General features: G+C 42.6%; 7 protein-coding genes across 10 annotated transcripts in view; 5 read left to right on the top strand and 2 right to left on the bottom strand.

Annotated features, from left to right (window-relative positions):
- LOC133917869 (serine/threonine-protein kinase EDR1-like) overlaps positions 1 to 3797 on the top strand; it is a 15352-nt gene extending 11555 nt beyond the window's left edge. Inside the window, exons 16-17 of the mRNA XM_062361701.1 lie at positions 3132 to 3204; positions 3367 to 3797. Of these exons, the coding sequence (XP_062217685.1) occupies positions 3132 to 3204; positions 3367 to 3449 (156 nt within the window). The 3' untranslated portion in view covers positions 3450 to 3797. The remainder of the gene's footprint in view (positions 1 to 3131; positions 3205 to 3366) is intronic.
- A 13713-nt stretch (positions 3798 to 17510) lies between these two features.
- Positions 17511 to 19663, top strand: LOC133917855 (uncharacterized). Of its 2 annotated transcripts, none has more exons than XM_062361694.1 (4): positions 17511 to 18007; positions 18126 to 18186; positions 18855 to 19069; positions 19308 to 19663. In XM_062361694.1, exons 1-4 carry the CDS (start codon positions 17559 to 17561, stop codon positions 19426 to 19428), a joined length of 846 nt encoding a protein of 281 aa, XP_062217678.1. In that variant the 5' UTR covers positions 17511 to 17558; the 3' UTR covers positions 19429 to 19663. The 2 variants fall into 2 exon arrangements, with proteins under 2 accessions (XP_062217678.1, XP_062217673.1); XM_062361689.1 differs by having other exon boundaries at positions 17512 to 18007; positions 18105 to 18186.
- Positions 19664 to 21940: 2277 nt separating this feature from the next.
- On the top strand, positions 21941 to 24788 carry LOC133917849 (CASP-like protein 4A3). The gene is made up of 3 exons (XM_062361683.1): positions 21941 to 22902; positions 23021 to 23156; positions 24345 to 24788. The coding sequence occupies exons 1-3, from the start codon at positions 22049 to 22051 to the stop codon at positions 24534 to 24536; spliced, it is 1182 nt and encodes a 393-aa protein (XP_062217667.1). The 5' UTR covers positions 21941 to 22048; the 3' UTR covers positions 24537 to 24788.
- A 658-nt stretch (positions 24789 to 25446) lies between these two features.
- On the top strand, positions 25447 to 32716 carry LOC133917831 (uncharacterized). Of its 3 annotated transcripts, XM_062361670.1 has the most exons (10): positions 25448 to 25651; positions 25744 to 25818; positions 25935 to 26021; positions 26568 to 26624; positions 30239 to 30331; positions 30900 to 30972; positions 31332 to 31407; positions 31493 to 31583; positions 31699 to 31820; positions 32434 to 32716. In XM_062361670.1, exons 1-9 carry the CDS (start codon positions 25604 to 25606, stop codon positions 31816 to 31818), a joined length of 720 nt encoding a protein of 239 aa, XP_062217654.1. In that variant the 5' UTR covers positions 25448 to 25603; the 3' UTR covers positions 31819 to 31820; positions 32434 to 32716. The 3 variants fall into 3 exon arrangements, with proteins under 3 accessions (XP_062217661.1, XP_062217654.1, XP_062217658.1); XM_062361677.1 differs by lacking the exon at positions 30239 to 30331 and having other exon boundaries at positions 25447 to 25651; XM_062361674.1 differs by lacking the exon at positions 26568 to 26624.
- Positions 32717 to 42994: 10278 nt separating this feature from the next.
- Positions 42995 to 47790, top strand: LOC133917822 (AMSH-like ubiquitin thioesterase 2). The gene is made up of 9 exons (XM_062361665.1): positions 42995 to 43408; positions 43923 to 43963; positions 44054 to 44342; positions 44551 to 44640; positions 44719 to 44781; positions 44877 to 44951; positions 45933 to 45995; positions 47065 to 47117; positions 47275 to 47790. The coding sequence occupies exons 2-9, from the start codon at positions 43950 to 43952 to the stop codon at positions 47456 to 47458; spliced, it is 831 nt and encodes a 276-aa protein (XP_062217649.1). The 5' UTR covers positions 42995 to 43408; positions 43923 to 43949; the 3' UTR covers positions 47459 to 47790.
- Positions 47791 to 51420: 3630 nt separating this feature from the next.
- On the bottom strand, positions 51421 to 52776 carry LOC133917815 (uncharacterized). The gene has a single exon (XM_062361659.1). The coding sequence runs from the start codon at positions 52627 to 52629 to the stop codon at positions 51697 to 51699; it is 933 nt and encodes a 310-aa protein (XP_062217643.1). The 5' UTR covers positions 52630 to 52776; the 3' UTR covers positions 51421 to 51696.
- Positions 52777 to 64693: 11917 nt separating this feature from the next.
- On the bottom strand, positions 64694 to 66243 carry LOC133889219 (uncharacterized). Its single transcript, XM_062329712.1, has one exon. The coding sequence runs from the start codon at positions 65901 to 65903 to the stop codon at positions 65193 to 65195; it is 711 nt and encodes a 236-aa protein (XP_062185696.1). The 5' UTR covers positions 65904 to 66243; the 3' UTR covers positions 64694 to 65192.
- Between the last annotated feature and the right edge of the window lie 4605 nt (positions 66244 to 70848).

Here is a 70848-nt window from a genome sequence, read left to right as displayed (position 1 = left end):
TTGTTGAGACCGCCCGACACCAAACTGCGATGGCAAACACCACGTCCGTCGCTAGGATTGGTGAAGGTAGCGATCGCCAAGAATCACTGCAGACCCCATGGCAGGAAAGATCTTGTCCTCCCTCAGTAACAGGGAGTGCTCGGAGACCCTCGCCATGTCGGGATAGCCAACCCTCTGACCCGTGCGACTCTCTGCGCCAACACGACCTCTGCGACATGATCCAGAGCAAGGTGGCCACCCAAAGGTAGGAGGACCGCGTTTGGCGAGAGCAGAAAAAGGGCAAGTAGTCCTAACACGCCTCCCCGGCATAGGGAGGCGTCAGATTCATCTATCCCTTCCCTAGGACCGCGTGATCGTTGTCTCCTCTAGCACGCGCTGTCGCTCATCAGCAGGTAACTCCCCATTACAGAATGGGGTGCAACGTCTTATCAGCTCAGTTATGAGAGGTGCGTTAGCCAGACAAGTTTCGGTCAGTCATAGCCGAAAAGTACGATGGCTCGACCAACCCCGATGAGTTTCTACAGATCTACACCAGCATGGTGCAGGCCGTGGGAGGCCACTGGAAAGTCATGGCTAACTACTTCTCGACCGTCTTGACGGGTTCAGCCCGACTGTGGCTTATGAACCTCCCCCGCGAGTCGGTTTGCTCAGGATCTGTATGACCAGTTTGTCGCCAACTTCCAGGGGAGCTATGCCCGACCCAAGGTCGAGGATGACCTGTATCAAGTCAGGTAGCGACAAGGTGAGCCGTTGCAAGACTTCAACCAACGCTTCACTGAGCGGCGAAACATCATTCTAAGGATCACGAGTGAATCCGTGGTCATAGCATTCAAGAGAGGGGTCAGAGACTAAAAGATTGTCGAGAAGCTGGCCACCAAGGAAATCCGGAGCACTACCGAGCTCTTCGAGTTCGCAGACAAGTGCGCACAGGCTATCGAGGCCCGAGACCGTCAAATTGACGGTCAGGTCACGGTCGAACTCCGACTAGCCCGCCTCCTCCAAAGGGGTCGAACAGAAGGAGAAAAAGAAGAATAAACGTAAGGCCTTTGCCAAATCCTCTAAAATCATCAACCTTCCCGACGAAGAATGGGAGGAGGATGTCATGATCCACAAGAAGAGTTGCCTTCTTGCCTTGCAAAAAGCATCGATGTGTGGCCGGTTGGGTAAACTACTTTTATAGCCTGATCGGCCATTGATTCACGCCTAGGGTGAAAGGCGGAGCCACTGCAGGAAATGTCCCCGATCCTATCATTTACTACCCAGGGGGCTCATGGCCGATTCCAGATCGAAACCGTGCATGTGCGGCTGCGTTTGAGCACCAATATCTTAGTTTTATATACACACCTCATCATGACACCTCACTCTCGGAAGTACTGAGGGATCTCAACCGGTGCGGCATCTGAACCGCTCAAAATCCAAGGGGGGCACGCATGGGGAACCGAAAGCCCCTCAGGTCCGGTGGCAATCAATGTTTCTCTCTTTACCTTTCTCAGGACGCTTAACCTTCCCACGTGATGTGAGGTTCAGAGTCAAACTCTAAAAGCTAACAGAGTCGACGATCACTCTGGGTGGACTATGTTCCCTCGAGACCCAAGTGGTGCAACTAGATCTGACTACGACCACAGGGAAACTTGGGGGCTACTGTCTGAGTATTGAGTAAGGGGATATCCTGGCTAACAGGCCCTACGAGGGTATGACGTCCGGCGGGGGATATTCCTTGAACCATGGCCCATTGTGCGACCAACCCCTGGCTTGCACGACCAGCGCGAGGCTTGTGTGATCAACCTCCTTGCAATTTAATGTGATTCCGTGACTAGCCCTTGTTGGTCGCGAGGCATCCAAACCTAACATGTCTAAGTCGCATTTATTGATATATACTTAAGTGTTTTTCTTCCTGAGGCCCTTTCTCCAGTGAACAAAGTCGTGGCTGGCGCGGTCCGTCCCGTAGCATTAATTGCTACAGAGTGGGGTGTTGCGGACCGACTTAGCACCACGTGCAGATGGGATAGGGTCTGCAGAACGACTAGACAAGTGGACGAGTTTGTAGGCGGACTCACGGAAGGCTGGGACGGAACGGCTTGGCAGATGAGCTTGCGGTGCACGGCGAGGGGACAGACAGGGCTACCGAGATAAGGTAAGAGTGGAGGCGTCTAAGAGGATGGGACGGGCCTTGCAGTACCATTGGCGCAAGGTGCGGCGCGCACACTTCGTGTGATGATGGCATGAGAAAAGTACATCTAGCAAGGTATGGGTCAACGGAAAAAGGCTCTCTTGTAAGTTCTCCTTATCTTGTATATAAAGAGGAGAACGGATCTAGCAAAAAGGGATTTATCTGTAATCAGTTCACAAACACTGATAACAAAATATAGGATGTAGAGCTATTATTCTTCGGGAGGCCTGAATCTTGATAATCCATGTGTTCTTGGGTTCATCACAAACACACGCGCACCGCAAACGTTGTTCACGCGTCAATCGACCAGTATACCCTGGAATCATTGCCAGAGATTAACCTGCGACGCTGAGCAAACTGAACTAGTGGCAGCGTTCACGACTTGGGTGTTGAGCACTGCAGCCCATCTCTCATATGTGTTGGGCGAAGCACGTGTCATGCTTGCTCGTGTGCACGGCTGAATTGCAAATGGCCCAAGCGACCTCACTTAACAGCGGTTAACGCGGCTGGTTGGCACTTTGTTCTTCTTAAGCAGTGTAAGCTGATCCTTGGAAAAAAACAGCAAGCTAATCAATCTACTTATTTGTGTTCAATGTGCACTGTTGTAGCTGTGTATAGTTCATATTCTCTTGCAGCTAGCAGAAGGTTGTTCTATAGTTTCTTTTAGCTACCCGTGATTTTAATTTGTAACCGTGTTAAAAAATTGACATGTAGTTCAACAATTCACGTCAACTTTGGTAAATATGGTATAAACCGATACTCCACCGAAATATTTTGGTATTAACCAATCCCAAACCGTATATTTTAAAAACATTGTATTTACCATACTAGCGACACCGTGTTTACCACAACACCGTATTTAGCAAACCGAAATTACTAAACAACTGAATGAACAGCCCTACTTGTGATTACATATGCTAATGGGCGAACCTGTTGACTGACATAGATTGTGCAATTGTAGGTGGTGTACGCGGTTGCTAATCAAGGGTCACGTCTGGAGATCCCTGAAGGACCTCTTGGCAAGTTAATTGCAGGTAATGTGGTTTACTATATAAGCTAGATAAATTTGAGGTTTTCCTGTGATTTCAGTGGAGATCAGAAAGATCAATTAGAAGTCTTAACTCACGTTGAGTTGGTTTGCTTCTATCCTGCTCTTTATTTGCAGCTTAGCAACTATTGCTTTTTGTTTGCTGCAGATTGCTGGGCAGAACCCGATAATCGGCCGAGCTGCCAGGAGATCCTAACCCGCTTGCTGGACTGCGAATATGCTGTCAGCTGAAATGAGGGCAGCTCTGCTGACGTGGCTTGCTAGTTGCCACCCAATTTCTGCAAACGTGGAGACGTTTCTTGTATAAAACCTGTAAAAATGAGCCTGTTGATTCCGCGAACCGGCGAGGTTACACATATTGAAATCTTATATTGCTACTGTATGACGGTGACCCTTTCTCCCAAAATGTAAAAAAAAAATGTTTTCCGTTTATAGAGGAACATGTTGGGCCAAGAAATGTGCCTTGAATCGCAGGGCAAAGCTAGTAGTTGCTGTCCACGGATCAACCATATGGTTGTTTCGAAGAATGTAATTCGAGTGCTCTGGTGAAAATGACCACCAGTGGAGACCTTTTTTCGATGCGATCCGTGTGACGTCTGATCATCTGTTTACCTGTGCTTTTCTGAAAAAAATACTCATATCTGATTATCTGTGTTGGGTGGCTTTCAGCATTGGTCTGAATGTTGCGCCCGACTCGGCAGCAAAACGGGTGACTATACTGGACAAAGCAACATTGTTCTAAGGTCGCAGCTCGTTAATCCCAATTGCTAGGCAACTCCGGCTCACGTTAAATCCTCAAACGCTGGTGTGTTTGGCGGCATCACCGACATGAATAGTTGATGGCACATGATAGTGTGCCGTCAGGCCCTTGTAATCCAAAAAGTCTCGACCAAGGGGAGATATCCGAAGATATTACATTAAGGTCGAGAAAAGACTTTGGAAGCAGAGTACAACCCGCATGTTATGGATTACAGGAAACACGCAGCGAGGGGAGGCCCTTGTAATCCTTCACGCTACGATGTAACATGAGTTCACGACTTCTCAGAGTACGTGGATCCTGGTCTCAAGCAGAAAAGGGATGGTCATTTCTTACCTGTGCAAGCAGCATGGGCGGAGCCAACTAGGGGCAACCTGGGTGAGATGCTCCGGCTAGATTGGAGAAAACCAGGGACCAAGTCTTCGTGTTCGTCGGCGTTTAGCCTAGAGGGTGTTGGGTGCCTTGCGAATTGGACCAAAGTTTTTTTTCTTAAAAAAAAACGAATTGCACATCCAATACATGACCGTCATATTCAACAGATATACGTTCAAGTAGGACCACCAGCCAAATACTATCAAAAAGTTAGCAGGAGATTAGCTTGGTGACCATTTCACTCCAATTTATTAGCGTAAGATTTGAAAGCGGGCACGAATGGGTGTGGTTGACATTTTTCTGTGCCAAATTTGACGTCCTTATCATCTTTTCAAGCTAAGCAGTGAGGCTGATTGGCGGCACTCAAATTCATCCTGGTAAATAATTTTCCGGAGAAGTCTGACACAGTTGTCTTTGATGGCGTAGACACGCGAATGAGATGGTCACTGTGCACCATACGCATTCCTGGCTCTTTCACTATTTCATTTGTATACTGGATTTGTCTAATTGTATTGGATAAATCTTAAGATGATTTGGATCGGTGCAATGTTAAGTTGACTTGTGCCGCCATGTTTGTATCAGATTTTGCCTCTGGTCTCCAAATTTTCTGGCCCGGCGTGTCCCTAATCATCAATCGATTCTGTAATCTTCCCTGAGACCATGACTAAGAAACCAAAAGAGCGAGAAGCAACCGCAGCCGTGACTGTGAGCTACTGGTATACAGCATCAAGTTGTATGACACTGCTGTCAGTGAAACCATGTTGGTCTCACAGTTCATACTAGGATTGAAGGATGAACTCAAGCCTGCAGTAGAGGTGCAATTTCCTGACATTATTAGCAGAGCTGCACTACTGGCTGTTGTGCAATAACAAGGGTGATGTCAAGCATAATTTTGCACCTGGTGAGCTGTGGAAGGTTAAACAACTGAAGGAATACCATAAGGCAAATGGTTTATGTTTCAAATGTGGTGAGAACTACACACCAACTCAGTTAAACTCCATTGCAATTGAATCCGGAGATGGAGGTGCTATTCTATGAGCACTACGTCAAAAACAGATAAAGTAGACACGAAATGAGTGATGGGTCATAACATAACCCGTCACTGATAATAAAAGTGACGGGTTATAGTTGTGACTCATTACTTATGACTTATCATAAGTGACGGATCAATCTATGTCAGTCATAGGTGACAGGTCGTAGTTGTAACCCGTCACCTATTACGACTCATAAGTGACAGATCATCATTGCCAGTCATTGATGACAGGTCACAACTTGACCCGTCACCAATGACTAACTCATCAGTGACGGGTCTTTCTAGACAGTAATTAGTAACATGTCAAGTTGTGACCCGTTACCAATAAGTTGATCAATACATAGAGCTATCATTTTATGTATTATGTGTATATATACCCCTAGGTATTCATATATTTAGGTTTATGTAGATATATATAGACAATATTTATGGTTATTTTTATAGATGTACATGATCGATATATAGAGATATCATTTCATGTAGTGCAAAAGTGCATGTACTCCTGATTTATGTCATATGTGTGTATATATATGTATAGTAGTATGAACATATACTCATATATATATGTATTCTATGTTATTTTCTCTATTTATCAGGGGTGTATATATATAATATACAGCCTCGAGAATATATATATATATATATATGTATATGATGTTAAATTTTTTATTTTTCTCTTATTTTTTCTCACCTCAGCAACACTAGAATAGTATTTATTGTACAATTTTGCTCAAATTTGATGTAAGGGGTGGCAACTATGGACACAAACGCGCGTTTCGAAAATAGTGCAAAAATTTTCCGGGGCGAGAACTCAATCTTCTAAGCCCTTTTTGGCCTCGAAAAATTCTCCAAAACTGACAAAGTAGAGGAGAACAGATGTAACTTTTTCTTTAAATATCCGTAGAGTCAAAAGTTATGACCTTTTTACTAAACGCACTCCGAATCAATATTTCAGGAAAAACGTCATCGATGACGGGTCATAATCGTGACCCGTTACCTATGACTTGCATAAGTGACAGGTCACAGTTATGACCCATCATCTATGAGCTTTGGTAGAGAAGGTTAAAAGAATAGCATATCCAGTTTCTATCACAAACATGTGATAGCTGAGGTGGTAAGGGAGTCGTGCGCGAGGCCTTGGGCGCGGGTTCGAGTCCCACAAAATGCAAAGACCGAAATATGTTTGAAAATGATGTGGATTGGGAATATGAGATGGGCCCTGTATTAGCGTGGCTCTCAGGTGAAAAAATATATTTTTTTTGACTTTTTTTGTGTCAAAAAACATAAAAAATATTCGTCAGTTATAGGTGACGGGTGACAACTGTGGCCCATCACTTATGACTTATAGTAAGTGACAGGTGATCCGTCACTTATGACCTTAATAAGTGACGGATCAAATTTTAACCCGTCACCAATGATATCATTGGTGACGAGTCCTTACCTGTTACTTATGACTTGTCATCAGTGACACGTTCGGAGTGACGGATGCGGCACCTGTCACCTATGACTATTATAACCTATCACTTTTGAGTTCTTTTCACGTAGTGGAGATGGCATACTGGATGCACTAGAAAGTTTTGAGTTTGACATATATGAAGATGATACATATATTTTAGTCCATGTTATGTCTGGCACTGAATAACCTAGATCCAACAGGTAGCGTTGAAGACTTGGTATCATCGTAATAAGTTTGAATAGCTATCTTGTTTCCAAGCATATACTCATTGTTTACAAGGCAATGGTATCACCCTGTTGATTACTAAATTTTTTTAATTTTTTTATTAACTCTCATTGTTACATTAAGATGATACAATAACACAAGAGTCACTCCTGGCCTCTGCATCTTTAAAATGCACACAACCAAAGCTAAAAGGACAAACACACCAAAATATTTGAGACAAAAACTACATAGAGCCGGACAAGCTGGCTATAGATCTCCATATTATGATTAGGCTAGGATGCGCAATCTAGAATGCTATCCAAACCGAGTAACGAGCTTCGTAGCCACTCTCTCCAAACAAGTAAAAGCTGAAGAAACCTGTTCGTGGTGTTCCTGTCGCTATAGTACATACCACAAACAGAGCCAGTTTGTACACGTAAAAATAACCTGTAAAGGAAAAAAATGATATCCTTTTGTTAAAGATAATTTCATTCTTGCATAGTCATAGAGACCAACAAAACGTGGCCGTTGCCACCAGTATTTTAGCTTTCAAATTTTTACTAAGCCCCTTAAGCCAATGCCCAAACATATTTGGTACACTTCTCGGTTCGTAAATATTCGATGCCACATGTACTATGAACCATGCAAAACGGGCGAAGCAACAATCAAGAAAGAGGTGCTGAATTATCTTCAGTTTGTGATAAAAGTAACACTTCTGATCACCTAGACATTGTCTTTTACTTATGGACCGACGCCTATAGAATGTTTTGCTACACCACCTCCTATTACTTCCTATACGTCGAATTTACCCACATCACAACTTGAGCCAATAGCTAACCCTGCTCAGAATGTGGCCGATTATGCTGAAATCATGCAAGAATAAGTAGCTACCATGCTAAGAGAATAATTTGGTGTGGAGGTTAGAATAAAAGCTTATGCATATCAAAAGCCATATCCTAAGCACTATGATATAATCCCATACCCCTGCGGTTTCAAAGTTTCTGATTTTGTGAAATTCACCGGGGAAGATAATAGAACCACTAGGGAGCATGTGCGTCGGTTTCTCGCGCAATTGGGTGAATACAGTTCCAATAATACCTTGAAAATTAGATTATTTCCTTTATCATTATCTGGAACAACTTTTACATGTTTTACATCCCTTGCTCCTAATTCCGTACATGTGTGGTCTCAATAGAAAAGAAGTTTTATGAATATTTTTATAGTGCCAACACTGAATTGAGACGTTCACATTTGACATCAATTAAATAAAAATACAATGAACCTATTGCTAATTATATTAGAAGATTTAGATATACAAAGAACCAATATTTTAACTTGATGCTTTATGAGAAAGACTTGGCCGAATTGGCTTGTTCAGGTTTATTGTCTCACCTTAAGAAAAAGCTACAAGGTTATGATTTTTAAGATGTTAGTCAAGTCTTACAAAGAGCTCTAGCACAAGAAAGTTGGGCTAAAGAGTCGATCGTTCTAATGTTCATATGCTTGAGTACGAATTTGAAAATTCGGACGATAATGATGCTGATGTGTGTGTGGGCACATAGGCCTAGTCCTTTAAGTCCAAATCATTTGTTTGCTTTGCTCTTAAGCCGATGCCTCCAAAGAATCAACAAGAAGAGATTAAATTTACTTTTGATGTAGCAAAGTGTGATCGAATTGTGATACTTCATACAAGAAAAACAGATTAAGTTGTCTTGTGGTCATGTAGTTTCACCATCAGATGAGTTGAAGAGGCGAGCTTATTGCAAATGGCATAATTCTCATTCTCAAGCAACTAACGATTGCAGTGTTTATCATCGGCAGATTCAATCTGTCATCAATGAAGGACAATTGAAGTTTGCAGAGATGCAGATAGACAAACAATTGTTCCCGGTTAATGTGGTCGATTTCCAATATAAAAGTGTCCTAATTTGGCCAAATCAAGCCAAATCAACTAAAGGAAAAATATAATTATTGGTGAAGAAAGAAATAACCTTTGGGGGAAAATAGAAGCTTGCTAAGAGAAGTGTTATTTGAGAAAACTTCCAAAGGCAAAGAATCAATCAAGATTGTGGTGCACACTTCAGCTACCGAGGGCATGATCACAATGCTAAGCACAGGCTGATCAAACCAAAAAGCCTGAAAGTTGGAAAGTGGAAGATTAATGAGGCGAGGAGACATGACAAGTCTGAGAAGTTCAAGCCCACCTTCGACCAACTTTTGTGAACCTAGCAAGTGGGTTTAAGCGGCTAGGATCACCTTCAAGGCCGAGAGCGTGTGATCATCATCGACAATGAGAAGACTGTGATACGGCCATTTACCTGCCACTTGGGCAATCATCACCATTTCTATGGGCTCTCCCTCCTATGTCATTTCCTCCTTGCCCAACGTGGGGTTATGACGGTATGTGAATGTCTCCTCCTTCCCATGCAATTTCCTCATTTTCATCAGGGATGGACATCACCATGAAGGTCAGTGTTAGATAGAATATCATGTCATGTCCATAACCGATTGGGGAGCATAAATCGGTCCAGTGATGTACAACATGCTAAAGCTATGAAGAAGGTATACCGAGTCAAGGAGGGCGAAGTCTCTACTCAAAATCAAGATTTTAATGTTGATAAAACAAGGATCACTGCGGATTAGTTCAATGAAAGTGGTTGCTAAAGAACTTGACAAGGGACCTGTTGGAGTATTGAGTAAAGGGGTGTCCTGGCTAACGGACCCTACGAGGGGTATGACGATTGGCGGGGGATATTTACTGAACCCTGGCCCATCGCGCGACTAGGTCAAAGCTCACTCGACCTGCTTGAAGCTTGCGCGACCAGCCTCCTTGTGATATATTGTGATCCCGCGACCAGCCCTTGATGGTCGTGGAACATGCATACCTAATATATCTAATCGCATTTATTGATTTCTACTTAAGTATTTTCCTTCTCGAGGCACCTCCCTTTAGCGAACAAAGTCGTGGTTGGCGCAGATGAGCAGTGTCCCATCTTGTAGCATTAAATGCCACATAGTGGGGTTTTGAGGATCGACTTGGCGCCGCGTGTCAAATGGGACAGGGTCTGTAGAATGACCAAGCAAGTGGACGAGTTCACAAGCGGGCTCACGCAAGGCTGGGATGGAAAGGCTTGGCAGATAAGCTTGTGGATCACGACGAGGGGACAGGTGGGGTTACCGAGGTAAAATAAAAGTGGAGGCGTCCATAGGGATGGGCCCTGTAGTACCACCGACGCAAGGCGTAGAGCACGTGCTTCATATGGTGATGGCCTAAGAAAAGAATATCTAGTTAAGTATGGGTCTACGAAAAGGGACCTACTTGTAAAGTTCTCCTTCTCTTGTATATAAAGAGGAGAACAAGTCTAAAATAAAAGGAGAGAATCTCATCTGTAACCAGTTCAGAAAACACTCATAATAAAATACATAGGACGTATGGCTGTTATCCTTTGGGAGGTCTAAACCTGGATAACCCCTGGTGTTCTAAAGTTCTTGTATATACACACTCGTTTAAGATATTGATCACGCGCCCGTCGATTGGTATACCCTGGAATCATTGTCATGGACTAACTCTCAACATGATCGATTGTCTTTGGTGATAATATGTTCAAATTTAAACATGTACCTACTAATGTCCAAGTTGCTCCAAAGACAAATGATGATGAGCGAGCATCATTAAGCAACTTCCTAAATACTTGCAACTGAGATGGTGTCCCTTAGGCCATCTTGGATGATTTTGCTATCAGTCATGTATCTAGAGATGATTCCAGGGATGTTGCGAGATGTTGCTTTCAATGAGGTTAAACTGATGCAACCCGCGAAGAAAATATGGATGCCAAAGCAAGTTACTACAATCGTACCAATATCAGCTCTTACGCCAGCTTCTGCACCGGCGCTCACGCCTATACAAGATGGCAAGGAAGATGAAGAACCGTCGATTATGGTGATTCGCCGATATCAACTAATGATGTTTCACTGGCCAAAGGTATGGATATCAATATATTTTTTATTTGGAATTTCGTGCTATAGATGAGGGTGAAATAGCTCAGTTGGATTTGGGTCCAAGAGAAGCTATTTTTGAGAAGCCAAAGAGATGGATCGACACTTGAAGTTGTTATATGTGAAGGGCCATATCAATGGGAAGCCAATTTCAAGAATGCTTGTTGATGGTGGAGATGCAGTTAATTTGATGTCATATTCAATTTTTAAGAAGCTTGGCATAAATAATGATGAATTAATGAAGACTAACTTGGTGCTCAACAGGTTCACGGGTGATTCTAATGAAGCCAATGGTGTTATTTTTATGGAACTTACCATTGGAAGCAAGACATTATCCATTGTCTTCTTTGTCATCTAGGTGCAAGGTAATTATAGTATTATTCTTGGACAGGATTGAATTCATGCAAGTGGTTGTATTCCCTCTACTTTGCATCAGTTTTTGATTCAATGGGTTGACGACAATGTAGAAGTGGTACCCGTGGATACTTCGGCCAATGTTGCTTTGGCCGATGCTTCATTCAATTGGAGATATAGCAATACCAAGTGCTTGGAAGGACTTGATCTTTCAGAATATAGATAGGAATTTAGAATGGCTACAAAAGTGTATGGAATAATATTGTTTAGATAGAAATGATATTTGTGAAGCCATTGAAGACTTAGATGAGTTAGATAAGTTAGGTCAAGGTTTTTCGTTGGCTGATCTGTTAGAGGAGGTTGATATAGGAGATGATACTGCACCAAGGCCGATATTTGTAAACAAGAATATGAAAGCTAATTACAAGGTTAGGGTGATTGAGCTGCTCAAAGAGTACATTGATTGTGTTGCTTGGGAGTATCACGAGATATTGGGGCTTGATCGAGAGTTGGTAGGACATCAGTTGCTCATTAAAGCGGGGTTTAGACCTTATAAACAACCACCTAGGATGCTTAATCCTAACATGTATGATCAAATTAAAGAAGAGATAAACCGTTTGTTGAAAGCTGGGTTTATTAGGCCATGCAGATATGCGTATTGGATCATCAATATTATCCCGGTTGAGAAAAAGAGTAGCGATAAGTTGCAAACTTGCATTGATTTCAGATATTTGAATTGAGATACTCATAAAGATGAATATCCTATACCTATAGTCGACATGTTAATTAATGATGCTTCAGGACATAGAATAATTAGTTTTGTTGATGGTAATACTGGTTATAACCAAATTTTAATGGCCGAAGAGAATATGTCTACAACGGCTTTTCGTTGTCCTAATTTTATTGGTTTATTTGAGTGGGTGGTTATGGCATTTGGGTTGAAAAATATTTATGCTACTTATCAAAGGGTTATAAATTTAATTTTTCATGATTTGCTTGGAGTTATATTAGAATTATACAATGATGACATAGTCATTAAATTGGACGATAGTGATTAGCATTTAGCCGATTTGAGATTAGCCTTTGAAAGAATGCATCAGTATGGTTTGAAAATGAATCCACTAAAATGTGCTTTTGGTGTGTCGGCTAGAAAGTTTTTAAGTTTTGTAATACATGAGAATGGTATAGAGATAGATACTACTAAAATAGAGGCTATACAAAAGGTTCAGGAACCTACATGTAAAAGAGATATGCAGAGATTCATGGGTAAGGTAAATTACTTGATAAGGTTTATATCAAACTTGCCTGGAAAAGTTAATACTTTTACGCCTATACTTTGGTTAAAGAATGAGACCGAATTTGCTTTAGGGGTAGAACAACAACTTGCATTTGATGAGATCAAAAACATATTTGTCTACTCTTTCGGTGCTTCAGACGCCTAAAGCCAGATTACCTTTTCGATTATACATTGCTATGGGAGAGAACGTGATTGATGTTGTTTTGACACAAGAAATTGATGGAAAGGAATATGTAGTCCCCTATTTGAGCCAACAACTATTGTAAGTAGAGACTAGGTATGTCTTTATTGAAAAATTATGCTTATCATTGTATTATACTTGCACAAAGTTGATGCATTACTTACTATCTAGTACTTGACTAGCAGCATATCAAGCAATCAAATACATGTTGCAAATGCCAATTTTAAATGGTAGATTTGGCAAATGGGCCTATGCACTTATAGAATACGATTTGTCTTATGAGTCTTTGAAATCTATGAAAGGCCAGATTGTGGTGAATTTCATTGTTGACCATCAGATTGATAATAAGTATGATTTGGAAGTCGGCTATGTATCTGTTAAACCATGAAAACTTTACATTGATGGTTCGGCTTGTGCGGGTAGGACAAAGTGTTTGTCTTGTTTTTGTTTTACCTAGAGGTGTTGTTTTTGAAATATCTTGTTGTTTGGAGTATTTTTGTACTAATAACCAAGCCGAATATGAAGCTCTCTTGTTAGGATTAGAAATTTTGAGTTCCATGGGTGTAAAGAATATAGAAGCTTTTGGTGATTCGTTGCTAGTTGTGTAGCAAGTTTCTAGTAATTATCGATGTCACTAAATAGCTATCTTGATAAATATCTAGACATCATTGCCATCTTGGATGATTTTGCTATCAGTCATGTATCTAGAGATGATAATTTTAGAGCTAATAATTTAGCGCAGCAATCATCTGGTTATCAAGTTGATAGAGGCAAGTTTTTTGTGATTGAAAGATCGATGCTTAAAAACATTGATCACTGTATAGCCGGACATGAGTTCTTGGGTTTGGCTAAGTCTAAGAATTGGAGAATACCTTTAATTGATTACTTGAAGGATCCAAGCAAAAGTGTTGATAGAAAGGTTTAGTGACAAGCTTTCAAATATGTATTGTTAAATGATGATCTATATCGTCGGGTTATAGATTGTTTTCTTCTTAAGTGCTTGGATTCGGATCAAGCAAGAATCGCTATGGAAGAGGTACATGAAGGTATATGTGGCACATATCAATCAGCTCGCAAGATGAAGTGGTAATTGAAAAGAACTAGATTCTATTAGCCCACTGTACTTGATGATTGCTTCAGGTATTATAAGAGATGTGAGGTATGCTAAAAGTTCAGTGATATTCAATTAGCTCCTGCTACTATGATGCATCCTATTATTAAGCCATGGTCATTCCGAGGTTGGGGCTTAGATTTCATTGGTCAAATATATTATCCATCATCTAAAGGTCATCGCTACATTTTGATGGCTACTGATTATTTCACCAAGTGGGCTGAAGACGTTCCTCTTAAGAATATGACACATAAGGAGGTGATTGATTTTATTTTATAGCATATTGTTCATAGATTCAGCATTCCGCAAACTTTAACTACGGATCAAGGTACTTCATTCATGTCGCATCAGGTACATGAATTTGTCGAGTCATTGAAAATTAAGCTTCTCAATTCATATTCATATTATGCTCAGGCCAATGATCAGATCGAGTCTAGTAATAAAATTTTAATTAAGCTTATTAAGAAGAAAATAGAGTAACACCCTAAAGGATGTCATGAAGTTCTATTAGAGGCTTTATGGGCACACCGTATTTCTAGATAATACCACTAAAGTAACATTGTATGAACTTGTTTATGAATAAGAAGTTGTACTCCCTGTTGAAGTAAACCTTGGTGCTTTGATGTTGGCCAAGCATAATAACATGTCGGTTGTGGATTATTATGATCTAATGATAGACATGATTGATGAAGTGACATATGAAAGATTATATGCTTTGAGAGAAATTAAGAAGGAGAAATTTAAGAGTAGCCAAAGCCTACAACAAAAAGGTTAGAGCAAAGTCATTTCAAATTAGAGATATTGTATGGAAGACTATCCTGCCGGTTAGATCAAAGGACAATAAGTTTGACAAGTGGTCTTCGAGCTAGGAAGACCCATACATAGTTTTAAGTATCATTCTCGGGAATTTTTATTTGTTACAAACCTTGCAAGAGGAAATATTACATAGAACTATTAACAGATGATACTTGAAGAAGTATTATCCTAGTGTGTGGTAAAATACTTAGATAAGATATGGATGATATTTTGCTTACAATCGTCTTGAGGAACAATTGAGAATATTATTTTGTTTCAAACATGTCTGTTTACGAAAAATAGGGGACGTGTGTTGATGACAAGATTTAACATTTATAGTGATCATTGTAGTGATGATCGATTTGATGGGATATTGTTGGATCTAGTTGAATGCATCGGAGTGACCGAATCGAGCAGGTGGTCTCCGACCACGACCAGTGACCATTGACCAGCGACCATGACTAGCGACCACCGACTAGCGACCACGACCACGGTGATCTCCAAACACGATAAATTTCAGTTGTTGGCCTCTGAACAGGTGGAAGAATTTGTCGGATTCGAGCACATGAATACATGGAGCAATGGGTCTCTAAGCAGGTAGTCAGACCAAGAAGGTAGTATGCAAGAAGATATTGGGGTCGTATATGTAGTCAAATCTAAAAGGCCGAACTGCAATAAAGGATATTTGAGTAAATATATGGGAATTTACATGGTTGAATAGGAAAAATATGTTAGTTATAGAAAGGTTGGAGATCACAAAGCATAGCCAAATCATATATGTAAGTCTAGTTTTATTTGAATCAGTAATCCTGATCTTGAACGTCTAAAACCTGCCACCCTTTAAATATGAGGGAGTCATGGCCGATTGAAATCATCAACCAATCGATCAAACACAATTTACATTACCTTTTGTTGTGCCTAATTTCTATAGTTCCATTCTCTTTTCCAATCTATATTGCTACCTGTTGTTGATCTCGACGACCAAGGACAAGCCGTTGGCCATCTGTGCTTTGAGTGTGGGTGACGACAAATGTCCGACGACACAGGGCCACAACTAGGGTATCCTTGGTACTACTTGCCAGATATTGCACACAAGGTACTCAGTGTTTGGTTTTGCATCTTTTCGCATCAACACACTCACTCAAGCACACGTTGCAGTGAGCAAGTGACCCAAGCGTGTGCTTTTGCTCGGGACCAGGAAAGGGCAAAACGACTCCATCATCACTTAATTCGTCTTCCCGCCAAACAGCATCGATGGTGGCATCGGGTAGAGCCAGCGCGAGGGAGGCAGCGCCGCCCCGGAGCGAGGAAGGTGACGACAGCTTCCGCCTGTCCTGATTTAATCAATTATGGGAGGCTTGAGCAAGGGGGCATATGGGCTTGATGAGGGCTGCAGCACCAGCTCCTATCATATCTAGTTGAAGAACACTGACTTGGCCAGGGAGGGGGCTGCGTTTGTCACACGAGAGAGACGAAGGAAGGGAGGCTTTGAGAGAGGGTGGCTACCGGTTGGTGGAGGCACGAAAGCTCATCATCAGCGATGAATTTTGGGACATTTCGTCGGATAGAGAGTTGAGCCTCTATGAAAAGGAAAAATTGCATGTATGCCACCAAGTTAGATGTGTTTTGAAGAATTGCCACACATTTGTTTCGCTTCTGTAGATTGCCATCAAAGTGGCTAATTTGCCATTCCATGGTTTATTATTCATTTTATCATTTTTTTTCACCTGTACCACCCATTAGATAGGGCGATGTCGAGGTCAACACTGATAGTGACAAGGGGTCTAGTGGTTGGCGGCTACGGTCTGGCACATTGTGAGTACTGTCTTTTGTTTAGCCCATTGAAAAATGCACAATCCTAGCACTAAATTGGAGTTTGTTTTTGCTATCAATCTGTTCATACTCACAAGTTGTTAATTCCCCAAATGGAATGAATTGCCTTTATGTTAATTCCCCATATACAATCCTATCACTATGTATAGCACATTGTTCTCTGTTTCAGATTCGGTCATACAGCAAGGGGTCGCTTCTGATTTTCTGAAGAAGCCATTCAAGAGTTTCATGGTAACCAAAATCGCTGCTACCAGGCGGCGTGACATAGGGTGGGGTGGCACCGCACGGGCAAGGGGTGGGGTGGCGTGAGGCTGGGCGAGAGAGCGAGCCGTAAGAGATGTGTTGAACCAACTTGGTCTGAACAGGCGAAAAATGAGAAAATGAATTAAAAACCATGGAATGGTAAATTAGCAACTCAAAATCCCACTCTGATGGCAATCTGCCGAAGCGAAACAAATAGGCGGCAATTCTTCGGAACACAGCTAATTTGGTGACATACAAGCAATTTTCCCTTGTGAAAAGGGGGATAAGGATTAGAGGGGAAGGAGAAAACGACATGAAGGGTGGTGTGCCATGGGCTTGAAAGTGAATTTTTGTAGCTTCTTAGGATTTCCAATGTAAATTTTTGTGCTGCTTAGTGGTTGATATATTTGCAGTTGGTTCAAATAAAAATTCAAGAGGTCCGAGATGCAAAATTACGTAGGGTTACTTCAAGCCACCATTGGATTTTGGAAGCCTTGAGCACTCACAAAAAAAGGAAGTAATCTTTAGCAGATGGGCCCGCCTGCCCTGTGTAGTGGAGGAGGAATACAAGTGGTGCTTGACTCACTTGGGCTTCAGTAATTCCGAGATTTTTTCGGTCTGCAGTGAGCATTGGGCCGGCCCGAGTAACTGGATATTTTACTCCACTCGGCGCTCTCCGTAGAGCAAACGCCCGGAGCACAGGAGAGAATGCAGCCAACCGTGTCGTCCCCAGCTCCGCCCTCGCCGCTCCCCTCCTCCGCGCCACCGCCACGGCCGCCGCGCGTCGCCTGCCCCTTCCTCCGCCGCCGCGACCTCCTCATTCTCCCCGCGGCGCTGTCCCTCCCGCTCGCCCCCGCGCCCACCTCGGCGCGCGGGCTGTTCCGCATGCCCCCGCCGCGGCTGGCGAACCGCTACTTCCTGGTGCGCGCGGGGGAGTCCGTGTACGAGGGGCAGGGCCTCCTCCGCACCAACCCCGTCTGCAAGACCTCCGTCGACAGCGGCCTCTCCCCTGCGGGGCTCCGGCAGGCGGCCCGCGCCGCGCTCGAGCTTGGCCGCCTCGGCGCCTGCGAGGACGACTGCTGGATATGGCCGTCCATCACGCAGCGCGCGTACCAGGCAGCCGAGATCATCGCTGCTGCCAACGGCGTCAACCGCAGGTGCTGCCTAGCTAGCTGCCTCCGCGCCGGCTCTGTTAAATTTGGCCTCTTGATTTCGTAAGGGTACTGGCTGAACTTGTCGGTTGCTTAATTGCAGCCACATTGTGCCGGAGTACAGCTTCTTAGATGCGCGCGGATTGGGTGCGTTTGAGGGGAAGAGCCTGGACGCCTTGCCCGAGGTACTGCAATTGCGTAGTCCGATCAAGAATATATAATGCGTATTTTGTTTCGAAAAAGTCAAACTTCATAAGTTTTTACTGATAATTAGTCAAATTATATGCATGTTTATTATACAAAATTTGTTTCAATAGATTTGTATTTTAAAAAACTTTTAATATGATGTTGATTTCATAGCAATCGACAACATATTATAAGATAAATTAATGGTCAAAGTTTATCTTTGATTACGTTTTCAAAACAAAATACACGTTATATTGTTGAACGGAGGGAGTAGGATTTAGGAGAGTACAAGAGCAACTAACATAAATGGAGCAACGTTTCTTATGATAAGATGACAGGAATACAGTTTATTGTTAAGTGCAGATGTTGGCTTACTGGCTTCGTCATGAACCTAACCGTTGTCCTATGAACTGCTTTTTTGTTTGTTTTTAGGTTGCTTATAGCTAAATGGTGATATTTTAATAAGCATAAAAGTGCCAGATGAACAGGGCATGAACTAATATTCACCATTGGCGAAATGAGTATCCTAGAATAATGGATTCTCAACTTTTTATTAGTTTGATTGAGTTATCTCAACGAATTAGGTGTATAGATAAGATCCTTTTTGCAATAAATTTACTCCTATTTTGATTGAACTTTGCTTTATTGGCATGGCTGGATGCATTAGGTGTATGCGTCAGATAATATTTCTCCGGACATGAAGCCCCCTCCTATCAGTGATGGTACTCCTAATGAGAGCGTAGCAGATGTATTTGTTCGGGTGACACAGCTCATGTCGATACTCGAGACCCAATACTCAGGGGAAACTGTTGTCATTGTTTCACCAGATTCTGACAACTTGTCGATTCTTCAAGCTGGATTAATTGGGCTAGACTTCCGGAGGTAAAAACTAGTGACTCTTGTGTATTCAGCATTCCATTTTACTTTGCAAGTATTATCTCTGGTACACACAGTGCAGTCCTCTTTAAGGTTTGTTAGGAAACTCTTCTCGCTCTTAAGCAAAACTTGTGTAGTATAATTTTCATTTTGATGTCTAGTTGTTACGCGCATAAACTGTCTTCAGGCATTGTTGGTAATTGAAGGGGAAACATTATTTAACTGTTTGATGCCACTTCTTCAGGCACAGCAGCTTATTTTTTCAGCCCGGTGAGGTCCGGCCAGTTGATCCCACTAGCATACCTGAATATAAGCAGCCTGCTTCTTCTGTTTTTAAATGTACAAATCCGCCAAGTTGTAAATAATTCGCTTCCTGTCACTACAGTTCATATTTTCTGTACATGTATGAATATCCCTAGGACGAATGTCTTGTTGATGGTTGTCTATAATAGCTGAAAGTATGTTGTATGTGTCACTACACGTCAGCTTGCATTTGCATGGTGCTTTAGTATAGTGGGTCCAAAGTCCTTAGCGACGCATTGCTATAGTCAATTACTGTATTAACAATACTTGTATCTAAAGTGAAATAGCGTTGACTCTCGTGGACGGTGGATCCGTGATTGCAATGCCAAAGTTGGTATGATTTCTTCAAATATCATCTAAAAGGTGCAGTTTTGTGACAGTTTTCTCCGTGAACGTGCAGTTTCTGAAATCTACTAAAAAGTTCAGAAGAAATCGTCAACAAGTGTTACTTGACAAATTTCAAAGGATGAAAATGTTTTCAAAAAAGTTATGGGGTGTTTGATCATGTGAGGAAAGCATGATGCCAATCAATAATGGTGACGATTCAATCCCACAAGCTCAAAGTTTCTCGCTGCCACAACTTCATCTTGTCGCAAAGAGCTGAGTAATCGGCAACCTTAAGAGCCCTTCAATTACTAATCGGCTAATCTTGCTATGAATAGGACGATTAGAAAGGCGCAATGGAAACTTGTGACTTTCTGGTAAGGCCTAAAGACCAAAATTGGAGTCTAGAAACATTTATATTGGACTATTAAGTAAGGGATATTTTGGCTAACGGGTTCTATGAGAAATATGACGATCGGCGAGGATTTTTTTGAACCTTGGCATATCGAGCAATCAGTCCTGGGCTCGCACGACCAAACTTGTGCATACAACCTCCTCACAATATAATATGGTCTCGTGTTGGTCGCGAGACGTCTATATTTAACCTGTCTAATCATATTTATTGGTGTCTATTCAAGTGTTTTTCTTCTCGAAACACCTTCTTCAGTGAACAAAGTCGTGACCGAGGCAAATAGACAATGCCCTGTTTCGTAGCATTAATTGCTACGGAGTGAGGTGTTGCAGACCGACTTACACTACACGACGGATGGAACATGATCTGAAGAATGACCGGGCAAGTGGATGATTTTGCCAGTAGACTCACGGAGTACAGGTACGGACAGCTTGGCAGACGAACTTATCGTGTGGCAATGGGATAGGCCAGGCGACCGAAGGAGGCAGGTGCGGCAGTGTTCCATGGGTAGGATGGACAGGCAGAGCTCTTAGGGCAAGTTAGTTTCATCCGGTTCTCCATGATAATGATCTAATAGTAAAATATCTAACTAGATATGAGTCTGCTAAACATAGCTCACTTGTAAGTTCTTATTCTTTCTACTATATAAAGAGAGGGAGAGGCAGGAGTCAAGAGGACTCATCTGTAACTAGTTCACAAACATTAATAACAAAATACATAGGATGTAAGGATGTTATCCTTAGTAAGGTCTGAATCTGAATAATCCCCATGTTCTTTAGTTAATCGCAAATACAAGTATAATGCAAACGTCGTTCACGCGTCTATCGACTAGTACACCTTAAAATCATTATCAAGAATTAACTCTCGACACTTTACTTTGCCAAATATGTTCTAGGAAGATAAATGGCTAGTCACATCCATACCGAGGGAACAATACCCATCTTTACACTACATAGTGAACAAGAGACATGCAAATGTGGTGAACGTCCTCAATTATATCCTTAAATGTCTCTAACGGGGACACATTGATGAAATTGTATGATCTGGTTGCTCAATTCAGTTTAATGCGACTTAATAACCAAAATTATTCATTCAAATGGTGGCTACACAAAAATAGTATGTTTTCTGTCGTATAAAGCTTTAATCAACCACGATATCATTCCAACAAATCAGTTCTTATGGAAACTCAGACTTCCTCTAAAGATAAAAATATTTTTTTGGTATTTTGATGAAGGAGTCATCTTAACAAAAGACAATTTAGCTAAACTTAGATGGCATGACAGTGAAAAAATGTTATTTTTAAGAATAATTAAACTATACAACACTATTTTTTATTACCAGTTTGTTAAGTTTATTTGGAGATTGGTTCAAATATCGTTTGATCTACCACCACTAAGGTTTGTAGCATATTTGTTTTGAAAATTAGCTACAAAATATAGACTCTACTCTACAACCTTAAATTTTGGTTAGGACAAACACTTTATGTTGGGCTATATGGTTGAGTAGTAATAGTATTATGTTTGATAAGATAAAGTCAAATTCTTATATACAGGTCAACTTCAGATGAACCCATTAGATTTATTTCTGATTCCTACTGCAAAAAGAGGTAATAAGGGAGAAGATGAAGTGAGCATGCCATATCTGAAGATAACTATTATAGAGATATTCGTCCAACATAGTTAGATATTTATTAATAAACTTTGCGCTTGATTTTCCTTTTATATGACTTTGCTTCTATGGCTATTTGTTGGCAATCAATTTGCAGCCTATCTTTATTAGGGGAAAAATAGGTCGAGTTGGCCATATGTCAGCGTCTGTACTCTGTAGGTCGTCCCTACACCTACTTTACTATACACCAGAGCTCGACCGCGCGAGCCCACAACGGCACAACCGCGACGCCACAGCCACCACCAGCCGCAGTCATCGAGCGAACGAGCTACTCCTCCATGGCCTCACCAATCCGACCGCCGCCGCCGCCGCCGCCGGTCGAGCCCCTCGTGCCTTCTTCTCCCCCCTCACAACATCCGGCTGTCGATCCATCTCCCCATGGATCCATCTCGCCGGAGAACCCAACACCCGCTCCTCCTCCTCCACCACCACCACCTGGTCCTACTGCTATTTCGCCGCCGAATCGTTCCGGTGATTCCTCTCCATCCTCACCTCCGCATCCCCCGACGCCACTGCCTCCGCCCAGCGCCGATCCTTCTACCCCCCTCCCGCGTGAGGACCAAACATCGCCGCCGCGCTCACCGCCCCATCCCACCCCCGCTCCAATAGCACCACCTCCTCCTGCGCCGGTGTCCTCGGAAGCCAGGTCGGAGCACAAGGAGACGGAGTCGGCTAGCGAATCGGGGAGCATGACACTAGCCCTCGCGCTAACCCAAACCGAAGAGTCGACGCCGCCGACGCCGCCAAAGGCATCCTCAGCGGCGGCGTCCCCAACCGGATCGCCGCAGAAGGAATCGGCCCTGACCATCGCAAAGCTCCTCTCCGGTGAAGACCCCACGGCGGCGGAGGCGAAGCCGGCAGCGGACAAGGTTGCCCCTCGGAGCGACACTGGGTCACTCGCTGCCGTTACCGCCGCCACTTCCGGGGGCGGAGGCGGAGGTGGCGCGAGGTCCAAGAGGTGGCTCCTAGGCGACGGGGTCCCGGAGAAGGTGCGGCGCGCGGAGCTGAGGAGAGCCGAGCTAGGGTTTAGGGTTTCGGCCGCCGTGTTCTGCCTGGTCTCGCTCTCCGTCATGGCTACCGATACCACGACGGGCTGGTCTGGTGACTCCTTCCGCCGCTACAACGAGTACAGGTTGCGCTCTGGACTCTAGAACGCAGAGCGCAGAGCTCAAAACTTTCCACATTAGTTACAACTTCAGTTCATATTCAGTGTTGATGGGAGGTGTAAATTGCTGGATTTTTGCATACAGGTACGTTCTTGCTGCGAGCGTCGTGGCCTTTACCTATTCCGGGCTCCAGTTGGTAGCCGAGGTGCATTATCTTGTCACAGGAAGGCGCATCATTCGAGCCCCATTGCGCAGCTACATCAATCTCGCCATGGATCAGGCAAGCATGATTAACATGAGGTTTATAGTAGCACAATTTTGCAAGTTTGGGTTCCTGGTAATTTAGTGGTTGATGTCAGCAAAGTAGGTCAATGTTTATGGGAACCGGGAAGTAAATCAATGCTGCATATAGTGGACGAACCATATGCATTTTTTTCCCTTGGACCTTAAAGAAATCCTAGGTTTTGCATGAACTTTAGGTGGTAATTGACCATTCTCTCGGATGCAGTTGATTGTTCATGCTGGATTTAATTTGATGTAGGAGTATTTAGGCCCCATTTTGCACGGTTCCGGATGCTCCTAGAAACGTTTTGGTTTCGGTTTCTCCCTAGAAACGTTTCTATGGTGAATCATAATCAATTTGTGCAATCGTTTGGCTAGTTCGGTAGATTCAGATCCCTGAAGATTGTATGTGAGGGGGCAGTGATTTTAGTGAGGAACACCATTTTGAGTGATTCTCCTGCTAGTACAAAAAACAGAAATGTTTCTCTTGGTTTCTTGCAGGAATCATAAACCAAGCTACCCATTTGGCAGGGATTCTCCTGTTTCTGGCCCAAAATGGGAGCGTTTCTCGCTGCCAAACGCACTCTTACATTAGTTGGTACAAATATTGTACAGATACAACATTGTGCATCCTCAGGTGTAAATAGTAAAACACTGACGCAAAGAGTTGGCCCATATGTTGAATATTGAACTCTTGATTTATCTTTTCTCAGTCGGAATTGATGGATTATATGTTAGTATCAAACGACCTATGTTTCCTTTTGTGATAAATGATCACACAAGTCCTCCAATTTTAATCAGCTGTCATGTTAATGGAACCATTTAGAAATGACTAATGAGAATGGTGCAGTGATCGACACATTTACGACTAATCACATGAATGATGAATGTGGTTTGTCATGTGGCAAAATTTCTTGTGCTTATCAATCACATAATTTGTCTCCAAAAGCACGGAGTTGAGATGCTCCTTGTGCAATGCATATTGTTCATTTTACATTCTTCAGCTCTTTGGTATTAGCCAGACCTTGTTTTCTGGAAATGTGTTGCTATTGTTCTTAAGTTCCCCTTTATTGACATCTCTGACATTCAGTTCTGACGTTCTGCACAATCTGAACTTGCGATCTCGGATCAACAACTGTTACTTGCTGAGGAAATGTGTTTGAATGACTAGTGGTGTTATTTGCAGATGTTGGCTTACCTTCTTCTGTCAGCATCCTCAGCAGCACTTTCTCGTAATGATGTCTGGGTATCACGGTTTGGAGGGGACCAATTCACCAAACTGATCAATGCTTCAGCCTCCATGGCGTTCCTAGCTTTCATTGCTCTTGGTCTTAGCTCAATCGTCTCTGCGTACTGTGTCTTTAGCGCAATTTCTTAAAACTACGGATGCACAGTATTTGGTGTGAATACTTTGTGCTAGATGTATCTCGCTCATGGTTTAAGGCTTGTGTCATCGTTAATCTCTACAATTTCTGGTCCTTAGTTGTGTTGCAACAAAACTGAACAAATGACTGGCTTTTCAATTAACTGGATTACAGGCTGATCTTTTTATGGTTCTGTAATATTAATGTTCTATATCAAATGAGAAGGGACCTCACTCCAATTGGTGTAAGGAATTGCTGGCTGATAATTGTCATACCAATGTTATGTTCCTGTATGTATGATTATGAAATTATTGTGAAAGTTTGCCCATATTCACATATCAGTGCCCCAACCGAATGGTGAGCTGTGATGTGTGTGTACTATGTAGCAATAGGACACAGGTGTGTATCAGTTACTGACAGAATGAAGTACATCGGAAATTTGCTACGCCATTTCGTTGGCATAGGTGAATTAGCAATTACCGAGATATTCTATTGTGGCCTATCCGGTGTTGCACCTGCGAATCATTATCATCTTACAACCAAGCGTCACTCGACTTTTAACTTTCAGCTTAACGACCGTTTGCAGCAGTTGGTGCCTGCCATTTACACACTCTTTTACTTTCAGCTGTTTTATTTACAGGTGTGTGATCGAAGACACGCTTGTAGACACATGAGTTTGATGTGCGTTTGTAGCGGTAGGAGTGTGTACATCATCATTCTTGTAATGAAAAAAAAATCCTAATTTCCAAGTCTTTTTAATAGACCCAATCCTGTAAGTGCCGAGTATAGATGTAAATTTTAAGACTCAAAAATAAAAAATAAATTAAAGATTCACTACCGCCTAATTAAATTTAAAAAATAAACTAAATATTAACCAAGAACTACCCATCGGACCTAGCCCATCCTCATAGCCAGCATCGTCCGCATTTCCCCAGCCCGGCCAACAACGCTTCGAGGGCCAGGCCCATCTTCTCCGCTAGAAACCACCACACGCACCGGAGCCAGAACCGCCGCCGCGCTCCGCTCCCAGCGTCTTCTCCTCGTCGCCGGTGTGCCCGACCGCCGCTTTCGAGTCTGAACAATGGGGTCGAGGAGGCCGCCGCTCTCCGCCCTCGTCGACGATTACGTGGTACGCCTCCATCCCCTTCCTGCGCCTCAACATCTCTCGCTCGCGATCGGCTGGCCTCGCGCTTGCTCTCTCACCTCGCCGTCGCTGCCCAGGTGCCCGGCGACGTCGTTCTGGACCTCTTAGAGATGACCAACCAGACCATCAAGCTCGGTGCCGGCTTGCGCCAGGTAAACCCTTGCTTGATCGAAAGCGGAGACCGTTGCCCTGTGTGAGTTTTAGGGATTAGGGTTTATTGGGGGTTTATTTGGTCATTAAGCTTATCGGTGATCTGTGGGGTTTGCAGGATTGTGATACCATCCAGGCGACCAGTGCCGGGAAGCTGCGACTGTCCAAGCCCAACAAATATTGGGTTGAGAGCTCCCAGAAGAGGGTAAGTTCTGGTTTGCACTTATTAGATGCTTATATTCTGAAACAATTTTGTTCGTCTGCACCTCACATGAGTGAAGTTCATGTCTGGCTGAATTGAAATGTCTGAAAAGATTGTTCTGTTTATGTTTCAATGTGATTACCATTGTTGTAGGAGGCCAATTGATTAGATATACAGAATATATGTGCCCCTTGCTGAGTAAATTACCAAACTGATATGTTAGTCTGAAGTGTTTGTCTTGTGAACTTGGTTATGGTGATTCAGTGCTACGAAAATTCCAGCTTATCCATAAACATGCATTGGGCATCATCAATTTTACCCCTGAACTATTGAACATATGCTGTTTTGGCCTTTGTTTCCAAAGACATATAATCCTCTTCATATATTCCGAACACAACTGATCAGTCTGAAAAGCTCTGACCTACTCCTCTTATACCTTCTAAACGGTGAAGTGGGAGAGTGCAAAACTGTGAATAGTGCTGCTTTGTTCGCCCCCAGTGTGTTGTATTTCAGTGTTGCCTATTCATGCTGTTCTCCTTTTTTTGGCAGTATACACCTTCTGTAGAAGATACAGTTCTTGGTATTGTGGTTGACACTAAACCGGATGTAAGTATACATTTGCATTCAGAAGTATGTGAATTAGTGTTCCCTCTGTTTTGCAATATTTGTGCAAGCCTACCATGGATACAGACCAACGAAACACCAATTTTTTTAAAAAATGCTGGTAGTGTTGGACCATACGCACTCACTATTAAATGGCACAGTACAACTACTCAACCACTTCTACAGCATTAAAGTAGGGGGAAAGGGCAGAAATACTGCAAAAACTACACTCTTTATTTCCTCAATGGACATACATTGTGAAACTGTGCTGCCCAAAAAATTGGACAAATGTTGCAAAATGGAGTATTATATATGAGTCAGTCACAAGTATCTAGCCCTAGTTGTGGCAATATGATCGGTTGATTGCTCGTGCAATTCTAATATATAACCAGAAATCATAATGAGCTGTCACTAACTGAGTAAAAGTCGGATTTTTTGTTTTTACATACTAGCAAAATGCCCGTGCGTTGCAACGGTTCCTAAATCTCACATTCAAAATCTATTTTATTCCCTAAACAAGGTTAACAAAACATGAACCCAGAGATAATACTTAGGCCCTTAAGTTTTTTTATTAAAACTGAATTTAATGTCACTCGTCTCTTTTATGGTCGTTGGACATTGGCAATACTATGTCAAATACGCAACCCGATCCCAATTTCACCCAAACTCCGTCCCCATGCACCCTGTGCTCCACCATTTCCTTTATCAAGTCTCCATCACCGCTTTGGGCCTCCTGCCGCCACCCGACAGACCAAAAATTACACACAGAAGCACAAATCAATCATGGAGGAAATTATTTTTAACTCTAATATGCTCAAAGATCTGGTAGGCATGAGCCAAGATACTTCAAAAAAATCATAACAGTATAACTCTGGAGTTCATAACATTGCTATTTATGCCCTTTCTTTGTTAATAAGTCAGTGTGAGAAACTTCTTCTGCGAAAGAAAATGTTTCAAATCAATTGACCTAGATGGTCCACCTCAGGCAGATAAGAAAGAGAATAGATGGGGTTATGGGAAGAAAAGTTATGATAATTTCTAACAACATAATTGAATTCCAGTTTAATAGGACCAAACATTGAGCTACATGATAACATGTCAGGTGCAGGTTGAAGCATATCATAAGCATTCAGGAACAATATATATCATTTGCAAAAATTAATTCATCATGAATGTCTTTTTAGTTTCAACCAGGAACGTGCATTGATAAGATAGGGAAGAATACAATGCGTTGCATAGCTTGTAGCCATAATTTGCAAGACGTGCATAAATTGCAGGCACTAAATCTGATAAAAAGAATTGCATGGCATTTTTCGATAGCGAAACAGGGTATAAGTGCACATTACTGGTGATAGATAGCTAGGAAGGAAAAAATCCAAAGGAGTACCAGATTTCGATAGTGAATTCAATTATCAGCTTCCATATTCCCACACACATTACTAAAGATTTGTGTTTGGGAATATGGAAGCTCTGATTGTATACGTTCTTATTTATTGAATATGTAGGTCGCAAACTAAATGAGACAAGCATAAATTGTAGTACCTGCACAAAAAAGGGCCATAATAGCTATATTAAGTTTATTTCAAAACCTACCAGATCCAAATATAATTAACAGCTATTTTGCACATGCATACAACTAAAATCAGAATTTTAAAAACATTATGCTCATAGCTTTGAGTCCTAGGAGGTACTGTTCATTTCTCACCTGGGCTCTCTCCTGATTTGCTTTTACAATTACACAAGTGGTAACTGCTAATCCTTTCATGCATTGACAAACAAAGTTTCTCCCAGTTTTTGCAACAAAGCATCAAAACTACAAGAAGCGCATTGGTGAATAACATATGCAGAACCCCAAAGGATAACATTACATTGATATACTCACCCTTGGCTGTGATGGAGCAAAGGTGCAAAGATCAGCCAGTCATCCCAGTTCAAAAATGTGGTTTGTGGATGCAACAACAGCTATTCAGTTGAGATACTACACATCGCCTCCAACAGAAAATGCCTAATTAGGATATTGTAAAAAAAAATCAATTGGGTTAGGAGACTGTCCAGTGGCCTTTTAGTGGGTGGCACGAGCAGTGCATCTTGTAGAGTTGATGGTGTAGAAAAAAAATACCAATGAACCACTGGGTTATTTTGTGGAGTAGTTAGTATGCATAAACAACGCGATACACTCATGTAGAAAGATGTACCTGATTGGGAGGTCGAAGTTCGACACCATCGAGGTGTGGAGCTTCTAGGGACAGCTATGTCTAAGGTGGATGCAGGGGCAAGGGGCAATAGCCCCTGCAGATGGCAGGCCCTACACGCAGAGGCTTGCTTCTCCAAATTCACAAAACAAAAAAAGCAATCCAATGAGCGATGCCATGCTCTCCATTTCACATAATACAAAATGTTTGCATTTGTACTAAATTTTTGCATGTGAGAAAAATCGCATGTACAAACAATGTGATAAAAAAAACATCAACTCATCATGTACCAATTGTCTCAAGTAATCTTGGAAATTGACCGCACAAATTGCATAGTACGCCTACACCAAAATGCAACGGTATGATCTCATACCCAACTCAAGAAGGTCGTCGATGCCCGGCTTCCTTCCTCGCTTGAGAATGCGTGTAATTTCTATCAAAACAGCAAAGTTATTCACATCTCCCAATAATTCAGCTAAGTACATAGTGAAACCAACCAAATACCCAGATAGTTCGTAAGCGTGGAAGTGGTCGAAATCCATGTGACGACTCCTAATCACAACAACCATAAGTGTTAGTAACCGCACACCACAGATCAAACAATGACTAAGCTAACTCCCCCACCAATGCGGGCTAGATCCCACCACCCCTTCCAAATCGTCAGCTGCGTGTGAGAGATCCACAAAATTAGTAGTAGTCACCGCCACCTGAATCCCAATGAGACATCGCAGCTAAATCAAATCTTGCAGCAATTCAAATCGATCCGATCACACCACATGCCACACACATAATCTGCATGCTATACAACTCATGCGCACCAGAGATCGTGCGGAACGAGCAGCCAGATCTAAGCGGGAGCAATGTGAGCAGCAGGAGGGGATAAAGGGGAGGGAGGAGGAGGAGGCACGATCCTTGCGGACGTAGCCGTACTCGCTCTCCTTCTCGGAGTCCTCGAAGGTGGTGATACGGTCGTTAGCGCTCGGATCGCGTGGTGTAGCGATCTGGTCGTGGAGGGGGAGACAAGAGGAAGCGATGGGGCGGAGAGCCATGTGGATGAGGTGGATTTCACGTGGGGTGTGGTGGTGTGGAGGAGAGGCCGGAGGATGGCATGGAGGTGAGGCGCAAGTAGGGCATGGAGGCTGGGGTGGGTGGCGCGGCAGTCGTTGCCGAGGTCTCCATCGGCAACAGGTGCGGTAGGTGGTGATGAAAGGGATCGGGAGGCGGCAGAGGGGAGGGGCGAGCGATGGACAGGGGAGATGCGGAGGAGTGGAGGAGATGCGGGGGAACAGAGAATAGGGAGGCAGAACGCGAACGGGACACACGACAGAAGGAAAATCACAAACTTTTTAAGTAGTGGAGAAATGAATGTATTTTGGCGCACCTCATATAATTTGTTCTCTACTGAGGTAGAATTTGTTATTACAGAATTTTTTGGTGGACATAAAGGGGCCTAATTTGGCCTTTCTTCCCGTGCTTGCATTTGAAGGTGGTACCAGGAGAAACATACCAAAGTTCGAGGTGTGGCACTGCCTTGTTCCGTACTTCCTAACGTTTTTTAGTTTTATCCTTCTGTCAGTCCCTATAGTAAAAGTCTAAAAGGTGTATACAGTAGGTCACATTATGTAGTTCTTAACATTTACTCAGTAGCATGTGAACTCCTGTGATTTTTCAAACACTCCTTCCATTTAATTGATTTGATGATTTAGCTCTTTGCGCACAAATTAAGGGATAGTACAAAATGACTACATGCCCCTATTATAGTTGTCTCTTTCTAATTCATTAAATTCGTTTGTTTCACCTATATTTAATGTTAGCAACTAATGAACAAATAGATTCAGTCTTTTAGATTGTAGCATACTCTTACTCAGGTAGGGACACTTTAGGAAGAATTAGTTGTCTCTTCTCAAAATTGTATAACAAATAAAAAAAGAACGGATGGAGTACGTGCTATATTTAGCTAGGGAGTATATTTCTATCCACTGTGATCTCAATTCTGAATGATGCCAAAAAGGGGTGCAACAGTGTTAGAGCCTAGTTTCCAGTGTGCTGATTATATGCGGACCTTACCACAGTTATTCACCTGCAGATTGGTACACTAATATATGCCAGAGTCGTGAAAGCAAATAGCATCATGAATCCAGAGCTCTCGTGCATGGATGGTAAATTTTTCAGCTTATGGTTCAGTGTTCCTTTTGTTGACTTGTCCATTAGATGTACAAAATTTATTTGTCTTGACGATCTGTCACTACTTAGTTGTGAGAACCTTTAACCTTGTGAGATGATAGTCTGTCAGTCTGGGCTGTTGTCTTTGATTTTATGTGATCATTCTGTTAGTTTTCTGTTACTCAACTGCTATGATGTACAAAATTTATTTGTCTTGACGATCTGTCACTACTTAGTTGTGAGAACCTTTAACCTTGTGAGATGATAGTCTGTCAGTCTGGGCTGTTGTCTTTGATTTTATGTGATCATTCTGTTAGTTTTCTGTTACTCAACTGCTATGTTTTCTATTTTGCAGCTATGGGGAAAGCTGCTGAATTTGGTCAATTGAAAGATGGCTATATGTTTGACACATCAACTAGCTTGTCACGGATGTGAGAACAATATATATGTTGTCCTCCAATACTAAAACAGTAGCATTATTGTTTCCTTATATATTTTAATATCTGTTACTTGTAGGTTGTTAAGTTCTCCAACATGCCCAGTTCTGGAGGCCCTTGGGAAAAAACTTTCATTTGAGATTGCTGTTGGACTGAATGGTCGAGTCTGGGTATACTTCTGGCCTATACCCCATTTCTTTATGTTTTCATCTTGTCTTTTATTTTTTTGTAAATATTGTAAATTGATAATGTTTTGTGCTTGATATCTTGGTTTATGTCTTGTAGGTGAATGCTCCTTCACCAAGTAATGTCATTCTTGTATCAAATGCAATTATAAAATCAGAATCTTTGAGTGGTATAAAACAAAGAGTTATGGTGGAAAATCTCTTGGAGAGATTGTCATGATGGTAAGTCAGCAGGTGTCTGTTTAAAGTAATACGGAACAGTTTGAATTCGTTGTTTCTGTTCAAAGTAAAAGTAGAAAAGTTTGAAATTGTGGTGAGTTGACTATATGGAAGATTGATACGTATCACCTATAATCATACCCTCTTTCACTATACTTAATGATAAATATTTATACCCATTCCCCCTTCAGAAAAAATAGTGTTTTTTTTTTTTGCAAAAAATTAACTGCTGTCACTTTTCACCTTGAGCTCTGTACACTTGTTATCTCCACTAGATGAAACTGTACTTTTTTGTTGTTTGATTTCCCATGTATTGGTATATGTTGTATCCACGACCTTATATGGTGGACAACAGGGCATCATCATCTGTCATGTGTAGGTCGCTTTTACTTTTGTTTAGATAGGACACTTTTCCCACTGGATCAGTGGACATTATTACATGTTTCTGGGCTTAACATCATGCAATATCATAATTTATTCTCCTGTCCTATGTATAGGAGATTTTTTTTTTTTTGAAATTCTCGCCTGTTTGATTTCATTTCTCATTCTTATCGTTTCATTAGTCTACTGTTCGTTAGTCAGAATTGTGTGAATTTTATTGCCTTTTCCTGTACAGCATTATGAATGGATTTTAGAGGATTGCTTGGCTTGGTGGCCCGGACGATTGTGCAAACAGGAAGGGGCGGAAATTGCTATCGTATCAACAGGGTACACTGGACGGATCGTGGATGAGGCTGGTAAATCAGCTGGTTTTTTAAACTAGTTAGTATTCTTTAGGGACTACTACATGATCTGGCCGTGTATGAAGATGCTGTAAATTAGATATTTGCACAAGATTGCTTGGCTATCTGTTGAAATATGCTTGATGGTTATTGAATTATAAGTATTTCATATTGATAGCACTCTGAAGTCATTGAACGCTATAAACTTACTGAGGCGGGCTCATGCGTGTAAGGGATGCAGAGACGGGCTCATGGGTAAACTTTTCTGGGAGTAGACGGGCCCTTTTCCACGCAAGCTTCTACTTCTCCACGCAAACTTTTCTTTGTGCGGCTCATATTCATGACAAGAGGTCTAACAGGTGTAGAAATGGTTTGAGCTGAAAGATCAACATCCGCCGTCAGATAAAACTACATATTAGACATGTGACGGCTTAGCTTATCCATTTTCTTTCTTGTAAGATTCGCCAAGCTTGCTGATGTAATTGTGCTCTCACTTCTTCATGTATTATAGGTACTTGCGTGTTCTTCCCTCTTTGTTGGCTTATCTGAATCAGAGTGCCATTTTTCTGCGAACAATGAGGCGTGCACTTGAGAGGTTTTTAATGAGCGATCTCATTCTCTTTGTATCAGGTATGCTTTGCTTCTTCGCCCATCGCACCTGCTATGCTTTGCTCTTGCTCTGGCAAATTATATCAGGTCAGATGACAACGCAGATTCACAACCATGTACGTTTACCGACGAGATCACACCAACCCGCAAGGTCGTGGTAATACGAGACATTCATTTCATCGTCTGATGAGCATTGTGGTCGGAAGGAGCGTTCATGCTAATTTCAGGTACCGTTTCTTATAGTGCTTTTGGCAACGAGAAACTCCCGTTTTGGTCAGAAACAAAAGGGGTAGTTTTGTTTTTATTCCTGCAAAAAACTGAGATAAATATTTCTGTTTTTTAACTAGTAAGAGAATCACTCAAAATGATGTTTGTCACTAAAATCATCACCCCTCTCACGTACAATATTCAAGAGTCTAAGGACATATTTGTTTTTTATTACGATTCTAAGATTCTGATTTTGAAATCAAAATCGAAAACAAACAGACCGATTCTACTATCTAAATTTCATAATCTGGATGCAGATTATATTCATAATCCATAATTCAGTGAAAGGTTATTTCTGGATTATAGATTGTGGATTGTGGCACATATTTATTCACTTTTGTCATTACAAACATAATATTTCACTTTTTTTCTCCCTTTGCTCTTTCCCTGCTTCTCAGCGTGTACAACCCGGCCCGAGGCGGCAGCGGCATGAGCTTCTCCGTCGGCGCTAACGCGGGCCGTTGGATCTTGTTGTCGATGCCGACGTCAGGCTACCGGCGCTGCGAACCGACACGGAGGGGTGGTGGTGCGTGTGGTCCCGCTGGGCTCTCGTCGGTCGACGCCAGAGGCCACGAGGTAGGAGGGGAGGCGGGAGCCATCGGTGGCCACTACTCTGTTTCTCCTCCTCCTCCTCCTCTCTCTCTCTCGTAAGGGAGGAGGAAGAGGAGATCGAGGCAGTCAGGAGCGGGTTCGGTCTTATTTTGGATTTGTTATGAGGCGGTGTAGTTGGTGGACAAGGATCTGGAGAAGACAATGTTCTGAGCGGCCATGAACACCGGTGACCACGATCAAGTTGAACCATGCCAAGGACATGGCCATCGTGATGAAGCAGCAGAACCGTGTCGAGGAGACCTGCTGCATAAGAGTTGATGGCAAAAGCAGAGAGAGACTCCAGGAGGGGAGGGAGAGTCTGTAGGGGAGGGGAAGATATTCTAATAATCTGGTGTTGTTTATTTTAGATTGTATAATCCAGATTCTAGATTATGAGAATTAAAATCTGGATTATTAGAATCACAATAAAAAAACAAATATACCCTAAATCTTGCTGGCCAAACAATTGCACAAGTTGATTAAAATTCACCATAAAAAATTTTAGGGAGAAAATAATGCAAAACATTTCTACAAGAATTCAGAATTGTACCTAATGGGGTCAGTAGGATTTAGTTGGGTAAGATGCCTCGATACTTGAACTTCGTTTTACATATCAAGAATAGAGACAGAGTTGGAGTGAAAAATCTTGTATTGATTTAATGAATTATATATATGTATATATATATATATATTATAATGTGGTGCTATTAGAGAAACATGTCTCTATCTAATGGACACAATAAAAGGGTCTCAAGTCTCTTCACCAAAGAACATGTTCCTTCTGTGAAGACACCTATTTGCTAATTGATCACTAAACATAATCAAATTCTAATACTCCCCCTTATCAATTGTCTTGTTGTAAATTTCTCGTTGAAAACTCCTCTAAAACTCTGTGGGAAAAAGAGAAGAAAATAATATGTTGATATGCTATTAAAACTTCTTTAAAACCCAATGTGAAATTATAAAGAGAGAAAATGATATGGCATATATTAGTTATTATCTTATTGTAAGCCTATATGAGAAATCAAGAGAGAAAAAACTCATTGATGAGCTTAAAGAACAATAATTATGATATGCGGATCATCTTAAAACCTTCGAAAAACCTCTTGAGAAAATAGGAGGAATAATAGTGATATACCGTTAAAACTCCTTTAAAACCCAGTGAAAAAATAAGGAGAAAAATGTACATCATATATTGATTATTGTCTTTTTATAAACTCATATGAGAAAAACTTTAAAAGGAAAAACTCATAAGCGAGTTTAGAAAACAATAGATATGTCTTTGATACATCCTTAAAAACTCCAAAAAACGATATGACATATGATCTTATGTAGGTATTGTCTCATTAAAAATCTTATATGAAAAACCATATAGTAAAAATTTATAAAGAAAAAGAGTGCAATATAATATGAACAGATTATTATTCAGGGACTAAGTCCCTCTGAACCTTTCAAAACTCATAGTCGCTACATACCAATTTCATTAATACATTTTGGAATGTGAAAGTTTGTAAAGACTTAGAGAATAAATTAGCGAGGTTATCACATGATTTAGTTTGCAAGATTTCAATCTCCGTATTATGAGGATAGAACAATTTAGGAGCAATATGATTGGTTATATTGCTCTTTATTTAATATGTTTACATTTGAGCAATGTATGCAGAATTTTCTTCATAGATAATTGTTGGTGATTCAATGGAACCAATACTACATGATAGTTGTATGTGGTTTATCATTCTACAAAGTCATATATATGTATGTAATATTTCGGAATGATAGGTGGAAGTTGCCACTTAAATATGTTTTGATGATTTCTATGAGAAAGCTATATCACTATGAAACCAGTCTATGATCTGGTGTTATGAGTATTAGTTATATGGCCATAATCTAGATATCCCACTATGATTATTTCTTAATTTTTAAATTAAAAAACCTAGATTTTGTGCTATAAAGATATCTTTGGATATTCTCTTTGACTCTCGCCTAATGTCATTGTTAGAGCTGAGCTATTTAAGCTAGCAAGTTATCTGTAAATGTAATATCAGGCATGTTACGGTTTGCAAAATATATGAGCGCTTTGATGGTATTAAGATATAGAACTTTAGGTTCAATATCTTTTCATTATCATCCTAAAGTATGAATTAATCTTGATTCATATTTAGGGATTAAATGATCATAAGTGTTTTGATGGATATAATTGTCCAATATCATTTGGATATTGATGAATTGATAGATAAATATTTCTAAATTAATATTTTCAAGTTGTAGACTTAAGCAAAATTTGGTTCTAAATCATTAATCTCAAATTCCGTGTTAAGATGATTATATACTTTGTCGTGTGTGTTTTGGAGATGGTACAAAATCCAATTCGGATTTTATTATGAACACGTATATGCAATCGTTGTAGTTGGAGTAACCCTTCTACGAAAGAAACTTATTTAGTCAGTTGTACCACAATCAACTTAATTGCTTGAAGTCGTGAAGTGACTTTAAGTTGTACACAATATATATTGCGATTTGTATTTAGATTTATAACGCGAAGACTTATATGTCAGAATCTATCCACTTCATTTGATCTGCCAATGGTATTGAATATAAGAGCATAATTTCCACACATACCATAGGGATATAGTATCATAATTGATGTCGGGTATCTGCATGAACTCTTGTACTACATGCCTCGTTGTTTCACCACCTTATAAAATAAAAGTCCATTTTACTTCCATAGGGCAGAAATTATGTTATTGACATAAAGCAATTCTCCTTAATTACTACATTTGGTTTGACCAAGTTGAGTGCTGAAGCACTCAACCTATGACTTTTGGTCAGGATTCAATTGAAGGTGTATGGCTATTTTGAGAAGAAATATATGTCGACAATTTATAGTCTTTAGTATTGATTTATTCTATGGAATCAATACAGTTTGTAGAAATAGCATCCTATTAACTACATGTAGTTCCCAAAATAATAGAGTTAGGGTGTTCCTATGACCCAGTGTCTAAATTTGTGTACACATATACGTTGGGTATTTGGATGCTGAATATCCATAGACGTTTAGATAGTGAATATCCATAAGGTGTCTATCAACTTGATATTAATTTGCATTTACTATTTCGTTGCATTTACTATTTCGTGGTAAATGCAAATCAGCATCAACACCTCGAGTTCCTCTGTTTCCGTAGTAGCTTGTAAGTAGCTTTATTCTTTTGGATGTATTTCTCCCTCTCTTATTTTGATTTGGGAGTTGAGTAATTTTGTTTGGTATATCCACTCTTTTCAACATATTCTTAGTAGTAATATAGAATTTGATGACACATTTTTTGTCAGTAAATACACCTGGCAGACTATTTGTAATATATTGCAAATTTACGATTATATGAACTTGGAGTTCAGATTCTTGAGTACGTTGATATGAGGATTGAATGTGAATGCGTGTGACATTCTCTTATAATTCTTGGTATTCTTTGTGGTATTAATCTCTCCATAATACCTGGAATTATCCTCAAAATGTTATGAGCATACAAGTATTATATGATTGACAGATAATTATACTTTATATAGATTCTCAATGTCCTTTGATATATGTTGTAGGGTGGTGATATCAGTACGTGCAGAACGTATTCAATTCACAAATGGGAAATACTTGGTTGAGACCAAATTTTCACGTACTAACTGTAACGGAGGGAGCCGTATGATTACAGTTGGATAAATTTGGTTTAATGATGCGGTGTGTAAAGCCATATGTCACCAACAAGATGTTGGCAAATTGTAATTCTATGATTGATCATGAAAATGATTTGGTTCTTTTAATGAGAGATTCAGCTAGACCATTATGAATACGTACATAGGGTATTTAATGCAATAGTGCCTGTAGGATCAAGGATATCGATTAGAGAGGGGTGAATAGGCGGTTATAAAAACTAATTACTAAGCGATCAAGAAAACTTGCGAAAACAAACTAAGGATCATTAGAGCAATAAGTAGAACAACTAAAAGCTAAGTTGAGGTTTGCAAACCTAGGGTGATATGCAACAATTTATAATCTAGGAAGATAAATTACTTGAAGTAAATTGCATGAAAGTAAATAACTCAATGATAAGGTAAATAGCTCAAAGATGACACAAGAGATTTTTTTTCCTGTGGTATCGGTGATTTACCGTTCACCTCTAATTCATGTTGAGGTGAGTTCAAGCTTCAAACCGCTTTTCTATCAAGTACTCAATTCTCACATGAGAAAGGGCTCATATCGAGCAACTTGACCTTAAGTCAGAAATGAACAGGAACTACTCAAAACCTCGATTTCACTAGCTAAGCACTTCACCACTCCGGCAAGACGTGCTCAAACCTCTCACAATCACCACCATGGCTCCTTCACAATCTTCCTTGAAGGGCTCGACGGTGCCACAACCTCCAAGCCGTCTAGGAGGCGGCAACCTCCAAGAGTAATAAGTTGATGATACTTGCTTGAAGGATCACAAGTGCCTAATTGCTCAAACTCTTTAAAATTATGCACTAGTTGCCTCTCAACCTCTCAAATATGCAATCACCGAGTTAATGGAGATGGAGAGTAAAGGCAAGAGCTCAAGATGTTGTATTTACGTGCTAGAGTCAAGAGATGCATTCAATGAACCAGTCATGTCCTTATTTATACCCCTCTACCCAAAAATTAACCGTTATTGCCATTCTGACAGTTCTGCGCAAGTGGCAGCCAGACCGCAGCACCATTGGCGGTCAGACTGCCCCCGTACAACGGCTACAGACAATGGTCGAAATTAATTCTAACACAGCCTGGCGGTCAGACCGCCATCCTTCTCGGTCAGACCGGCACAACCTTGGCGGTCAGACCGGTGAACCCTGCGGTCAAACTGTAGGACCCAAAACTCTCTGTGTGATTCTCAGTCAGACCGGCACACCCTTCGGTCAGACCGAAACTTGGTTTTACTCAATGTTTTGAGAAGATTTTATACAACGGTCAGATCGCCCGAATGGCTAGTCAGACCGCCACTCTCAAAAGAGTAAGATTGCTCTGGTTTTTATACAGCGGTCAGACGGCCGCCTGGGCTGGTCAGACCGCCAACACACATAAGCTCCCAAGAGCAGTCTTTTCGACGAATTATCTCAAACTATAATTTTCAACTCTAAATGAAATACAAGTTTGAGCAATTTGGCACCACAGAAACCTTAAGTAACCACACATCAACCCCTCTTAATAGTACGGCACTTATCCTATCAATCCGGTCAATTTTTCTTCTCTAATCTTTGTTAACCGGTAAAAGAAAAAAATACCCTACAATTATACCTTTGCCTTGAGCTAGCCATTCTTCATGTTTTTCACTCATGCTACTTCTAGCTTCGCAACATCTTTGTGACTAACATTTTTATAACTTATTCAAACATGTTAGTCTATAAAAGATATATTGTCATTAATTACCAAAACACAAATTAGGGGCCTAGATGCTTCGATGCCCACAGCCAAACAATAATTAAATGCATGTTAAGAAACAGCATTATCCATGTGAATGGATTTCATCCTGCATCTAGGATAATTTGCTCTAATTTTAGTTATTTTGAGTAATGAGTTTGACATAAGTGTGATGCCTTATGTATAAGTACATATGCGAGACTATTTTTAAGATGCATTAATCAGCATTATAGAGTATCTAGATAGTCCATAAAATTATTGAATAGAGCCACATATATGTTTTTGAACGTGTTCAAGAAATTGGATGACGCAACCTGAATTTTAAGGTAAGAGTGTCTTAAAATTAAATTCCATGTGACACATACGGTGCACACAAATCTAAAGACTTTAGGAATACTGCGACCAATAGAATTGTTAATAATTTTTCTCATCATCTCTAAGGTAGAGTGATGAAGGCAATCATGCTAATTCTTTATTTGATCAAGATAGAAAAATTATTTTATACGCAATATATTGTACGAGATTTGATGTATGTATAGTATAATCTAGATGGTATATAAGAAAGATTGACATATCCGTTATTTTGATTAAGAGAAGAAATTCCTCTTTGTTATTATCATGAGTTTCGATATGGAAACTATTTTGATAGATATCTTTATAACTTAGTAAGGTACGAGTTAAATTGGGATAGAATAGAGCATTATCGATTTTGACTTGAGTATCCATAGATAGAGTAATTATGGCTCGACCAGAGCCAACAATTATTGTATCACGTCCAGCGATTGTCAAAGCATTTTCTTGTCTATTAGTAAGAGTTTGAAAATATTTTGATTTCTCTAAATATATAATTTATGGTGCATATGTCTACTAGACTGTCGGTGTAGTAGGAACCAGGGGTCCCTAAGTCCCGAGACCGAGCCGACCATCCGCCACGCATCACGATCCCGCGAGGTCCACCCTGCGAGATAAAAAGAAGCTAAGTTCCGGGAGAAGGTGCTCGGGACCGCCGCCTCTGGTTCCCGAGCACCCCAGTTCCCCGATGATCCGCGAAGTCCAAGTACCAGGAAGGAAGTGCTCAGGAGAGAGTGCTCGGGGCTGCACGTGGCAGCCCCCGAGGACTCGGTTCCCCGAAGATTTCCCCCCAGTACTCGGGAGAGAGTGCTCGGGGCTACACGTGGCAGCCCCCGAGGACTCGGTTCCCCGAAGATTTCCCCCCAGTGCTCGGGAGAGAGTGCTCGGGGCTGCACGTGGCAGCCCCCGAGGACTCGGTTCCCTGAAGATTTCCCCCCAGTGCTCGGGAGAGAGTGCTCGGGGCTACACGTGGCATTCCCCGAGGACTCGGTTCCCCGAAGATTTCCCCCCAGTACTCGGGAGAGAGTGCTCGGGGCTACACGTGGCAGCCCCCGAGGACTCGGTTCCCCGAAGATTTCCCCCCAGTGCTCGGGAGAGAGTGCTCGGGGCTGCACGTGGCAGCCCCCGAGGACTCGGTTCCCTGAAGATTTCCCCCCAGTGCTCGGGAGAGAGTGCTCGGGGCTACACGTGGTAGCCCCCGAGGACTCGGTTCCCCGAAGATTTCCCCCCAGTGCTCGGGAGAGAGTGCTCGGGACTGCACGTGGCAGCCCCCGAGGACTCGGTTCCCCGAAGGTTTCCCCCAGTGCTCGGGAGAGAGTGCTCGGGGCTGCACGTGGCAGCCCCCGAGGACTCGGTTCCCCGAAGGTCTCACCGGAGTGCTCGGGAGAGGGTGCTCGGGGCTGCACGTGGCAGCCCCCGAGGACTCAGTTCCCCGAAGGTTCGCGCAAGATCGTTCGACGACCCAAAGGGTCCCCTCGCCGGGGTGTCAGCCGGTCAAAGACGTGAATGCCGCATTTAATAGGCACGCGCGGCCTGACATCCTGACATCCTGACATTCTCAGCTGCCCACGCCCCAGTGTCAGACCCTGCCCTGCCCTGACCGGGGGGCGTGGGTCCATTTAATGCACGGGTCCCGTCCCGTTCCACCCGGGTGCCTCGGGATAACGTTGCCAGAATCGAAGCGCTCTGCCTGCCACCCTGCCCCGGCAGAAGGACAAGACAGGGTGGGCGCACCGAGCACCTCTGCGGCTGCCCGGTGGGCCCTCTTAATGGCGTCGGGGGACCTCCACAGTGACGGGTGGTCGGATACACGCCGCCATTTTCCACCGCCCCTGTCACTTCGCCGAAGCGGAATGATGACGCCTTTCTCCGTGGCATGTTGGCACGGGCGCCCCCTCTTTCCCATTCAGGATAAGTCGAGGTCGGCGCACCTATAAAAGGAAAGGATGAAGAATACGTGAAGAGAGGACAGAGACGGAGACATTCATAGAAAGAAGCCCGACAACGCACCCGCTCGAACCAGCTCGAGCCAAGCTAGAACACGAGAGTCTCAAGCTCTCTGTAGACAGCTTACCCCTGTAATCAGATACATCCTTGAAGAATTCCCTTCAAGAAAAGATATAGCACTCACACAGGAGTAGGGTGTTACGCCTTCGTGCGGCCCGAACCTGTCTAAAATCCGGTGCACCCATCTTTTTTGCACTAGGACGATCATCTCCCACCGGCCGCTGCATTTATTTCCGCTCCCATCTATTTCCCAGACAAGCTCGTTCAGGATCATCCCCCGGCCGAATCTTTAAAAAGGGGTCTCTCGGGATCCCTGCGACAGGAGTTCATCCTCCGACATAGACACATTTCTTCCTCCACCGGATGGCCTCTAACCAAGGTGAACATGAGCCACCTTCTAGGTGCGGTCGGTGGAGAAGAAAAATGGCAGATCTGGGCCGACCATGAGGACCACGATCGTCTGGTTGAAGATCGCCGAATCTCCCCCTCGCGTAGTGCAGCCAGCTGGAAGTTGCCACCATGATGGCGGTTGGTGAGGAGATGTAGTGGATGTGCCCCGGAGCCGTGTCGCCGTCTTCGTCATGCCGCCAGTGGGGTTGCCGGCATTGGGGTGATGGTTTTGTGCTTACCGTGATGGATTGGCCTACGAGCGTACATAGAACAACGTTGCTGTCGACAATGTTGATGCGCGGTTATTGTTTGAACCGTCGATCACCTTTCGTTGATGTTCTGGCCGATTAATGTCTTCTGTAGATGATTGGGGCCTTCGTGGCTCTGTTCTTGTTGTGACCAAGTCTTAGTAAATTCGAGCGATGCGTGTCATATTAAGAATATAGGCAGAGTACGGAGATAGAGAGAGTGAAAAAATTTATATTATTTTAATAAATTGTTTATATATATATATATGATGAAGGGGTGTCATTACGTCTATCTAATAAATACAATGAAAAAAATCTAAAATCTCATAAAAAAACACGTTTCTTCGATAAAAACACATATTTACTAATTAATCACCAGCTGTAATCAAATTGTAGTATTACAGTTGCCCTTTTGCACGTTACTCAGCTCTGGAACGCGCTCCACCGTCCACGGCCACACACTCGCACAACACCGTCCACCCTGCGCAGTGAGCTGTTCAGCCAGCGCTACTAGGTCCGGGCCAACGTGACGCCCCCCGATTCCCCAGATTATTATTATTATTATCATCGACGCAATCCACGGTCCCACCAAAACCGATGCACCGCACCGGCCACCGTCACGGTCCAGCCGTCCACACCGCACCGGCACCCCGCCGCGCTGCACCCTGCACCCACGTCTGGCCTCATCCTCAGCCGCCCGCAGCGCCCCGGACTTCTCGTCCCTATCCTGAATCCTCTCTCGCTCTCGCCCGCCGCTCTTCGTGATGTGCGCGGCATGCACGACAGCGACGTGGTCCGTGCGGGCGTCCATCCAGAGCAGAGCCCCGGGTCCGGGTGGATTCTGTTCGCGTCAGGGTAACGGCGCGCGCCCGTCGCTTGCCTCTCCCCTTCTTTTCCCCCACGCCCCTTGCTGAAGCGAAGCGGCTGAACTGCCTCTTCTCTTGCCAATCCATTGCGCCAACAGTCTGCTCCAGATTTCTCAAGGTGATCTCTCTCTCTCTCTCTCTCTCTCTGGCTGCGGGATTCTCAGACCCCTCTGCAGGTGCAGGAGATTGTGCTTCTCTGATTTTAACTGTGAGCTATATGTTGGGTTTTAGTGCTCCTGGGGAGATATGGATTGGTACTTTGTCAGTTTGTGTAGCTGCCGCTGAGTGGTGTCACTGTAGTGGTTAGTGGCGAGCTGGTCGTTCTTAATTCGATATCATCATAGGAGTTTATTTAATGAGCACTGGTTGCGTATCTGTTCTTTGAAGCAACACGTACTTGGCCAACCAATTGCTCTGCCGATTAGTTGGTTAGGTGGGGGACGTTCCCTGAACCTGTCGTCTTCCATTGCTCATCGACTTTTTTTTGTTAGTTTACCTAAATGATGATCAACCCTACGCCACTCTGGTGTTGTCGGGCAGCTCCTCAAATTGCTTTCATTTTTGTTCAAAGCCTCCGCTTTTTTCTCTTCAGTATTTGTGATTGTTTGAGATTTTTTTTTTTCTGATTGCAGGTTGAAATTTGGTGCCCTGCCCCAGCCATGAGTGGCAGGAGGTATGCTGTACTTGTCTTTCTCCTCTGCAGCTTGATTGTACAATTGTATTTCTGCTAGAACATCATGACATATTCGACGCTCAATGGCAGATTGGACATCAATGCGACGAAATGTGGGACACATTCAGCGCCAAGTAAATCGATGTATCTTCATACCACTAACGCTCAAAAAGTTGTCCGCTGTGATGTTAATGTTAGGGCACCAAGAGACTATGATGTTGATTCCTACTCTGTGAAGCATCACTTCCCGTCTCCTATCATTTCTTGGGTAGAAGACTTTCCGAGCTTTGGTGATGCTTCTTTTAGCCCTAATCCTGAATATGTGGATGAGCAAGCTGGACCGTCTTCAGCATCCAGTCATTTGCATGACATGCAAATAGTACGTTCTGTTTTCATCGTTTATACCTTTGTCTAAGGCCCCGTTTGGCACAGCTCCAGATCCAAGATTTCTTAGAGCTGGTCAAACCTAGCTCCAAGAAATCTTGGATCTGGAGCTGTGCCAAACAGGCACTAAATGCATACTGTTTTTAGGAGGCTGGGGGAACTGAAGTTTTAGTTGAAATAACCTTCTTATGTATGCTACTCAGTCTGTAAGATTGACTGATGAATTCATGGAACTTGCAAAGGAGAATACAAGCAATAATCTAGAGACTTGTGGGATTCTTGGTGCTTCATTTGTAAGTGCTGTGGAGAATATTTAACAAGCATACCTATTTTTCAAATTGGATCTTGAATCTTTCTATATTTATATGCAGCGGGATGGAAAGTACTTTGTGACTATGTTGATTATACCCAAACAAGAAGGAACTGATCATTCAGTATGTCAGTAACTGAATGGTTTCAAATAAATGAATATTCGCATGTCAGTATGTCACACTCTGAAGCTGTCCTTTTTTTTATCTTCCAAATGCAGTGTCAGGCTGTTAATGAGGAGGAGATACATGCCGTATTATCAGAGCAATCACTTTACCCTGCAGGGTGGATACATGTATATATTTTAGCATTTCCATACTTTATGTACTTTGTTTTTCCTGTTGGTTCAATCTTGAAATGACATAAAGTACATATAAGTAACCTTCGTCACCTAATCTGGAAAGATAAGTAAGCTGAGTCTGAGACGTATCTTTTAAAGCATCCTGTGGCTGCTTCTTAATATGCATCGTATGGAATATGTTATTACACCATGTTGCTACCAGGTTACAGCGCGTAATCTCACTCATTTATCTTCTCATTTGAAACTATCATCGTTTATTTCATTTAACATTGATATTCCTCTTTTTAAGAAACTTGAAGGAAGTATTTTAAGAAATATTCTCAAGATAAATGTTCAGAACAGTGCGCTTGGTTGCTATTTGCATTGCCCTACTTCTGAACATGTTTTGGTGATTATGTTGCTTTACTAACAGAAAACATGAATGGTGAATATCTTTCTTGTATTAGCCACAGGAAGGAGCAGTAATGCATGTTATGGATTTTCTGTCAGTTGGAAAAGCAATTTGCTTTGCTAGCCATGGCATCCTTCCCTTTAGTAGCATAGTTGTGTCATATCTTACATTGAACGAGAATTATCAGGATATTCTTGTTATTTTGAGTGCTTCACAATATGCTGCAAGGCGAACCTCCATCAGTTATTCAATATATTTTATCTGCTGTTTTAACTCTACTCCACAAGAAAAAAGAATGGCAGTAATAGTTATTCGTGTTTTCAGTTTTCCCATTATCTAGAATGGTGAACTCATGCATCCTAGTAATCTAACTTATTGTTAAAATATAAAGAAGAGTGATTGCTTGTTCAATTCGAATTCATTTTGACTTGCCTTATTACTATGGAGCATGGAATCCATCCTTTTTCCCCCTTTTTGCACATTGTTACTTGTAAATGCACTTTCTAGTGCCCTTGGAGGCTTGGACGAAATGTTCACTTTTGTTTAACAATTCCTGTGAATTGACACTTTTTTGTCTTTTCCAGACTCACCCTTCACAAACATGCTTCCTATCATCGATTGATTTGCACACTCAGTACTCTTACCAGGTAACTAAATAGGTTGTGGTGCGTTGATCTGAAAGAAGAGAGAAAAAAGGTGTTTGTTTCATATTAAGGACAAGATTAAGATTATTAACGGTAGAGATTTTATGCTTTATATTTCTTTATATGAACACTTATGCTTGATTCATACGCATCAAGCATCACAAATTACATCTTATCATGAAGAGTTTGGGTCGCATTTTTTTAGAGTGGAAGCTGCAGGTTCCATTTTTGCGTTTGGTTATGTACTGCTACCAATGATCATACCATATGGTACCGAATGATGCCTTATTTGACCAGATGATCTCTTTAGTCTCCATGAGCTGCTAGATGTACCACTGATTTGTCAAGCTATCAACCGCAGAGGATTACAGACATATGGCCACACAATTAAAATCGTGGAGAAGAAAACCAAAAAAACATGTTCTCAGAGATTAGCTACGAAAAATGACATAATTTCCACCCTGATGTATGAACACTGGCTATGCTCTATCCTCTGATGCACAGCTGTTAGGTTTTCAGACCAAAAAATATATTCTCGGAGACTGGCTCCGAAAAATGACATAATTTTCAGCCCCGATATCTGAACACAATGTATATGCTTTGTTGAGCAGCCATTAGGCTTACAGAGCTAATATTTGAGGGTTACGTATCTTCTCTTTTTGTCCGGATTAAATCACAAATGGTCCAATACAGAAAAAGGCAGCCCAATGGGCTATTATGTGTCTTTAAGTTTTTGTGGTCTATGGACATAATAATGTAGCTTATGTAGCAACGATGATTCAACTATTGATATGTTTGAACTTTGTAGGATAAAACCATCCACCTAATAGCAGGAAATTGCCAAATGTCAGGACAGATCAACCATGCTCCTGCAATTAGCAAAAGCATGATTTGATCAGTTAGTATTTTTCATGGTTGTACCAACATTATTATAACCTGTACTCTGGCTCAGAATTGTTAGTCCGCATGTAACAGCCTGTAGTCCAACTCAGAACAATTTTAACCACCGAGTCTTTCATCTGATTTGTCATGTATTTAATTTTGATTGATGAAAAATGCCTGATTCCTGCAGGTTATGTTACCAGAGGCTGTTGCAATTGTGGTTGCTCCCACCGATCCTACTAGGCAAGTGTTCTTTGCTCATCACTACAACACTTGTGCATTAAGTGCACGGTCATGCATTTGCCATTTTATTATCCCTAATTTATTTTGGTGCTACTGCCTGGCTAATATACTGTAAAATGAAATCTGAAACTGCTGCACCTGTTCTCAAATCTTTCAGGAGCTATGGAATATTTAGGCTGACCGACCCAGGAGGAATGGATGTGCTTAGCAAGTGCGATGAAAGTGGGTTCCACACTCACCGAGAGACAACCGATGGCAATCCAATCTATGAAACCTGCTCCAAATTGCACTTCAAACCTAATCTGCGGTTTGAGATTGTCGACCTGCGTTCTGTTCCGTGATCAATGAAATTAAAGCTACAGCAGCTTGTGCTTCTTTATGCTCCCTCTTGGCAAAAGTATGTAGTGTATACCAAAAACCTTACAGGTGATGCATGTTAGGTGGATTTTCATCAGCCGAATGGGTGGGTCATGAAAGCAAGATGGTCATGTTACTGATCTGTGATATAACCCAAGCTTTGGCATCTCTGCTGCCTGCTGGTATTCATCGGAAATAGGCGCAACCGAAAAACTAGCACTTGTCTTAGGAATCTGGCTGTTCAGTTCAGCCTTTGTGCTGGTATCTGTATGTATTATATAACTCTGAAAAAAAAAAGGGCACTGATTGTCTTGTACTGGACTGAAACTTTGATCGGAAAATAGCGCTTGACTTCAGCGTTGCATATACGTTAACATCAGAACTTTCTGAAAAGTGAAAACAGATATCAAATACACGTTAGGAGTTCGGATCTAGTAATGGTAATTTTTTGTCACTACAATATGATGTGTTTCTGAAGAACCCAGGTGACTGTTCGAGCAACATCACACAAATAAAAATTCATTTTGAGACTTCCGTAAAGCTCTTTGTCATACAGGTTCACTGAATCTTCAGTTGACCCCATTCACCCGGCCCATCTTATGTTTGTATAACCTGTGAACTGTTTTTTTTTCCCTCGAACAGGCTGTAATTATATGAAGAAATACATCTTCATATTACATAAAGGCTACGAAGAAATAAAGAAAATACAACCGGTCTTCTTCACCTCTGTTAACCTTTGTCGTTCTTCACCTCTCTCTACCGTAGCTAAGTGAAGTAGAACGTTGAAACTAGAGTTGAAGTCTTGTACAAACTTTGACCAGAAACACTAACCCTTATATAGCTGCAATAACTATTGTCTCGAATCCACTATCAAGAAGCATCTGAGACTCTAAACGATCATCGATGGTGTCCTTATCGAAAGAGATAAAGGATCAAATGTGGCATCACCTTCCATTTCACCAGATCTAGTAGCCCAGGAATAAAATCCACCGAAGCCATTAACCTAGAGCAACAACCCACATAAGAGAATGATAAAGTTCTCTAACCCTACTTTGCATGGAGAAAAGCTAACTTCTCATGCGCTTTGCCGAAGTCATCACCATTCATGACGCCGTCGTTGCTGGATCATCGGTGGTGTCCTTATCGAAAGAGATAAGGGATCAAATGTGGCATCACCTTCCATTTCACCGGATCTAGTAGCCCAGGAACAAAATCCACGGAAACCATTAACCTAGAGCAACAACCCACATAAGAGAATGATAAAGTTCTCTAACCCTACTTTGCATGGAGAAAAGCTAACTTCCCATGCGCTTTGCCAAAGTCATCACCATTGATGACCCCGTTGTCGCTGGAGGAGAGGTGAAAAAATCCAATCCTATATGATCGTCATACTATCACAGTCACTATAAAAAACTCAATCTTACTAGTAGATCGACGAGAAAGACGGAATCTCGCTCCTCGCCGTCGGCGATGTTGCCTCTAGGCCAAATCGAGAACGTAGCCGGCCCTAACTGTGAACTGGTTTAGTCATAGTATGTTCAAATCAGTCAGGTCGTTATCACTTAACTAGTACGTTTGCTGTACCTGAACCTGAACTTGTGCATTCCACATGGGCCTCATGGATCGCTTGTTAAACGTAACAGGAAAAGCGATGAGCAAATCCCTTGAGTAGCAAAAGCGTACAGCTACAAAGCAAGACTAGCAGATAAATTGCATAGTCTCTCTAAAGAAAAAAAATGATGAATTGCACAACAAGGAACTAGCTGTTCGCGAGGATGCAGGAGTATGATTCTGTCCTGCAAAAGGTTGAATGATAAATGGCCGAAAGGAAAAGAAAAAAAATAGGGCAGACAGAACGAATAGAATCGCTTTACACCCAGGACCACCTGTTGGTTGAGCCGTGAGCTGTCCATCTATTTGGGAATGGAACAAGAAGAAGCAAAAACAGTCGATGCATGGTGCATCCATAGTTCCATTCGGGCTTGAGAGGCAGGCGATGGCTACGGGAGTACGAACTGTAACAAGGCGCCTAGAACGCGGTTTCGCAGAGCGTCCTTTGCAGAAGCAGAACACTGCATCTCCCTCCCGTTCGAGCGCTAGCAAATAACCTCTGAAACCGACGCGCCGGTCGGGATTCACAGTCTCGCGCGCGCATGGCCTGGATGCGCAGGACCGTTCTAAATTATTTGCAGATCGCTTTTGCAGCGGTTTACCGCGTACTCGATGTCGAGATCCGGCGAACCCAACCAACCCATCCACTGTTGGGTGATCGGGACCGAAAGATGGCACCCACTGACCCATAACCAACGCACTGCCCCACTGTTGGAAAATACAATTATATATATTTTTGCGTACGTACGTCTATTTTAATTATCTATCTTTTCTATTTAATACTCATCTATTTATTTATTTTTTATTTACTCTATAAATTTTTTATCTATATCTCCAGTATAAATCTCAATAAATATGTCTGTATACCTTTTCTTCGACGTGTCACCGCGGAGCCCGCCCGTCTGGCACCCCACACACACTGATGACCAGCACCGAGCCGCCCGGTTCGCTCCGGGGTCTGCCTAAACCAATCGTAGCCGGCGCACCGCACACGGCGTCGGCGCTGTGGGCGGTGAGAGGCAGACACGGAGAGCCGGAGAGGGACGCAAATCACTCTCGCGCGCGACCCTTGTCTGCACTCTGTTCCCCACCTGGCCGATTGATCGATCGACGGAGAACACCCGAGGCTAACAGCAGCGCGCGCATGAGCCCACCGCACTAGACGCGTGCGCTAGCTACTCCTCGTGTCGAGTGGTGCTGGCATTTGTGCGTTCTAGCTAGCTCGCAGGATATTACCACTAGTAGCTTAGGCACGTGATGGCTCACTCGACAGCGCACAAAAAAGATAAATGAAAAGGCTTGGATGGCGAAGCCTCCGTGTTTGAAAACGAAAATAACAGAGCAATTGGTTCCTAAAAACTGAGAACGAAAGGAAGCGCTTCTAACAAAACAGTGCAGTGCAGTGCACTGTTACGCGTGTGCCTGGCTTTGATTGAGAAAAGGCAGCAGCAGCTGTCGCTCTCGGGTGCTCGTCGCGATCGTGGCCCCCCGTGTAACACAGGCTCGATGGATGGGGCGTCATGAGGAAACGATGCCGGACGCAATCCAAAGCTTAGCTCCAAAGAGCAAGCCTTGGGAAGACGTGAGCGATCGAGTCGGAGGAGTTGGTGAAGGAGTTCTTGATGCTCGAGTTACCTGCTGTCCCTCTCCACATCTGATGGAGGAGATAACCGAGGACCCGCCGTGCGTATCTGCTGTTCCTTAACAAGTTAACATTGGACGGAAACAGAACCGGATTCGGTACCGCTAGGATAAGTTCAGAGCATGTATCGTGTACCTTGCTGATACTGAGTTTACAGCGGCAGAGCCAGCCACCAAGGCACCTAAGAAACCAAACACAGATAATAATAAAAGTGGCCAGGTGGGGAAGAAAGGAAAGGATGCATCAGGAAAATGTCGTGTTCCGCAACCGGATAGCTACAGCTGCCAGATTCTTGCCCATTGTAGTAGTACCACCATGTAGTGGCAGGTGATGTGCTCAAGAAAATGTGTCACTTGTATGCACATAAACGGGAGCTGTTCTGCTCTAAAATCTTTATCTGAAGAAGCATACAGAATTTCGTGGAGATCGTCGAAATCGTCAGTATCTATATTGAAGCCTTAACACATATCTTTCGCGGCATTAACAAGAAGTATGCTACAATCAACCGTCGCTGCTGCTGACACAAACCAGAAGCTACCAATTCAACGGGCCACAACAACAGTACTACCACATTTAGGCACATACACGGATGCTAGCCTGCCTATCAACAGCATACTGGAATTATCTTGTGTGCATACAGAAATATGGAGTCGGATTGGTGAAAACGAATAAACAAACCCAAAAGAACGCGGATTCTGAAATAAGCATGTAAAAAGAACAAATGAGTGGCAGTACTACATACTGTAATACACTGCTACTCATGCATTACCTCTTCTCTTTTTTTCTTCTTTTTTTGATACCAATCTCCATTGTTGAGATTGTGGTAATTCTATATCAGTCCTATTTAAACAAGCCAATAATTTAGAGATAGCACACCGATTTGTAAAACTAGTATAGTATGGAGAGTATAGTACATCCAGTATGCACAGAAAGCTAGCAATGTCGTACGGACGGCGTGGAGGAAGCGCATTAAAACGGGTGATAGCTTCGGCGCAACCCACTGACGTTCGCGAACAGCCCGACAAGGTCTTGCTTGTACGGCAGGTACGACCGCCGTCGGCCGCCGCCGCCGCCGCCGCCTCCTCTGCCGTAATAACTCCACCGATGGCCTACGCCGTCGGCGTGGCCTTTGCTGCTTCCAGCCCCCTCCTCCTCTTCCTTATTAGGAGGAAGCTTCGCGCCCGGGGCGGTTAGGAACACGAACTTCTCCTTGCCGTCGCTGTGGCTCCGCCCGACGAGGCGCTCGCTGATGCGGCGCCACCGGAGGACCGACCCCGTGGAGCCGCTCTTCCCGCACCGCCGCGGGGACGCAGGCGCCGACTGCCCGCCGGGCGCCCACCGGCAGTAGCTCTCCGGCGGCACCCCCTCCAGCTCCTCGTCCCCGCCGGCGCTGGCTTCGTCGTGCTCCTCCTGCCGCGCCCTTGTTGTTGCTGATCGGCCGTCCTTGTGCCGCTCCCAGAACTCCCGGTCCTCCAGCAGGAGCCGACCCAGCGGCACCCGCACGGTTGCCGTCTCCGGCTCCGGCTCGTCTTCCCCCAGCGGCGGCTGGGACGGCGGACGGCCGAAGATCGGGTACACGGGCACGATGCACGCGTCGGCGGCCAGCGGGGGGACGGGGAAGCTGAACCCGTCGTCTTCGTCCTCTACGGCGGGAGACTCCGGAAGGTTCTCGGCGGGGCCCTGGCCTCTGTCCTCCATGGCTGATGAACCTTCTCCCTTCATTTTCCCGGACCCCCAAGATATTTGTTTGGTTTGATCTTGCGGCTCCGCTTCTGCGTCGCTTGGCTGGGATTGTTTCGGCGCGAGCTGGTGGCGGCGAGGTGCGGGTTGGAGTCGGAGAGGACGGGGTGACAGATAAGGTGCGCGTTCCGTGTAGCTGACTGGTGGGCTCGCTGGGACCATGAGTCAGTGATGTGGTAGTGGAAGGAAGTTTCAGCCGCAACGAGGACGTCCGACGTTCGTGGGCGGGACACCGGACACGTGCCGGTGCGAGGGTACGGCGAGCAGGGGACGGATGGGAGCTGCGGCGGTTCTACGAGGCCGGGAAACGCGAATGGAATGGGGTGCCCAGAAGAAGGGAAGGGAATAGAACCCAGTGAAACTGTACTCCGTCGTCTCCGGGCAACATTGCAACTGTGCAAGCATGTCTCCTGCGTACCACTTCTTTAACCGAATCTTCTGTTGCTTTGGTGGTGGCTGGTGCAACCTTGTTTGTTCTGGCTGTTCTTGGAACGTGGACGTGGCTAACCTAACCGCGGCGGAAGAGGAAGGGGGTCAGGGTAGTTCGGCTCGTTAGATCGCCTGCACGCGAGTTGCGCGGGCAGGCTGCTGATTTGGGTGGCCCAATCCGATGATATCGAAATTCAATTTGGAATTGGATGTTCAGTTTGATAAAAAAAAAACATTTGAACATGCGAAATATAAAATTCGACTTAAATTTAGGATGTCCGATTGAAAAAAAATTATGGATCTCCGGGTAACACTGTGTGGGATCAGGAGCTCGCCGCATGATCAGCATCAGGAAGCTCGCCCACCCACGCACACCGCGACCGCGGGTATGCTTGATGAAATCTTGGTTGGCATGCTGCCGATGGCTCGCCTCAACTTTTGTACTTGAACGTGCTGACCCCGACAGGTTGGCCGTCGTTTGCAGGGCTGTTGGCCTGTGCCGTCGGCCCGTCGGCTTCGTGCTCTTGGAAGGCACCATGGTAGTACGCGCATCAGCAGAAGGAGCAAGGTCATTGTAGTAGTAGGTGACAAGACAGATTCTCTAGGCTGGGCCCGGGAGAATGTCACTACGTACTAATTAGCAGAATGGGGACAGTAGAATGGTGTGTGACGGATGTCACTGGCAGCATGGCAACAGTCCAGGCAAAAGGTCGAGGGACCAAGCTGCAGCTCCGGCTCGTAGACGAAACTAGCTGTCCCGAAATGCTGCCTGGACCAATTTCCTGTCGTCCGTGGTTTCCTTCGGAATGGACCGGTCCAGGTGACAATACGGAGGGAGATGCAGTTCGTCTCTTAATTTTTTTATTTTTTTAATATTTTCAAAAATACATAGCAGTTTAAAAAATCACAAGTGTAACTTATCGTCATCTATTCAACAGGTGAGAATAAAGTTTTACCCTTTAAAAAGGTAAGATCTTACGGGTCTGATAGTCAGTAATTTAAAAAACTAAAGAGATGAAATTCTCATTCGTTTAGTGGGCGAGATCAAGTTCTAGCCCTCTGAATGAGCGATACCTTCATATCACTCGTTCAGCGGGTGACATATTGTACTTGCCTATTGAACGAGTGATATGTGCATATATAAATTTTTTAATTTAACCTTTTGTAGATAGTATTTTGAAAAATAGTGCACATTTATTCGGCGAGAAATGTTAGTTATCGATATTGGTTATTGTTTTGAAAATTTTTGTTCGGTGTAAATTTGTCGACAGTTGTTTATTTATTAGAATAATTACAAAGAAACCACTACTCTTGGTGTTATTGTAAGCTTGCCAATAGAAAATTGCAAAAATACCATTAAAACTGTCATTCGAGTGGCATCTTTACAAAAAATAAAAATTTAGGGAGGTATTTGCAAATGCCCCTTATTTATTTGATGTAAAATTGTATGAGTAATTTTTTAGTGAAGTAATATTGGGAGGATACAAAATCTATTTTTCAAACAATTGTAGTTGTGAAGTACTATTAGCATAGAATCTGGCACAGAGGTTACATACGTTGACAAACATTATATGTGACATAAGATTTATCATTGTTGTGCGAAAAGATCCTAACCATAAAGAGATGATGACAACAAATATTAGTATGTACGGTATGCCTGAAGACTAACCTAATAGCGTGTCGCTGTTACGGAATAAAAAAAATAATGGGTTACAACATATGCTCCTAATAAGTGCACCTTGGATATTTTCCATTTCACAGGGCTTCGAGGCCTTGCGGCTTAGTGCGACGGGCCCTCTACCGCTTTCTTTCCCTCTCGATTCGCGTGCTTCAGCCACGGCATGCTCCTTTGTTGTATTCCTCGTGAGCTCCTCCTCCTGACATTTTAGTCGTAATTCCTCGTGTTGTTGCTCGTACTCCCGGTGTTTATACACTTCTCTCTTCCACCACGTTGCTCGTACTCCCGGCGTTTATACGCTTCTCTCTTCCACCGCATACTCATATCGACTCACCGCTTATGTTCCTCATTTTGCTTCATGCCGAGCTATTCCATGAAGTCACGAATAAGTGAAGGAGGTTGGACAAAAAAAGATGGGAGATTAGTAAGATAGTGCATGAAATCATATAGAAAATATCATATGAGTTATCTATATCGCTATACCGGTGGGTACTTGTACGATCCATGTTGAGACTTGTCATACTCGTAGTTGGCACACATGAAGAAGCGTATGTCAAATGTGTAGGGGATGTACTGGGACTCGTGAAGCCTATAAGGGTCACCACAGAAGCACATCAGTGGTTCGACCCCCCTAGGGATAAAAATCTCCTAATATTTTTTGGGTGAGCTTGGTGGAGTTGAGGAAGATATTGTAGTTAAGAGAGCTGAGGAAGTGTGGTGTATGACTGGATGATGGTGGGGTTATTTATAGTGGCTGGGGGCTGATGCATGGACTGAGTGTATGGGCTTGCATGGGGGTTAGAGCGTTAGGATTCACTGTAAAAGCTAGAAAAGCTATAGTATTGATGCTTGCCAGAGATTCCCTGTGAAAATTATTACTTGATGTGGTCATTTCATTCTGCAAAAGTTCAACAATGAGTTATTATTGCCTTTGCATGGAAAGTAGGAAATCCTATGAAGCATTAGGCTTAGAAAAAAAGTAGTGGTACAATGATAAAATCTAGTCATTTTATTGAAGAAAGTAAAATACATCATAAATAAGGGTCATCATACGCATGCATTGTCTGTCTGTGGTATAGTACATAAAGCAATATGCACGGACTCGTACACATTCTATAATAAGTTACAGTGGCATGCAGTACTCCATCGCTAATCGAAGCATGCCTTATAGAAAGACAGTTTGTCGAGTGCAAGAAAATATCTACTGGATAGGTAGAAAAAATAAATACTTCTCATCCAGACATTCCTAGCGGATCTCTTGAAAGTTGCATCCATAGGGGTAGGGGTTGTTGCATACGTACCCTTATGCCATTCCATGTGCCATAGATCCAGCATAGCCAGTACACCGCACACGTATTGTGGAGGAACCTGCATGTTACTAAAAGCCATAAATGCCAGAAGAAGCTATATCCTGTCTCGTATGGCGGGTCGGAGGAACAACTCAGAGTAATATCGATGTAATCTTACGGGCTGAGGATTTAATTTCGTATTTGACGTGTATTATTTTTCATGTAAGTGTGTTGTGTTCTGTTGCACTTACTGCATAATTTTACGCAACGCCCAGCTTTTGCTTCATCCATATTATTACGGAGCCTCGTAGTCCTGCGTCGTCCCTTCTTCTGCTTCATCTTGTCAGGATCAGGGATGAACATACAATCGGGCTTAGGTTCCTTCGTAAAATAACCATACATCCTAAAACTGTAAACCTCATGGTTCCAGATGTCGAATAAAGCTTCCTTCTTGAAGTAGTCAGAAACTTACCTTCGAATCCTCATACCCGTCACAGCACACGCGACAATTACATGGGAGCAAAGCTTCTGCAGTAGCATTAGCTTGCAGCAGGTGCAAACACCTATCATCGAAGATGGTGCACTCATGGATAACTCTCTCACGCTTGCCCCCTCTCCTTCCTTTGTCTCTGCATAGAATTTTGTATCTGTGCTATGCAGTTCCCATGATCTTTACTCGGTGCATCTTTGCCTTCTCTGCCTTGTCTTTAATGTACTTAGTCATCTTTGTCGCATAAATCATACTAGCATTATTCAGCATCATGTTCGCTACTGCATTGCAGTCTCTGAAATACTTGTATATCCCATGAAGTATGAACTCTATAGTCCCCACCAACGATAACCCCCTCACATATTTCATCATCTAGTTATAAACCTCTGTTAAATTTATAGTCATAATACCGTACCTAGGCTTATTTATGTCATAGAGAAGAGTCAACTTCTCCTTCGGTTCATTCTCAATCCACTCGCTAAATAGCCTCATAGATGGTCCAGTCCTCCGTGTGATACCAACTCAAGAGGTATTGGTTCATCCTTCGGCCCCCTCATGGGCCTCCCTGCACGCTCCTGTGTTTGCTCCACCGTCAGCTCATCCAGTGTCTTCTAAAGAGCATCAAACTTCCACTGTTGGTTCTAACCGTACAACCGCTTGAACATGTTCATAAGGTTCTTGTTTTTGAATTGGCAGAAGAAGTTTGCACCTAAATATCTCATCCACCACCTACTCAGAAGATCTAGTCACATAGGTCCAATAAAGTCATTGCTCATTCCATTTTACAGATCCATAATTGCCTTGAGCATCCCAGCATACCGGTCATTTATAATGCACATGTTTGGCCAAGAACAAATAAATATTATCCTCATATGGTACATGAACCAATACCAATTGTTGTTGTTCTCACCCTTCACAAATGCGAATGCCAATGGTAGAATTTGATTGTTCTCATCAACCCTAATAGCAGTTAGGATCTATCTCGTGAACTTGTTGGTAAGGAAAGTGTCGTTGATGCACAAGATAGACCGACAATACTTGAAAGCTTCGATATATGCCCCTATTGTGAATAAGCATCACTTCAGGACGTATTTGCTAGGTTTGGACAACAATTAGTACTTATCAATATCGTAATACGTCCCCGTGTTCCTTCGAGCAAAGACGTACAACAGATGTGGTCGATTCTCACACGACAATTTGTAAGTCCTGAATCTCATCTCTATTGCCTTCCTCTTCGCCCTGTATACCTTGTTTTAGCTGATAGTGTACTTGTACTCCTCCTCAATTTGCCTGATTATGGACCCTAGTTCGTAGTTTAGGTTGTTCACAATCTGGATGTACATCACATTGACGACAATGGATGAGGTTATATTTCTATGGCTGGGCTCAAGTTGTCCTTCATGCAAATGTGCTCGACCAAAATTGACACATCCCAATAGTCAACCCACTCCCCCTTGAAGTCATGCACTCGTCACGGGCAACCCACATTCATGCACTTAACATCATATTCATTCTTGCTTTACTTGACAACATAAAACTGTCGTCAAAGCAATATCACCCATTGAATCATAACATCCTTCATGGCTTGATGGTAGGATACCTAACACATTAAGTTACCTCATTCTACATATACTCCTAGGTCACTTGATTTCTCTCATTCACCACAAAGTTGTTAAAGTTGGGATTACCCCAGTCCACGGAAATCGGAGCATCATCCTTATCATCCAAGATGTCATACTCAGGGGATTCATTAACCTCACGATCATCTGGCTTCATATGTTCAATTAGAGAAGGGATTCATTCCCACTCATCTGCCTCGCCAGTAGGCTCATTCAAATAATCCAGTGAATATGCACCATCCGGATCAACATCCTCCTCGTACTCTTCCTCCTCCGCGTACCCCTCACACTGCATCTCCCCAACTGTCTCCTTATTCTTCCATTGCACAAATAACATAGGAGGTCAACCTCTGTGCACAATATTCTGCATGTACCTCTTCCATACTTCATCTTTCCAGAGCGGGAATACCTTCCAGTACACACATTATTTGTAACGGTTGTCCACAATGCTAATAGTCATATCTCGAATCTCGGGGCTTATTTTGAAACCCTGCATTAACCAGGCACACAAGTGTCCGATACTTTTGTGCATAGGCATGTAGATACTCTTGTCCATTGACTAAAATACGGACAATACTACCTCTTCCGGATCATATAATATTTTACTGTCTCCATAAAAAATTATAAACCATCACATATCCGACATACTAGACAACCATTGATAAAAAACCCCAATACTATTTAAACAGAACATAAATAATTATGTAAAACTACATTTACAATGAAAGATTCGTTATAAACATAGTCCAATATGTAATCTATACTGCAACAAAATATTCCCAGGTCATACATCAAACACCTCTAAATTCTACATCTACCACATCAGTTATGACTATACTATGCCTAAAACCTACATTTAAAACCTAACATGTCTAAATACTACATCTAATTACAAAAATATACGTATAAAGGATTTAATTGCTAAACTATATCAAACTCTAATTCTAAAACTAGCTATACACTCTAACCTACGTGTAATGACTATCCCACTAGATTTATAAAAGAATTCTAAATCTAACATCTAACCTCTGTCAAAACCTAACACTATTAACTATCTTACCGGATTTGTAAAAATAAAAAATATATATATATATATCTTTTCTCCAGCAGAACTTCACCGATTTAATACCCAAAATATCTCACCTCCTCAACGAATAAGACCTTTTGGATTGGCCCATGCAGTGGAGACGTCACAAAGGTCTCGCCCGTTTAGTGGGCGAGAACTTGATCTCACTCGTTGAACAAACGAGATATTTCTCTCTCCGGTTATTTAATTCGTTGATCGTTAGAACTCACAAAATTTATCTGTTCAACGAGTGAGAATAAATTCTAGTATATTGAACGAGTGACGGTAGGTTAAATTTTGATTTTTTTAAAACGGTTGTATATTCTTAAAAAATGTTAAAAAAATAAAAAATATAAAAATTCTCGTCTCTTCCGTGCGATGGGCCAGCCATCACGGCCCTCAGTTTCAGCTTCTCAAAAAGCCTGCAAAGTCAAGACATAGTGCACTGACTGACGTTCTAGCACCTCGCCTCTGATGGGCAGCAGTACTGTACAATGCCTCCGGCCCAGGGCCAGATTTAGAAACAATGCACGGTTAATCGCGACTCGCGCATAGTGGTTGCTGCAACAATACCTACCAATTGTCGTGGTCTTTGTTAATAGTATAGCTAACCTAGTTGTAATATTTTGTTATGATAATTTTTAATTTAAAATTATTTTTTTAGTTTTTTACGAGTTTAGTGTCATTTAATTACAAAATATATAAAATTAAAAGAAAAATAAAAATTATGTTAGGAAAAATAAAAATATTTATGTTTTAAATTTGTACCGAATCTTATATACGTATTAGTTTGATTCATATATATATTGATCAATTATTAAAATCGTACATCAGGTTTAGGCAGTCCAAACAAAATTATAGTTTTAACTTGTTCGAACTCTTTATTTAGATATTTTGGTTCACAAACCATGTTAAAATTGAATTACTGATTTTCCATAATTTTTAATATCAGATTTAGGTATTTTTAAATCGTATTTGATATGGATTCTTTGTTTTTCGAATTTTTTGGTATTTGTTAATCGTATTTGATATGAACTCTTTGTACCGAATTTAGTTATTTATTAACATATTTGATATAAGCTCTTTAGTTTAATCTGGACGTTAGATATTTATAACAATGAGTAGAGTCAGTAGACTATCATTTTTTCGGTTAACGTAGTAATTTCATGACTTTAAGAACAAACATGATAATTCTTTTTTCTCCTAAAACAATAATATAATAAATTGTTTTAAGCGTTTGACCCCTTATAATTATAGCTAGCAAACTATAAAAATTTGATGGAAAAAATAATTATAGTACGATTTTGTGAAACCCGTGTCCAAGGAGTGATGTTCACGCATATTCTCGTCAACAGCTGACCTCTCTTTCCAAATACCTCTTCTTCCTACATATATCTGAGAGAATAATTGGTGACCTCTACAAATGACCTCTTACCGTATAGGTATTTGCAATCCCTGGAGTATAATTACTCCAACCGTATATATTATACCGATGTATATATTACACCGATCAATAATTTATAAGTGCCGGAAATTTCAACTAAAAGGAGAGGAAAGTTTCGAGATCTAAGGAACTTTCAACTAGTGATTAAGATTTCGTCGAAATTTTGATAAAATTTTATGAATTTTAGGATATTCATAAGAGAATAAAATATCTTATTTTGAATTTTTTCTTTTACCGACCTGCTAGGCCTATAGAATAGTGGACGAAAAACGATCAAAATTTCACAGTCTTTTCGCCGGTGAAAAAAAAATTATAAAATAAAATTGAAATCCCTTCTTTCAACTACTAACACAAAACTTCCAACACAAGGGAAGTTTCAAGGTCAACTTTTGGACTTCTTCAAGTTCATCGGGAAACTTTCGATCGAAGAACTCTGAACTTCATTGTAGAACGTTCAATTTAGATCCTTTTCAATCGGAATTCAAAAGCTTTCAACCAAAAGAAAAGGAGAGCTTTCGAGTTTCAAATCAAATTAAGCCTTTATTTGAAGCACCCATCTGCTGGGGACTGTATATCGAAGTTGTTGGATCTAGTCGCGATCAGGCGCTAAGCCTATTAATTCTTCCTCTTCTTCACCTACTGCTCGAGCACAGACTCTCAATGTTGTCACCGATATTGTCCTTTGGTGGCGAAAGAGGTATCGCAGACTCTCGGCGGCTCGTCATAGCTTATAGCATACGCGAGACAAAACAGCTGGTGTGCTGGTGTCGGTCACTGACCGAAGAGAGTGAATAGTGGGGATGGCGAAGAGGAAGTAGAAATAGGAAAGACAAAAAGATGACGTGGTGCTGTTGTGCGTGAAGACGACATTAGCACTCGTGAGATAGTAGTCAAACAGAAAAGGAAAAAAAAAAAGTAATAAGCCGTAGATGGCTAGTGAAGGTGATTGTATTTTTTGCCATGAGTATGAGGAATCAAATATCATGTTTGTTTCTTTTGTGTCATATTAAGATAGATTTTTTTAATAGTGTTTGTGGTGACTTTGTCAATCCTCTAAGTTTTGTATCTTCATTCTTCAATATGAGTTGTGTAAATATATAATAGTGTGAGTGTGTACGCACGTCTAAATGTTGTACTGAGATTTTAAAAAGAGAAAGAAGTAGGGCCTATCATGTTTTGTTCGTCAGCTCGAAAATAAAGTAAATACAGTTTCGGTCATTTGATCCAATTTACTTGAATTGTCACATAAATAGCAACAAGGCAATAATTTGTTATGAAGAGCATTTAGTTATATTGGATAGAATATAATAATTTATACTCTTATATAATTCACAAGTTGTGTCAGATCCGAATGATCTTCACTATCTATCCACATCGATTAAATAGTCACCATACAAAACTGAACCCTATTTTTCTTAAAAATACTATAAATCACTCATTACTTGCCTTGTATACTAGTCGTCTCCCTTCATCCGATAATTCATCTCATTCTAGTTCAATCTACGCAGCAAACATAATAGCATTCTGGTCAATGTTACTAGATTTTAGAAAGAAGAAAGTTACGATCAATGTTACTAGATTTTAGAAAATGATATATTTTATTTCATTTTGCTAGGAATATAGTCTGGTGTATTTTGACATTTGTGTGCCGCAAACCGAACACACATAGCATCCAAACAATATTGCTTCCTGATTTTTTTATGAATAATTAAGTACAATAGACCGCATAAGGAGACTGAATTATCATGTATCCCACATTATACACTAAACATAATTCCATGAATAAAATATATAGAAAATAAAATAATGAAATAATAAAGGTACAATTTAAGAAAATAGATGGAGTATTAATTTGCTTTCATATTTTTTCGAGTGATTAAATATGAATTAGTGTGAAGTACGGAGCAAGTATAATTATATTTTTTTGTGCGCCAGGTGTCATACAATTAATTTGTGATTGCCCTAGAAATGAAATCTTATTTTGGACTTACACGTCGCTTTTCTTTTGCATCCTAATAAACAAGCACAAATCCCATGCATATAAAACAACAATTAATTTATGAATCCCCGTGGATCATGCACAAGACAATACGTGGAGAATGAGATTTTTTTAATCGAAACTGTGTATATGATTTAAGTAAATCAAATACATGGTGCAATTTTTATTTTTTGTCATATTTTTACTCATTCTTTATCTATATTTATATTTTGTATAAAATAGATTCAAACAATTTTCACCATACATCTTACACAATTAAATAATCCACCATTAAAATTGATTCTCGTCTTCACCCCTCTCAATTGTTTATGTCTATTCCATCCACCATCCCCACGTTACAGCCACGATCAGCTATCCTTACCTTCCTTCCCTGCTTCTTTCCTCCTCCGCCCGTCCCTTCCACACGTCTTCCCCCTCCGACGGCGGGCTCGAGCACCGTGGAGCGCAGCGCCCGGATCCTGAGGAATCAAGGTGGCAGCGTCGTGCTCAAATCCGAAGGAATAAAAACGGCGGCATCATCGTCCTCCGATCCTGGTCGGCATTGTCGTCGTCCACGTTGGACAGTGACGGATCGTTGGGGCAACTTGGCTGCATGGCCGCGTCAGGACTCTATTGCCATGTCGTGGCTCGTGCAATCCATCACGGTTGCACTCTCCTCACGGCGCGATGCATACTCACCCCGAGCTTCGAGCTCCCGCAGCAGGAGCCCGGGATCGGCGCGATGCTGCCTTTTTATCGCCGACCGCCTCCTCGGATCAGCTCGACGCAACCTACTCAATATTGTTTCAACTAATTAGATTATTCATGTAGATATAATAATTTATTCTTTTGTTGGTTTGCGATGAGATTTTTTTTACTAACTTCATGTACGTGTGAAATGGTCAACAACTATAACCATTGATTTGTATTATGAATGTTTTTAATGGCATTATGGTTTATATTAAGCAACTGGTTATCTGATTGTGTATTTTTTTTTTGACAATTATAATGATATATAATGCACATTAAGATAGATATGAATTAAGAAAAAAGTTCTTGTTGTCCTACTAAAATACAATAGGAATTAATCTAAGTACTATTTGATAGAGCTCAAGATTCATGTAAGACTTAGAGTTTGTAGGATAAAATAAAATAGTTTAAATATCTGTTTTTATTTCAAAATAAGAAACAAATTGCTAAACTAAAGACCTTTAATCTGCGCTGCAGCTTCAAAAATTTCTAAAGCTAAAGACGACCGGCTTTAAATTTTTTTGGAGTTGTAGCTCCCTAAAGACAACATCTCTGAAGCTATACAGGAATTTGTTAAACGAATAAGAGATTAGACAGTTCGGAACGAAAGATTAGTTGTGTTATTATTTTTTTTCTCGTGACTATTATACAATTTATTTTTCTTCTTTATATATTTTAAAACCATCTAAGCATATAATAACTTACCCAAAAATAAATAATCATATTAGTTATTACTTTAATTATATATAATTGTAATAGGTGATTGTACACTTATAAACTGCAGTTTGCTTTCAAATATGGAATCTATAAGCACATGTGTGACACTTGTGCATGGTTAAAAGTGACACATATAACCTCCAACTGTCACATAAATATCAAGAAGGCAATAATTTGTTTTGAAGATCATTTTAGTTTTATTGGACAGAAAATAATAATGGCTCAGATAACCGTACAGTCAAAGAGGACCAGTAGGTGCAAGTTAGCAAGATACTAGTTATTTGCAATCGACAAATGCTTTCACACCACACGCATGCATGGTCACACGATTGTCGTCGAGTGTGGCGAGGTGCCGCGTCGTCAAATGTTTACGAGCTGTTGTTGCGTTGTTCGATTTCCAAAATTTGTTTGTTGCTGTAGCCTTCATGATAACAACTGTGGTTATTGATAGTTATACTTGCTCATCTTCTTTTTTAAAAAATATAAATATTTCTTGATTTTGAAGGGATGATATTTGTCCAACAGTATAAACGAGATACGAAACAAACACGCACCCGTTTAGAACACGAGTGTTTGAATACGACGAAGTTTCGCCGAATGGTGCACGCACCTCGCCTCGGATTTACCAGCCTCCGGTTGGAAATTTACCAGCATTCCGTCACCCATTAGCGGCCTCCAGATTGCTGTTGGTAAAATACAAATGCCGGCAGAGTTGCAGGTTCCAGGCTTCCAGCCATTGTGTGAGTGATAGTAGTCACACGGTTTCTTTCAGCGATCCGTCTGAGACACGGACGATTCGAGCCAACGATGTACAATTTTTTTCCGGGAAAAAGGAAAACAAGAATGTACAGAGATCGCCAAAAACAGCAACCTGGGAGAATTCGACCGCTCAAATTATGTACAGCTTGTAAAAATACAGGTCGAGCTCCCCAAAACCAAAAGAAGATAAGACAGGACGAATTTTTTTTTTGGCAAGGAACAGAGCCAGTTGGAAACGAGCTGGCCACCGAGCAGAAGAAGGAAGGCCTTCCTCTGGTTGGGGCTGCGCGGCACACGCTGCGCATCAAGCAGCAATCGCCATTACCACCTCCAATCATGGCGCTTCTCCCAGACATCCACCGGCCGGTGCCCCTCGGACCATGGCATTGGCACGGCCCGGCGGCGTACACCAAACAGTAGCCGCCGCCGTGCAGCGGCAAACCTTTCAGAAAAGGAAAAAGAGCGGGCCGCAGCAGTGTATCGGACGGCACGGGCGGCTTCGCCAGTCACGACTCACACCGCAGGTCCGCATCCTTTCTACAGCCGTCTCCGTCGGCGTTGCGGCCGTTGGCCATGTTGCCGGCTCCCACGGGCGGGGGTGGGTTCACGGTCACGGAGATGGACAGGCGGCCGAAGCCCCAGTGCCCCACCCGGTACATCTCCATCCACACCTTTTCCGCGTCGAGCCTGCCTGACGACGAGCTGCTCGCCCGCCTCGCCGCCGCGCCGCGAGCGTCCGTCTCCAAGACCTCCTCGCCTTTCAACGCCGCGTCGGCGTCCGCCTCGGGCACCCAGTGGCCGCGGCCGCCCGCGCGGCACTTGGCCTTGGCGGCGGGGTCCATGTCGCGCACCCGCTTCTTATGCCGCAGGTCGCCCTGCCGCCGCCGCAGCCGCCGCAGGCAGCGGCGCGCCACGGCCAGCGGGGCCTTGACGAACGCCAGCCCCAGCAGGCTGACCACCGCGCACGGGCAGCAACCCAGCGCGATGACGTCCGCCAGCGTCACCGCCACGCACGACCGGCAGGACTGCGCCGTGCAGTCCGCCTGGTCCACCACCGGGACCGCCGCCGCGGTGGGCCCGCCTCCGTCGCCGTGCCCGTCGTGGTAGTAGAACCGCCCGCGCCGGCTCTCCGCCATCGTGCCACCGCCGTCGCCGCCGCGGCGTCCCCCGGAGCGCGCGGCCGTCAGTTCCTCATGCCGCCGCTGCAGCCTGTCCATCGCGGGGAGGAGTGAGCCGTGAGCTGAAGGACGACTGGACAAATGGGCCAGACGGCCATGGCTTCACCGCATCACAATTCGCAACGGGGTTTCCCTTGCCGGTTTCGCAGGGAGAGGGGCCGCCTCTAGCCGACGAGTAAACGGAGGCAGTAATGTAAGTAGAGTGGTGGACCGGCGCGCGAAGCAAAAATGTGTCGTTTTCTGAGCACAGTGGCGGACTGGGAACGCAGCCACACCATGCCGTGAATTGAGCGTTGGGCACGGACACATGCGAGCAATGTGCAGACCCCACCATAAATAGAAGGTTTTGGCCGATGGCGAGGCATCGACTAGTGGCATGGCTCGAGTAGACCAGACCAGACCGCCAAGGCCAAGACGGAACTCCTGCCAAAATGGTCCTATGTACAACAAGAAAGCTCTTGAAACCAAACGGCAACACAGCGCTACTAATACATAGCCACTGTAAGTAAGAAAACCACTAAAATCCAAGTCATATTCCAGGAGCCTAATCACAGCACGCGATAGATATTAGATAGCAACCCAGCCTAGTGGTGCCAGGACGACTGCAAGAGCTACAGTGGCCGCCGGTTCACCCTGCTCTCCTCTGCGTTTGGAGGGCACGGCACGTACGCGCTCGCTCCGCTCTGCGTCGAGGGGCCGCCGGGCCGGGGGCTTCTACGTCCTGGTCCTGGTCCAGGTCCAGGCACTGTACGGACACGTCGGACGGGTACAGCCGGGAACTGTAGCTCTCATCAGCGCCCGGCTATCCTGGCGAGGCAACAATGGCGTGGCGAGGCATGGATTGATGGATCTCCCGCCGGCCCGATTCCTGCCTGACGCAGGGCGGGCCCGGCCTGGCATAATTGCCGGGCTTTGGGTACGTTTACTTAAAACTTGGCAGAGGTGTGCCCCAACTCTAAGGCGTGGGGCCCGGCTGCATGAATCCCCCTTGGTGATGGATGGATGGATCGATTTCTGGTGCCAAGTACCGCATCAGATGGTGACAAGGACAAGTGCAAATTAATAATGCCATAGGTCTCGTTCCATTTCTCTCTCTTTTTCCGAATCTTTTTTCCTCCTCTAGTTGGTTTAGTATGGGAGGATGAGTCCGAAGAAATATTTTTTAGATAAAATATGATCTTTACTGTATAACTTTAATTACTCTTTTTTATTAGAATATATTTATAGAATATATTAATTTTGTTTACACATGATTTTAATGTTTATAAATTAAATATTTTGAAAGAGCTATTATTAGCTAAAATTTTAAAAATTTAATTTTTTTAAACGATATTTATTTATGACACCGATGGAACTGGTCGGAGTAGGAGGATTCTGATAGTATTGTTCTGATGTGATTTGCCTGGTACTGTGCATTGCATCTTCCCCCACTGAACAAGCGCCTAAGCTTGACCAGGCTAGCTCGTTTGTAAATAATGAAGCTCTTTGATTTAGAAGCTTGATCTTAACTCTATAAAACTTTCAGCTTTAGAACTCGACTTGAAATTCAAATTTCTCACTGTAGAATAATAGGGGGACATGCATGCATGTCTAAGTACACTCGAAGCCTAACAAGACCAATAACCAATCGGATTTGTGTCGCCTTCAATCTTTGCTGTGTCGCACACCGGACAACAATTAAATACGCAGCAGAGCGAAACCTGCCGTGTCGACCCTGTCCCCAAATCATTGCAGGTTCCTGATCGATACTAACCTGGAAGACGGACATGATGATGATGATAATTGCGGCGACCAAGCTGCACGCTTCGTCGATGTTTAGTGTGCGTTCGGTGGTTAAGCAAAGCAAGCTCATTTTTAATGCCATTAGCTTAGGTCCACGCCCCCAGAGAAAACTGCGTGAACGCTTTGATCAGTGTCGCTCTCTATGTGGAAAGAGCACATGTCCATCGGACGCTCCGATATGTTTAGCACTGCACGGATGCATGGGTAGAAACGGCAGCATGTCCCAAATTTTAGAATGGATTATGCTGGTGGTTAGGCGGCGGCGAAGGCAGGATTCCGATTTCCTGTGGCTTCACCTCTCACGGCCCAGCGATGGGTTGAATACTGTATTTGGCATGTGCGCCTTAAGAACCTATGTAATCGTTGGAAGCTGGAGGCGTGCACGGCATGGAATTTGGGCCTGTTTGGTTCACAGCTTAAAAATATCTAAGCTTGCTAAATGTATTTGTCTAAGATGCTATAGCTATGGTGAAAAAAATCATCACCATACCTTAGACTATCTATCAGAATTTTATCATAATTTTCTAAGTCTCTGACATATAAACCACACCAACCAAAAAGTAATCTTATCATAACTATGATTACAAACCAAACGCCTGTCTAAGATAATCAAACTAACCTAACCTGAAGTGTAACAAAGTGTAACAGCATGTTACTATAAACCAAACATGTACTTACACTGCAGCCTAGCCTACCATAGTACAATCACGAAAAGGAAGGAGCATGCACACGTCAGGTCTTTGCACACTTCGACAGCAGTGCACCTATGGAGAGGAGGCTGCATAGGTTTCGACGACCTGGGCCCTTGGTAGAGCAGAGTTCATGGCTTCAGGTTTCGACGAAAGGCCGGGAGCGGGGAGCCAGGATGATAACTAGTGTAAACAAAGGGGAAGATTCCACTTACGGCATTAGAAAACGCAAGCGGAAGCCATAGGACCCAAGACTATATTATCTAGCTACTACCTTTGCCTAGAGATCCAATAATCGGAAGAAAAATAATTGATGTGGCAGAAAAAAGAAATGGTGATCACACTCTACTCGGTATTATCGAGAAAAAAAATTACTCTTCTCGGTGTTAGCGCGGAAGAACCGGCCGGAAATTTTTTTTAACGTAAAATATATACTCCATTTTTTAACGTAGAACCTGCCTGGATTCTGAATCCTCTGCCACTGCCCTGACATCGTTTCAGAGCAGTGGCCGGCTAGATCTCCTAGGACATCACACTTGCCGAGGTACATGGGTCCACGAGGTTATTTCGACTCACGAATCATCAGAGCCGGAGGCGTACGTACAAAAGTTATCGGTACTTCACTACTGCGTACTCCATTTAAGAGTCGCCATGTGCGCCTTCTTTTTTCCTTCGCTGTGAAACACTGAAACTGCAGATGCGAGTTACTCATACAGTCCTGAATATGTGGTACTGCCAGCATACTGTATATTTTTTCTTATTAACTACTCGTCCACTATATCACATTTTGTCTGGTAGCTGTAGGCCTATAGCGGTTTCTTCAAATTAACCTGATTTCATGTTTTGCCTTTCATCAATGTTATAAGCTTGAGGTTTACTAATACTCGTTAAATTTTGTGGCTGGTGAATTTCGCTAAGCATGGACACATGTGAGCTATGTTAGTATGTGGAAAAATGCCTTATTGCAGAATTCACAACCGACGAATTGGCGAAAATGAAACGAAGCATCAGGAAGAAATCGTATCCTTCCTCGTGAACCATGGTGCATTGGAAGCAGGAGAAGTATGTAGCAAGAAGCGCAACTTCCGCCCAAAGCTAGAAGGGTGATGATAGCGTACTCACACACCCTACTTTACGATGATATGTGTATACTTTTTTTTTATATTCAGTTTAGCGTTGGATCAGAAGATGGATAGTATAGATATGATCTTACAAGAATTTTTTTAGATAGAATCTTATAAAATTTATTTCTGGAGCCTAGGGTATTCAACACGATCAGCACCACGTGGAGCACGCAAGACATGGAGACAAAAGCTGTGACCTGCGAGGAGCTTCTGCTTCTCTTATTTGAGCCGAGGCGGGTGTGGTTTGGTGGCTACTTCAGCGGAGACGGGGAGGAGCAAGCAGGAGGAGAGCATCGTGCCTCGCGGCTCTATTTCCTCGGGACTTTAGGGTCTGTTTAGTTGCCGGTATTGTCTAGTTTGTCTCGTATCCAGTGTGCCATGTTTATTTGAGTTGGACTATGTGCATGTTGTGTTATTTGTTTGGTTGGCTATATATGCTAAGTCTGACTGAGAAGATATTGTGTTTGGTTGCCCATATAAGTATATGTTGTGTGAGATTGAAATAGAAAATAAGTGTTAGTATGATGTGTATTTTGCATAATACACTCTATAATACTTAATTTATCATATTAAAACTTAATCTAACTTGAAAAGCACTAATATAAGTTAATACTCATTAATTATATGCTAATGTCATCATTATTGCAGCTTGACCTGAAAGTTCTCGAGAGCCAGGCTATAACAGTAATTTTGCATCTGCTCGTTCAGGTCCTCACTCATGTGCAGCCATCCAAACAACCCAGAGCTGCATCAGGAGATGCGAGCAGGGCTGGTGCCAGCGAAACCTCTTCAGCGAGATGCGAGCAGTGTTTGTTACTTTCCCGATGTCGGCTCTCCCGATCGCATGAAACAGAGCTCGGGTTGTGATACAAGCTCGAGATTTTGCTGCTGTCGGAGGAGGACGGCTAGTGCGGGCTTGGACCCCTATCCAACCTCCTGCTTACATCAGCCCCATCTTGTACCGGGGTGGTCTCTATTGCGAGGATCCTCTGTGCCAGGGAGCCCTCTATTGTGAGGATCTTCTGTGCCAGGGAACCCTCTATTGCGAGGATCCTCTGTGTTGAGGAGCTCTCTATTGCGAGGATCCTTTGTGCTTCTAGTTTCTTAGGGGGCTTGGGCTCCTGTCTGACCTCCTACTTGCTTCGAGTTTTTTAGGGTTATTATCCTCTTTTGCCCCATAGTACTTAATCGATCACCAGATTATTGTTACCTAGAAAAAACTGACAAGTATGCAACGGTTCATCAATGAAATTTCTCGTTCAATAATGCCATTGTGAAGCAAGATGCAATAAAGATCAAATTGCAATGGGTAATATTATTTTAGAGGAAAGAAAAGGAATCAAGATATGTGTTTTAAACTTTTCGTGAGCACATCTAAATGGAGATCCA

Source organism: Phragmites australis, chromosome 1, assembly GCF_958298935.1.
Source record: "Phragmites australis chromosome 1, lpPhrAust1.1, whole genome shotgun sequence".
Classification (NCBI taxonomy): Eukaryota; Viridiplantae; Streptophyta; class Magnoliopsida; order Poales; family Poaceae; genus Phragmites; species Phragmites australis.
The sequence above is the reverse complement of the archived record's forward strand: the minus strand, read 5'-3'. Positions and strand labels throughout refer to the sequence as shown.

Bases quoted from the DNA above. Each gene is read 5' to 3' on its own strand.
- LOC133917822 (XM_062361665.1), top strand. The intron at 44,343-44,550 runs GTACGTTCTGTT...TATGCTACTCAG, and splicing joins ATTTGCATGACATGCAAATA to TCTGTAAGATTGACTGATGA. The intron at 44,952-45,932 runs GTATATATTTTA...TGTCTTTTCCAG, and splicing joins ACCCTGCAGGGTGGATACAT to ACTCACCCTTCACAAACATG.
- LOC133917831 (XM_062361670.1), top strand. From the start codon at position 25,604: ATGGGGTCGAGGAGGCCGCCGCTCTCCGCCCTCGTCGACGATTACGTG. The intron at 26,022-26,567 runs GTAAGTTCTGGT...TTTTTTTGGCAG, and splicing joins TTGAGAGCTCCCAGAAGAGG to TATACACCTTCTGTAGAAGA. The intron at 26,625-30,238 runs GTAAGTATACAT...TTGTTATTACAG, and splicing joins TGGTTGACACTAAACCGGAT to AATTTTTTGGTGGACATAAA.
- LOC133889219 (XM_062329712.1), bottom strand. From the start codon at position 65,903: ATGGACAGGCTGCAGCGGCGGCATGAGGAACTGACGGCCGCGCGCTCC.
- LOC133917855 (XM_062361689.1), top strand. From the start codon at position 17,559: ATGCAGCCAACCGTGTCGTCCCCAGCTCCGCCCTCGCCGCTCCCCTCC. The intron at 18,008-18,104 runs GTGCTGCCTAGC...GCTTAATTGCAG, and splicing joins GCCAACGGCGTCAACCGCAG to CCACATTGTGCCGGAGTACA. The intron at 18,187-18,854 runs GTACTGCAATTG...TGGATGCATTAG, and splicing joins GCCTGGACGCCTTGCCCGAG to GTGTATGCGTCAGATAATAT.
- LOC133917815 (XM_062361659.1), bottom strand. From the start codon at position 52,629: ATGGTCCCAGCGAGCCCACCAGTCAGCTACACGGAACGCGCACCTTAT.
- LOC133917849 (XM_062361683.1), top strand. From the start codon at position 22,049: ATGGCCTCACCAATCCGACCGCCGCCGCCGCCGCCGCCGGTCGAGCCC. The intron at 22,903-23,020 runs GTTGCGCTCTGG...TTTTGCATACAG, and splicing joins CGCCGCTACAACGAGTACAG to GTACGTTCTTGCTGCGAGCG. The intron at 23,157-24,344 runs GCAAGCATGATT...TGTTATTTGCAG, and splicing joins TCAATCTCGCCATGGATCAG to ATGTTGGCTTACCTTCTTCT.